General features: G+C 40.5%; 6 protein-coding genes across 6 annotated transcripts; 1 reads left to right on the top strand and 5 right to left on the bottom strand.

The window, feature by feature from the left end:
- Positions 1-5,686: 5,686 nt before the first annotated feature.
- Positions 5,687-6,169, bottom strand: LOC121796802. The gene has a single exon (XM_042195581.1). The coding sequence runs from the start codon at positions 6,167-6,169 to the stop codon at positions 5,687-5,689; it is 483 nt and encodes a 160-aa protein (XP_042051515.1).
- Positions 6,170-8,909: 2,740 nt separating this feature from the next.
- Positions 8,910-10,608, bottom strand: LOC121796803. The gene is made up of 2 exons (XM_042195583.1): positions 10,425-10,608; positions 8,910-9,754 (listed from the first exon to the last, which is right to left on the bottom strand). Exons 1-2 carry the CDS (start codon positions 10,606-10,608, stop codon positions 8,910-8,912), a joined length of 1,029 nt encoding a protein of 342 aa, XP_042051517.1.
- A 3,466-nt stretch (positions 10,609-14,074) lies between these two features.
- On the bottom strand, positions 14,075-15,034 carry LOC121796804. Its single transcript, XM_042195584.1, has one exon. It carries the CDS (start codon positions 15,032-15,034, stop codon positions 14,075-14,077), a length of 960 nt encoding a protein of 319 aa, XP_042051518.1.
- A 1,877-nt stretch (positions 15,035-16,911) lies between these two features.
- LOC121796805 (ethylene-responsive transcription factor TINY-like) lies at positions 16,912-18,189 on the top strand. The gene is made up of 2 exons (XM_042195585.1): positions 16,912-17,290; positions 18,167-18,189. Exons 1-2 carry the CDS (start codon positions 16,912-16,914, stop codon positions 18,187-18,189), a joined length of 402 nt encoding a protein of 133 aa, XP_042051519.1.
- A 232-nt stretch (positions 18,190-18,421) lies between these two features.
- On the bottom strand, positions 18,422-18,983 carry LOC121793694 (zinc finger protein 10-like). The gene has a single exon (XM_042191738.1). It carries the CDS (start codon positions 18,969-18,971, stop codon positions 18,534-18,536), a length of 438 nt encoding a protein of 145 aa, XP_042047672.1. The 5' UTR covers positions 18,972-18,983; the 3' UTR covers positions 18,422-18,533.
- A 10,793-nt stretch (positions 18,984-29,776) lies between these two features.
- LOC121796806 lies at positions 29,777-53,944 on the bottom strand. Its single transcript, XM_042195586.1, has 4 exons — positions 53,772-53,944; positions 32,993-33,163; positions 31,063-32,800; positions 29,777-30,883 (listed from the first exon to the last, which is right to left on the bottom strand). The coding sequence occupies exons 1-4, from the start codon at positions 53,942-53,944 to the stop codon at positions 29,777-29,779; spliced, it is 3,189 nt and encodes a 1,062-aa protein (XP_042051520.1).
- Positions 53,945-72,089: the final 18,145 nt, after the last annotated feature.

Genomic DNA, 72,089 nt, shown 5'->3' on the forward strand with positions numbered 1-72,089 from the left:
GTCGTCTTCTTCCTGGCATAGTAGCCCCATACTTAGAGAACACTCCCTGAGGTTCATCATCAATTCTTAATTAAACACCCTGAAATGTACGGATTCCGCGTCAAGGTCGATGGTGGGTTTAAACTGGAACAAGGTAAAGAACTCCTTCGCCAGGTCCACGGGGACCTCCACCATTGAGTGCTCCAAGAGTCACTCAAACCCGATAGCCTTGATATATGCGAGGAACTCTTCCTCAGACTCCAACCCTCTCAGGGATGGGAGATGTAATCTCTTTCCGGATTTTACCTTCTTCCCTTTCATCAAACGCCCGACGCAGTCTTTCCTATTCTTGTGGTCTTTAAAGTAGACCATTGCTTCCAACAACTCCTTGTCAACCTCAAACTCCAACTTCTCGTAAACACCTTCGCTCTCCTCGATTTCACTAGTATCCATTGTCTCTTCTTCTTCCTTGTGTTCCTCAGTGGGTTCCTGTAGGGTTCCTCAGTGGGTTCCTGTATCACTACACTCAAAGAAGCTTGTCAGGGCTTCCTCTTCTTCTTAGGGCCTGCAATCTGCTTCCCCTTCCTCTTTTTTCTCAGCTTTTTGAAACACCTCAACTACCTTGGCAGTAGCCTCAACAAGCGTAACCTCTGCTTCCTTTGCTTCGTTGCCATCCTAAAACTCCTCCGCTTAGCCCTTTCATCCAACGTCTCCTCATCATCTTTCAACTCTTCCTCTTCAAGTACTACTACCTCCCCTGCTTTCTCATCGTCATCCTCCCCAACTTGCCTTTTCTTCTCGACTCCACTCATTCTTTGTTCATCATCTTCACCACCTACTGCCGCCGCTTTGCTAGTTTCCACACCATCCCCCTCTACTTTAGTTTTGTCCTTACCCTCTTCTCCTCGATTTCGGTTGTGTCCGGTAGGATTTCCCGTGGGGAAAGGAGTAGATGAGGTCGTCAGCTCTTCGAGGGGTTGTGTAGCAGGTGTCTCTACTCGGATTTTGGGGTGGGTGGGGATTTCAAGCGGGAGTGGGTTAGGTTTGGCCTCCTCTTTCTTGAGTTCGCCAGCCATGTGAGTCAGAAGGTCACTCATCTTCCCGGCTGGGTTGAATTTTCCCATCATAGATTAGACCCGCTCATGGACGTCTTCGGTGGATGGGGCACACTGACAGTCGGTGGTGTTGTTGCATATGATATCGACGACGATGTTACTTCTGGTCATCGGGTGGATGAGATTTCCCTTACCCTAGGTCGGGTAGATGATTGTTGAGTGGTCTCTCTCTGGGAAGGGTTGCTTGCAGGTGAATTATCCATGGTAAACTGGTCGGTGTTTGGTGGCGGAGGAACACGGTTGCGCCTGAAACTGAGAGAAAGGAAATTAAGAATTTTGAGAGCTTAGGGTAGAGAATATCGGTGTATGGGTGAATGTGGAGATGGAAATGAAAAATGAAAAGTTAAAGGTAAGAGAGAAGGAGGTGAACTATTGCGATGAGGTCAGCAACTGTTCACCTTCCTGCGAAAAATTTGAATTTTGAATTTAAAAAGTCTTCCCCCTTTTAACCTCTTTAAGTTAAAAGCAAAATTTCCCTCCACACGGTATTTTTATTTTCCTTTATATCTACTTGGTAAAAGCCTTGAAAATAATTTTTTTTTTGTTGCTCGAAATTTCTCGAGAGTTAATAAAACCAATATGTACACTTATTCACAGAGTTCGTAAATATTATGGGGATTCACTTGACCCATTCCTTTGATCAATATGTGATATGGCAACAGAAATGGTTGTGTTTATTATTGTGTGAACGTGGGATATATATATAGGTAAAATTGATAGATATTGATGGATTTGGTGGTTGGAGAGATTTTAGGGAAGATGGACATATTGAAAGAAAGAAAAAAAAATATCCCCAAAATGAAAGGAAAAAGGCGGGCGTTACAATCAAAACACAACCATTTCTGACCCTAAGCAATCAAAACACAACCATTTCTCCTTGAATTATTTAAGAAACTGCCACATCTGTTCTTTAGGGTGCCGTGTAAGGAGGCCACTTTCCACGAGCACGATAACCGGCCAACCCGTTCGATGACTCACGGTCCTCGTCATGTACACTAGTCCGAGTAGGGATGCACCCTTGCTAGGACCCGAATTCGATTAAACTCATAGTAGGGACTCACTCCCCACTAAGCAATCATCAACATCAACAACATAATGTGAAACGAGAATGTGGCCATAAACTCAATCACTGGACCGGCCGACCCAAAAGACGGCTCACGAGCCCCATTGGTGTACACTAGCCTGAGTAGGGACTCACTCCCTAGTCAGACCCGAATTCGATTTCAATAGGTCTAGTAGGGACAACTCCCTTGCTAAACAACCAGATAGGCATTTCTCAAAACAAAAACATGACATGGCATGACATTCCCTTTGCAAACCTTATTTTCCTCAAAAACGTATTTGAATCACAAATCACTTTTCTGTCAAGGTCGAGCATCAATTCACATCACATCAACAATGCCAAGCAATTTATAATATCACTCAATAAATTAACACATAGCACCTCATAATATGCGCAACAACACTTTCACTTTGATCACATATCTCGCCTCATCATTGGAATGAATATAATAAATCAATCACACATAACATGATACTCAAACCGATATATTAAAACGAAAGCTCTTGAAAACACTTAGTTCGAAAGCCCACCTCGATCGTTTAAAGCCTTAACTCCTCTTTTCATTCCATTCCCGACACATGTATATGCAAAACTTCATCTATTTAATTTTTCTAAATTTGCATTCCCTATTTTGACTTCAATTTTAGATAATCCTTCCTTAACTCCATGCTTCCCCTCTTTCAATTATCCATCGAGGTCCCGAGCTTCCTATCTTTTTCGGCCTAAAACTAACTAGCTCCCTCCTCCATTTTATTTTTCATATCAGCTCAAATAATAAAAAATGGCTGCCCAATACATTTGAAACACTTGAATTAATTAATTATCCCAATGAATAAGACAGCCACGCTCTACAAAATCAAATTCCTCTTTCCCAAAATTTTGAGCAGCAAATTCCCTTCTCTCCCTATCTCCTCGCAACCTCCGTCTCTCATCTCTCTTGAATCAAAATCAGGAAAATTCCCAAATTGATAAACCCCTTTCCTTCTTCACCAAATCGGACTCTCTTTCAAAAAAGATTTCTGAATTACACATCCCTGCTACATCTATCTTCTACTCGCCGCTGCCTCTGTCAAAACACCGCTGCAACCTCCATCCGGCCAGCTCCATCGGTCGCTGTTGCTGTTGTCCGCTCTAAGTCGCCGTCGCTGCCCACTGATTCGCCCTTCCTCCGTCGCAGCTCCACATTAGTTCAGCTCGGAGTGGATCCCATTCTGCCGCTGCACTTCCGCCGGTCACTTGCCGCGACGCAGCAGGAGCTTCTGCTGTTCGTCATTGTTCGCTCTCTCTCTCCGTGTCAATTCGCCGCTGCTGGGATTGCCATAGCCGTGTCACCCCTTTTTCTCCCCTCATCTCTCGGTTTCTTCTCTCCAAAATTGGATTTGTGATTGTTGTCTAGGGTTTTCAAAGAAATAGAGTAAAGACTGTTTATTATTGTGTGACCGGCAATACCGACGAATAGTCCAGAGACCACTAAGGTGGCATGACCGGCAACTATTGCCTAAGCTTTTACCATAAATATTAGCATCTTGAAATTCTGTTTTTGTTTTGAAACTCCTTCTAGGGAAGGTCGTACGCCACTAACAAAATTCCATAGCTATCTTATAAATATGTTTAAACACATGAACTTGCAATTTCACAGGATTATGGCTCCCACTAGGGAGGGTCGCGATAATATTAGAAACATGCTTCTAGTTTAAACAAATTACTGTTAAGAAGTCTAATCTAATGAACTTGCTATTTCGTAGAATTATTGCTCCTACTAAGATGGGTCGCGATAATATTAGAAATTGCTTCATGTATAGACTAATTTATGGAGACCGTATACAACACACTGTTGTAATTGGGGCTTAGTCATTTTAAACATGGTTTTTGCATAATTATCACAAAAGTAGATAAGGCAGATAATCCACTTTAAACAGATAATCACCAAATAAATAGATAAATCCATTTACTTCATGGTAATTAATCACACTGGATAATTATTTTAATTATTTAATAAATCTAGGAAGATTTACTTAAATAATTAATTCTTACCTTATCCAAAATAGGAATTTCAGAGTCGATGAGAGTTATCTTGGATAATGGTTGTCCAAATTACTTTAGGATTTATCTAGATAGAATTGAATTTATCTAGATCCTCTTAGGATTATTCTAGATTTTAAATGGATAAAATCAAATACTAAATTTTACTCTAGACATAATTTAACTTACTAACTTGATCAAGAAAATTTTAACTACTGGGTCAAGTGAATTTCAGACTGAAAATTAACTACGTGAAACAGTAAACACCACGATGAAAACGAAAGCAACTTTGATTAAAACTAAACTCGGAACAATACAGCGTGAAATTTAAACTAAGCTAACACTTTGGAAAATACGAAAGCAAGTAAGACCGAGGAGATCCTCGGCGGGATACTTAAGAATACCCCGACAAATATCAAGTATTCTGCAGCGCTCCTTCGATCACCCTTTCTAACTAAGCATTACTTTATCTAAGCTATCTACAGAACTGAACTAAACTAGAGAGCTAAGCTAAACTAAACTAAAGACGGAAAGTAAAGGATCGGATCTCTTTAATGTGGTGGCACATCCTCTATTTATAGGCACGACCTCCAGCTGGATAACGATCTTGGCAGGGAATATTCGCTCATGCTGAGTGTGAGCGACTCATCGATTGCTACGTGCTCTCCTTCTAGAATGACGATGCTTTTCAGTAACAGATTCATGACTCAGTTCCGTCCTTGCGACTCATATATCAGCACGTGTCCCCTTCTAGAACGTTGTCCTTGCTAACAGAATGATGCGCACCATCCAGCTCATTGCCTCGCGTGTCCTTCTTCTGGAAGCCTGTGGTCCCCTCCTTGCTTGCTTGGTTACTCCCCTTGATCAACTCCCCCGATATCTGGTCTCTTTTCACCTATTGTACTTGCTTGATCAGTTTAGCCTTGTTGCCTTGGTCAAGCGGCATTCCTGCACATTTAACACTTGCTTTGCGTCGATAAACTGATCAAGTAGCGTACATTTTACCCCTAAACCGATGCATGAAATGAGCCTTTTCATAATACGCTTTTCAGAATACTCTGTCTGTTGAGATCTCTACGACTCTTCGCATACAGGCGCACCTTTTCAGAATGCCAGGTGGCAAAGCTTCTCCGATACGCTTCCTCCTTCTCTCTAAGACGTCCTTTCATTGCGACAGTTGGCGCCGCCCGACACCTCACTAATGACTGCACACGTCCTATCACCTGCCATTTTCAACTCAATCACTGTACCGCCAATTAAATTCAAATTGTACTGATCAAGTTGACAATAAAATCTAGATGAAAACTCACATAATTTCACTTGATCAGTTTATGTCCTCCACTTCCGACTTTTAATAATAAAAAAACAACACACTAAAAATTATTTACACTAACAAGGACTTGACCGGGTACCCCTGGGATGTCACTTGATCAGTTTTAATAGATTAAGAATTTATTGCTTGATCAAGCAGATTACCCATGAGTACCCGATCATTTCTTTTACCTGCTTACTGTCGAGAGTTAGGCATGAGTAGTGGAATGTCGTCCACCATAAATGCCTTCATTCCTTCTCTGTACGGCTTCACCCTGTGACCATTCACCATGAAGGAAGGCGAATCTGGATCGCTCTCCTGAAGTTCGATTGCTCCATTCGTTCGGATGGCGATAATGGTATAAGGCCCTATCCACCTTGACCTAAGCTTCCCTGGCATCAATTTCAGTCTGGATTGGAACAGTAGTACCCTCTGGCCCACCTTAAGTTCCTTCTTGCAAAGGTTCTTATCGTGCCACATCTTAGTCTTTTCCTTGAACCACATGGCAGAGTCATACGTATCCAGACGGAGCTCTTCAAGCTCTTGTAGCTGCATTCTCCTCTCTGCAACTCTAGCCTCGGTATTCATATTCATTTCCTCGACTGCCCAGTAAGCTTGATGCTCCACTCCCACCGGCAGATGGCACATCTCCCCAAATACCAGCCGGTATGGGGTCATTCCGATAGGTATTTTGAATGCTGTCCTGTAAGCCCAGAGTGCGTCCTCCAGACGACAGCTCCAGTCTTTCCTCGTGGGATTGACCGTCTTTTCTAAAATAGCCCTGATTTTTCAATTTGATACTTCGGCTTGGCCATTGGACTACGGGTGGTAGGGTGTGGAGAGGCGGTGGTGGACTCCATATGTTCTCATCAAGGCTTCGATGGTTCTGTTGACAAAGTGAGTTCCTTGGTCCGATATAATAGCCCGTGGCACCCCATAGCGGTTAAATATATTCGACTTTAAGAACTTCGCCATTTCTCTGGACTCACATGTCCTTGTTTCCTTTGCCTCGATCCACTTGGACACATAGTCCACCGCTACTAAGATATAGAGATTACCTTCAGAAGATGGGAAAGGTCCCATAAAATCCATTCCCCATACATCAAATATTTCACAGACAATAATGGGGACCTGAGGCACCTCTTGCAGAACTCATAAGCATCTCTATGGATGGAAGGCCAGTAGAATCCGCTGTCCAGTATTTTCCTTGCTGTTTTCTTTATTCCAAAGTGACCACCACAAGCCACTGCGTGGCAATGGACCATCACATCTTCTTGCTCCCAGTCTGGTATACAGCGTCGGATTACTTGATCTGCTCCCATTTTCCACAGGTAAGGATCATCCCAATAGAAGTATCGGGAGTCGCTTTTAAGCTTTAGCTTTTGTACCCTTGTAGCTTCATCACTTCCAGGTAGTTCACCTGTCACCAAGTAGTTGGCCATGTCTGCAAACCATGGCTCTTTCCGCGTGTGTTGCCCCTTGCTTCCTTGCTCGGCTTGATCAACCTCTTCCACTTGGTTGACCCACGGTCGGTAAGATGTTGACTTGATCAGGTAGAGGTGCTCCTCAGGGAATGCGTCTGGAATAGCTTCATCATTATCTTCTTGTAAAATTCGTCTTAAGTGATTCGCCACTCTGTTCTCGCATCCCTTCTTATCGACTGCCTCCCAGTCGAATTCTTGTAAGAGGAGGACCCATCTGATTAGTCTTGGCTTTGATTCTTTTTTAGCCAACAAGTACTTGATCGCAGCATGGTCAGTATAAACTATCACTTTGGACCCCAGCAGGTATGGCCTGAATTTCTCAAATGCGAAAACCACCGATAGCATCTCCTTTTCGGTCACGTCATAGTTCTTCTGTGCCTGATTCAATGTTTTTGACGCGTAGAAGATGACGTAACTCTTTCCTTCAATTTTCTAACCTAATAATGTCCCCACAATATAGTCGCTAGCATCGCACATTACCTCAAAGGGGTGATTCCAGTCGGGGGCCCGTATTATCGGAGAACTTATCAATCTGTCCTTAAGAAATTGGAACGCGGCCTTGCAGGCATCAGAGAATTCAAACTCCACATCGTTCTGGAGAAGCTTCGTCAGAGGCTGGGCTATCATTGCGAATTCCTTGATAAACCTTCTATAGAGCCCAGCGTGGCCTAAAAAGGCTCTGATCTCCTTCTAATTTGTAGGATACGGCAGCTTTGCAATGACCGGCACCTTTGCTGGGTCGACCTCTATTCCCCTGCTCGACACTACATGGCCCATGACTATTCCTTCAGTAACTATAAAATGGCATTTTTCGAAATTCAGCACCAAGTCCTTTTGGCGGCATCTTTCCAATACCCTGTTCAAGCTACGCAGCCCTTGATCAAAGTCGTCCCCATAGACAGTAAAGTCGTCCATGAAGATCTCAATGCAGTCTTCCAACAGGTCAGAGAAGATGCTCATCATGCATCTTTGGAAAGTGCCCGGGGCATTGCAGAGGCCAAACAACATCCTCCTGTAAGCGTAAGTGCCAAAGGGGCAGGTAAACGTCGTCTTCTCTTTGGTCATCTGGATTTACAGCTATTTGGAAGTAGCCACTATAACCATCCAAAAAGCTGAAGTACTGCTTCCCTGCCAATTTCTCCAACATTTCATCAATGAATGGCAGAGGGAAATGATTCTTCTTTGTAGCTTGGTTCAGCTTCCTGTAATCTATGCACATCCTCCACCCCGAGACCGGCCTAGTCGGAATCAACTCATTTTTTTCATTTTTCACGACTTGGATTCCTCCTTTCTTGGGCACCATGTGTACTGGGCTGACCCAGTTACTATCTGGAATGGAGTAGATAATTCTGATCGATACCAACTTGACATTTCCTTGAACACTTCTTCCCTCATGTTGGGGTTGAGTTTCCGTTGTTGGTCGCGGTGTGGCTTGGCTCCTTCTTACAGTCGGATGTGGTGCATACACAAGTCTGGGCTGATGCCCACCAAATCTGCCAGCTTCTAGCCGATAGCCTTCTGATTCTTTCTCAACACTTTCAACAATTTGTCTTCCTGCCCCTGGGTCAACTGACTGTTGATGATGACGGTCATTGTTTCTTCCTCCCCAGGTAGGCGTACTTAAGATGTGTTGGAAGGGGTTTTAACTCCTTCGCGGGCTTTGGCTCTTCAGTAGGCAGAGGATTTTCTGCCACTTCTTTTTCCAGTGGCTTGTCTTGATCAAGCCGCTTTGCTAGACTAGATACTTGAGCTGTCCCACTTGACCCAGCTGGCTTCGGGCGCTCACAGAAATCCGTTATTGCTTTTGCAATGGCCTGGTCGTCCATCTCTCCGACCTTCATGGTATCATACCACTCTTCTACTTCTTTCTCGACCTCCTCGTCTACAGCGGAGTCAGTAAACTACCTCTTTAGGAATTCTTCCTCCAAAAATTCTTATACTAAGGGTTCCGTCACATCTACCGAGTATATGTTCTCGTTATCGGCTGGCCTCTTCATGGCTTCATCTATATTGAACGTGAACTGTGCTCCATTGAAGTCCAAGCTTATCGTCCCATTACGGACGTCTATAATGGTGCTAGCCGTAGACAAGAACGGTCGTCCTAGTAGGACTCCACTCGACTTCCTTGCCGCTGGCTCCGTCATCTTGATTACGAAAAAATCGGCTGGGTACAGAAAGTTATTCACCTTCACAATAACGTCTTCCAGAATTCCTTCAGGGTGAATACACGACCTGTCGGCCAACTGGATCATTATGTCAGTGTTAATGAGCTTGGACGCTCCCAGCTTCTCATTGATAGTATATGGCAGCACATTGATGGATGCCCCGAGATCGCACATCGCGTGCTCTACTTGAATATCTCCGATTGAAATCGGGAGAGTGAACATCACCGGGTCGGTCTTCTTTGAAGGAAGATCACTCCGCTGGATCACGGCAGAGATATTCTCATCTGCAAGGTAGTCTTTAATAAATTTGCTGATTGGGGGCATCTTTAACGCCGTCAAGAGTGGCACCTTCATCTCCACGTCCTTGAGCATACTTGCCATATCGATTGTGGCATCCTTCTTTCTTGTCACCATTCCACGGTATGGATATGGCTTAACTTTCTCAGTTTCCTCTCTCTGACTTTCCTCTGAGGATTCACCTCCCACTTTTGCATTGCCCTTTTCACTCCCTTTTGCTTGCTCTGCTCCGTTGGATTCTCCTTCTCCTTCATGGCTCGACCCAGACGTAAATGCTGGAGGTTCCACAGGTGGAGTAGGGCCCTGGTAGGCTTTTCCTGATCTCAGGGTTACTTCGCTAATGTTTTCACGACTAGGTGTCTACACAGTGGCTGGAATCCTTCCTTCATTTCCTCTCAGCTCGCCCAGTGACATCGCAACTTGCGAAAGTTGCTTTGTCAGCATCTCCAACGCCGCCCGCTGCTCCTTCTAAGCCTCTTGGATTTCCTGTATTGCATTATTAGGATGGTGTGGTACTATCATATCTCCCTGACTATCGTTGGGGTGTCGGTTGTATCTTTGATTCGGCGGTCCCCCATTGTAGTTGGGTTGCGGGTAGTCATATTGCCCATAATGCTCTTGCTGGTATTGCGGCTGATTGTGCTGTTGATTTCCAGGGTACAGATTTCCCCGTTGGTGTGGTGGAACGTAGCTGACCATTTGGTTGTTTGGCTGTCTTCCCTGGTTGCTTGACTATGGGCCCTGAGTGTCTGCTTGACCAGTTGGGTTGTCCTCCATTAGACCAGTTCCCTTGAGTTCCGCTTTGTATTCTGTTCCCTCCAGTGTTTGGTTTATCCTGGATCCGAGCAGGCCAGTTGGGCTGCCCTTCAGAGGGTTGCATCTGCTGTGTTGAGGGTTGAGGTAGTTGGCTTTGACTCTGATTAGTCCACCTAAAATTAGGGTGGTCTCTCCATGGAGCGTCTCTCTGCTTCCCCTGAATCCAGTTACCACTCGCATTCCAGAGACCCACGGCATTTACTTGGGGCAGCGGCTCTATCTCAGGGGGGAATTCGCAATAGTAGTAGTGATGCTCTTCTGGCGGAGGCGGTGGCGACACATACTGCGTCTCTGTTGGTGCAGGGGGTGGAGGCGGTCTGGCATTCTCCACTGCCTCAAGAAACTTCTTTTTCATTTGCTCAAATCGAGCCTCCAACTTTTCATCATTGCGCGCCTCTGCTACATGCACTGCCCCTCTTCTATACTGCCCTCGGGAAGTCTCATACGAGCGCTTAGCCTCGATAAGCCTTTCCAGGATTTTTTGGGTTGGCTGAATGGGGTCTTTGAGAAATCCCCTTGGGCAGCGAGGTTTAGATCATTCTTGCTATCGACTGTCAGTCCACCATAGAAGATCGAATAGATCTCCCGCTCCCCCAGCTTGTGGTTGGGGCATGCTTGAAGCAGCCCTTGGAATCTATCCCAATACTGGCCGAGGGGCTCATCGTACTCCTGTCTGGCTTCTGTAATCTTCCTCTTGAGGGCACTTGTCTTTGACGCGGGGAAGAAACGATCTAGGAAGATCATTTAGAACTCGGCAAATGTTTTGATGGACACTTCTAGTAGTCTCGACAGCCATACTCCAGCATCACCCTTCAAGACGAAGGGGATAGCTTTCAGCCTATAGTCCTCAGATGTAGATCCAGCCGGTAAAGGCTGGATATCACAGTATCGGCAAAATTCCTCCAGGAAGGCGTACGGACACTCCTTTGAAAGGCCGTAAAAATGGGACAAGACGGCCAGTACTCTGGACTTGATCGCGATGGTCCGCATCCCAGGAGAAACGGCAATGGCATGTGTGGGCTCCTTCTCATCATGAGCGTGCAAAGAGCCAATTCCTAAGTCGTCGGCGACGAGAGCCATCTCTGCTTTTGCTTGTTCAAGTGGTGGTGGTTTAGGTTGCGCGTTCTGCTCTCCTTCTTCTTCGCTGGTCAGTTGGTCAACGGCTGCTGCTGCTGCTAGTCCGGCTCTGTAATGAGTGGTAACGACGCCGGTTTCCTAGACTCTCCAATGAGCGTTAGTGCCTCTGTATATAAGAGGGTGATTCCAGTGGCTGCCGCGGTGGTACCTTCTCATCAACAGAAGAAAAAACAAATGAGAAAAGAAATAAAAAAAATTATATACACCTATGCGCTACACACAAATATAAAATAACACCATGCTTCCCCGGCAACGGTGCCATTTTGGAAGGGGGCTCAAGAATGGGCGTGAATAGAGTGTGGATCAAGTTATATGGAAGATAACCGAAGCGGTTGGATCAGTTAGCAAATGTCGTTGCCACTTGATCAATGCAATCTCGCTCTCACTCGTTTCCTACCAAAGTAATTTATAAACTCCCAATTTTGCACTACTTTAATAGTAAAGCGGCAAGTTCGGGGTCGATCCCACAGAGAAGCTAGTGTATCAAGTGTGTGAGTAGTGAACAGGTGGCTGGCTGCTGCCACGCTTTAACTTTGGGAGTTTTTACCTACTGATTTTACTCTAGACAGAATTTAACTTACTAACTTGATCAAGGAAATTTTAACTACTGGGTCAAGTGAATTTCAGACTGGAATGAAAAGTAACTACGTGAAACAGTAAACACCACGATGAAAACGAAGGCAACATTGATTAAAACTAAACTCAGAACAGTACATCGTGAAATTTAAACTAAGCTAACACTTCGGAAAATACGAAAGCGAGTAAAACCAAGGAGATCCTCGGCGGGAAACTTAAGAATACGCTGACAGATATCAAGTATTCTGCAGCGCTCCTTCGATCACCCTTTCTAACTAAGCATTACTCTATCTAAGCTATCTAGAGAACTGAACTAAACTAGAGAGCTAAGCTAAACTAAACTAAAGACGGAAAGTAAAGGATCGGATCTCTTTAATGTGGTGGCACATCCTCTATTTATAGGCACGACCTCCAGCTGGATAACGATATTGGCAGGGAATATTCGCTCACGCTGAGTGTGAGCGACTCATCGATTGCTACGTGCTCTCCTTCTAGAATGACGATGTTTTTCAGTAACAGATTCATGACTCAGCTCCGTCCTTGCGACTCATATATCAGCACGTGTCCCCTTCTAGAACGTTGTCCTTGCTAAAAGAATGATGCGCACCATCCAGCTCATTGCCTCGGTGTCCATCTTCTAGAAGCCTATGGTCCCCTCCTTGCCTGCTTGGTTACTCCCCTTGATCAACTCCCCCGATTTCTGACCTCTTTTCACCTATTGTACTCGCTTGATCAGTTTGGCCTTGTTTCCTTGGTTAAGCGGCATTCCTGCACATTTAACACTTGCTTTGTGCGATAAACCAATCAAGTAGCGTACATTTTACCCCTAAACCGATGCATGAAATGAGCCTTATCAATAAGGATTATCTTGTATTATCTTTATCCAAACTCGACCCGACCAGATTGATTTTCAACACAAACTTATCCTACGTGGCATGTCGGAGGCGTGACTAGGCAACTCCACTAATTCTGATTGTTTCTCTTCTATCTTTGGAATCCCTGGCCCTGGCTTATCACAAACATACAAGTAGCATAAATGAAAACACACTAATCGAATTCAGCATACAAATCGACATAAATATACAAATCGAACTCACCATAAAGTAGCATTAACTCCAAAATTCGAATTGAATCATAAATTTGTCATTTGGCAAGTCCAACCTCCGGTGAGCCACGTAGGATAAGTTTGTGTTGGAAATCTATTGGTAGGTCGGATGGGAAATTTTACACAATCCGGTAAAGTTCATAACTTTTCATACAACATTTAAAGGTCACGGGAAAAACTAAACTATTTAGAAAGTTCATTACTTATAGACAATTTGCCCGTTATTTTATTATGTAATGTGTTAATTAGTGTTACCATTATTAATTTATAATCTATATTAATAAATTTTCCTAAAATAATAGTATTAAATTTAAATATACTCCTTCCATTGCATTAAATATGAAATGTTTGCTTTTCGACATGAGATTTTATGCAATGTTGTTTTGTGAGTTAATGAAGAAAGAATAAAGTAAGAGAAAGAGAGAGAAAGTAAGATGATGATATTTCCAATTTAGGAAACGTTTCATTGTCAATAGGACAACGCAAAAAGGAAAATGTTTCATATTTAATGGGACATAATGGAGTATTTAAATTAAGGATAAATTAGTTATAAAATACTCCCTCCGTCCGATAAAAATATGCGTTCTTTCCTTTTTAGTCCGTCCCAAAAGAATAATCACTTTCTAATTTTAAAAAGCCTTTCTCTCTAATGAGGCGGGACTCATTCTCCACTAAGTAGATTTTAATTACTTTTTCTATGTACTTCTATCTTACTTTCTCTCTAATGAGATGAGACTCATTTTACGTGATGAACTCATAGTGCATATTTTTTAGGGACGGGGGAGTATATTGTAAAATTAAAACATACTCCATAGTTTTATGATTTTACAATTTATGTAAATTTATTCTCATTCAACAAAAAATAGAGGAAACTCAATATATACTTTTGTCCAAAAATAACTAAAATAAATGCGAATATAACCTGCTATTAAACACTAATACAAGAATCCAAATTTGAATGTGAAGAAACTAAACTGCAATTAGTGGATGAATGTGGTCATTCTCATTCCCCATAAACACCGCGATTCTCAAACCTATAGACGCAGCTCAGCTCCACCAGCACTTCAGCAATGGCCGCTTCAGTCTTCTCCTTATCACAGAAATGCAGCGTCTGCAGCAGAAGCACACAAGGCCTCGTATCGAACTTGAGCTTATCCACATGCCTCTCCATCTGCCACTTCACTGTATCCTCCGCCAACGGCGCCAGCCACCCCATGATCTCCACCGTCGCCGCCCTCCACCCTTCCGCCAGGAACGCATCATCCTCGCCGCATCTCATCAGCTTGCTCAGCTTCGCCCTCACCGACGCCTTCAGATTCTCCGGCAGCATCTGGTACAGCGCCTCCCGCTCGTCCCGCCCAATCGAAGACGACGAATCTAAATACTTCTTCACCAGTAGGATCACATTGGCGTAGTGCAACGCAAACCCCGCCCCTCCCAACGTCGACGCTCCGGCCGAGTGGAAAACTCTGTTGTTTTTGGTGATTTTTTCTCTCTCAGTATCGAATGAGTCCCAATCGTTGAAGAACATCCCCGATTTTCGGAATCGGATTTTATTAGGTTTAAACTCTGTGTGGACATGGCCAGGATGTTCAACCATTTGCTGCTTAATCTTCTGAATCAAGTCGAGATCTCTCTGCTGCTGGAAACACGCGACGCTGAGCAACGAGATCGCGGGGAGAATCGTGATGTACGGCTTGAAAACAGAGCAAATTCGGATGTACACGATGATCACAATCGTCGCCATTATGCTCACGCATTTATCACGCGATTTGCGCCACAGAGATGTTTCCTTGAGACACTTGACGTCCTTGCGCTGGATCTCAAGTTTCTGGTTGAACAGATTGGAATTCGCGTCCAATTCCTTGTTCCTCCGCTTCATCTTCCGCTCCGCAACCTCCATCTCCGCCAGCGCCGCCAGCGCAGCGTGAAGGCTCGAGGTCGCGGACACCAATTTCTCCATCTTATGCACCCGTTTCTCGGAATTCCTCGATCGTTATTCCAATTTCCCATAATCCATGACGCCGAGCTTCAGATCCGCGTAAACCAGATCGAATTGGCTGAGCCACGGATCGCCGAAGTTCTTCCCCAGGCGCGCGACAACCGCAACGGCGCGATCGAGGTCATCGGTCCGTTCGCCGCAGGCGAGGCTGAGTAGAAACTCCTCGTCCGTTGAGGTGAGGTATGAAATTCCTTTGGATTTGATGACGCGGTTTTTGAGGCGGGAAATCTCGTAGTCGGAGATGGATTTGTAGAGAGAGATTAACCTCGATATGGATTTGTCAGTCTCGAATGCGAGGATTCGCAGACGAGGAGCTTTCTTCTTCGACGCGTCGGTGCAGCGGCGGTGGTCTCTTTTGGAGGAAGCGATATCCGGCAGCCAACCTTTATGCTTGAAACCGACCATAATGGATTAGGGTGATAGAATTGAAATAATAATAATAATCGGGGGGAGAACCGAGCAGATTCCCAGGATTTGTCATTGGAATAGGGTTTCAATTTGGAAAATAGGGGAAGATGAAGCTTTATCTAAATTGTGGATTTTGTTTTATGTTTGTATTAAATAAATCAAAATAATAATGATACAGAGAAAAGCAGCTTAAATTTTTTCTCAATCCAACGGCGGTTGTTATCTCGGAAGAATTTGTGCACTCGACCATTTCGTCCTCCCATTTGAGATTTCATAACATTTTCTCATGCAACGGCCTAGAAATCGCCATTGTCAACCTAATGTATAACAATTATATAACCAAATCGTCAAATACTTCAGTTGCAAAGGTATAAAAAATACTCCCTCTGTCCCACAAGAGTATGCACTCTTCCCTTTTTAGCCCGTCCCACGAGAATATGCATTTTCTAATTTTGAAAACTCTCTTCTCTCTAATGAGGTGAGACTCATTCTCTACTAATAATATTTTAGTTACTTTTTCTCTCTACCTCTCTCTTACTTTACCAATTTTGCATTAAAACTCGTGTCAACCCCAAAGTGCATATTCTTTAGGGACGGGTGGAGTATAACGTAGAACCAATTCACTTGGAAACATAGAATGCAATTCTCTTAAGGAAATTTGTAGTGGAACAGAGGGATGATGTTTAAACTGAAAGGTTAGATTTTATTGCAGAACTGAAACTGTTCATGCATGGCTTAAATGATTGATACTCTTCTAATACATGTGTTCTAGCCATACAATAATTTGATGATATTTAAGAAATACTCACTCCGTCATTCCACCAACTCATTACACTCATATATAATTAAAACTAATATATATAAGTTGGACTCATATTCCACTAACTTTCTTCCACCCACTTTCTTAACATTTACTCCTTCCGTTCACAAAAAATAGTCCCAATTGTGAACGGCATGAGTTTTAAAGAAAAATTAGTAAAATAAGAGGAAAAGGGGAAAAAATAGGTAAACTAAGAAGAGTAAATGCCAAAATTGGTCCTGAACATATGCCCATTTTACGATTTTGGTCCTAAACTTTATCTTTTGAATTTTTGCATCCTGAACATTTCAAATTGGATCACAATTGGTCCTGGACTAACTTTTCCGTTAGCTTTTAACGGTCAACGGGTTTCATCCCGATTTTGACCAAATTAGACAGTTAATTATTACTCCCTCCGTCCCGGACTACTCGCACATTTCCTTTTCGGCACGGAGATTAAGGAATGAGTGTATAGCAAAGTCAACAATTCCGGCTGTAGGTGATAATTTTTACTAAAAAAGGAAAGAGTGCAAATAACTTGGGACGCCCAAAAAAGAAATAAGTGCAAGTAGTCCGGGACGGAGGGAGTATTTTTTACTCCCTAATTATTAAATGAATATTTATTATTTAAATGGGTGTCAGAAATCAGGGAGTAGCGGAAGAAATCGAGGATTGGCTCAGGACGTTTCCGACGCCAGAGATGGCGGCGCCTGCGCACGACGTGGCCGCGCTGAGCATCAAGGGTGCTGCCCCTCCCCGCTTCGCTCAGCCCCCGCGACGTCCAGCCGACGACGTCGTCGTCGCTGTCGTCACCGTCGTCGCCAGTGTCGTCAATCGATATCTCCACGGCATCGGAGGAGCTGGCGAGATTGTGGAGCTGCCGAGCTTGGGATCGTGCTTCGATTCCGTGGAGATGGGGAGTGATTTTGTGTACGTCGATAACGCCGCGATTGAAGGGTGGCTGGATCGGCCGACGCCGTGGAGCGGCGGCGCCGCTCCACGGCGGTGGGGTTTTTGGACTCTTTTCGTTGTGGAATTACTGAGACGAATGGGGAACCCTAATCTATTATTTATTTTATATTTTAAATGAATATTTATTAAAATAATTAAGAAAATAAATATGGAGAAAAAATCATAATTTACAATCTAATTTGGTCAAAATCGGGATTAAACCCGTTGACCTTTAAAAACTAACGGAACAGTTAGTCCATGACCAATTGTGATCCGATTTGAAATGTTCAGGATGCAAAAATTCAAAAGATAAAGTTTAGGATCAAAATCTTAAAATGAGCATATGATAAAGGACCAATTTTGACATTTACTCAAGTAAGAAAGATAAAGAGAAATGCTGGGTAATTAAAGTATGAGAGACCACCTTTCCATTTTTAGATATGAGACTATTTTTTGCGGAAATCCCAAAATGACAAAATGTGACTATTTTCATGGACGAAGAGAGTATTAAAACCCGTGTCAAAAAGGAATGCGATTCTTATTCGCAGACGGAGAGAGCAGAAACCATATCTATCAGAATAAGATTTCTGTCTTCTAATTTGGCCTTTATGAATTGTCTAAAAAAATAATTAAATTTATTATCACTGATTTTTATCATATTAGGGTTTACACCGGGTAATTTGCGGACATGGTTTATGAATTTTTTTCAATGCATATATTATTCCAATTTCCAATTATATTAGTTGAATTAATTAAATGCAACAATCCTTCAATTTTTTTTTAATGCTTCAATTTTCCATATATATAAATTAGGCACCTTTTGGATCTTCATTAAATTCATAGATACCCATCGATTTCCCTTCATATTCATGAAATATACACATAGGTGCGCTTAGTAACAGCAACTTATTTTTAAAAGTTTAATCCAATAACAGTTTCTGTTAGCGTATGTGTGTGATTTATCCACACTTAATCTTGAATAATTCCAATAACAAGGACAGTTAATAACGATCGACAATAATAATATTAGTTGAGAGAAGGGTAACTTTTTATGTTCATACAAAGAAAAGCAGTGTCAAAGGAAGAAAATAGACCATATATGATCATACAAAATCAAAATATATATATATACACATGCCTATAATCAAAGATTGAAATTACTAACCGAATATAAGCATTTTCTCCTTTCATAGGTCTAGATCTTCTCTTTGCTATCGCGTTTAGAGCAAGTGCACAATATAAGAGCATAATCTTACTATATCAAATCTAAAACATGATAGAAAATAGAATCCAACTAAAAAACTAGGGCTTTGACCTTGCATGACGATGAGGCTCGGGTCCTAACCGAAGTTCAAGGTCTACAACAGGTGGCGCCTCCGCCAGTAACGGTATTCTCCTAATATAAATGATGTGATTTTCTTCAGCTTGATCATCCTCATCATGGCTCCGATCATTCTCAGAACTCAACTTTTCCCTGAGGAACGAATCAGGAGGAACACTATCGTTGGAATCCTCGCTCGGTGAGATTTCCAACGACAGAAAATTTTCATCTGAAAACTCTAGGAGTTTCGCCCTATCCTTGCGGTGGATGTTCATGTGCCCTCCTAGTGCTTGCGCGTTGGGAAACCCTCGTTTGCAGAAACTGCATCCAAACGACTTCGTTTTGAATTTTTGAGCAAAATCATCTCCTAATGTGATCAAGTGCTGGACTGATTCCATCCTCGAAGGATTTATATCCATTTGCAAAATAGAGTTTTGAGAGAGGTGAGAGGAGGAGGAATTATACAAATTGAGACCCTTTTCTGAGATTATGGCTGCAATTTTAGCTTTAGTTTGGTTTGTGATAAAATAATTAAAGAGTTGGTCAAATGGTCGGTTGATCTATTCTGTTATTAGTTGTTATCGAAAACATTAAATCAAGCGTGCTCATACTTATTGGAAATAAAATATTTGATGAACGATTAAGAATATCGAGAGTGCTACTTGCGTTTCAAACATTGACGTGGTACATGTACATCGGCACGAGTATACTCTCAGAACTACTCCATTCGTAATATGTTAAAGTCATTAATTAGTTATTCTAATTTGTCATTTTCATCATCCGTAAATAATTATCCTACTTATTATTTTTACTATTTTTAATAATAAACTCAACATTTTATTAATGTTTTTGGTAATGAACATTTCATTAATTTTATTAATCATTTTTCACTATAGATCAAAATTCGAAGTTAATCAAAATTTTAATGGCGGGCGAATGAGTATATACAAATATGATGTGTGGTATCACTTGATTTTATAACTGTACATTCGGTCAAACACGTTAAATAATGCAATTATTATAAAATTAAGGAATTGTATAATACTATGTTTGGGTCATGTCAACTTGACAAGTAAAGTTATAACCCGATCAAGGTCAATATATTTATATAACGGAGTAGTAGTACTTTTTTCAGAAATGCTTAAGTAAATGTCAAAAGATAAATTTCAAAAATAAAAGTTTAAAATATTGAAACTACAACAAAACAGTACCAACAAAGGAATAAGAAAATTTTTAATGCAATTAAAGTTGCTAATTTATGATTGTAAAAATATATTACCAACACTTAAAAAAGATATCTCCATTGTTGGTGTTCCAACTAAAATTAAAGGATGCAAATAGAAGTGTCTTTTAAAAATAAATTTTAAGATAATTAATTTATTCTTAACTCATAAACGTACTATTTTGTGTCCTAAATTATAATTATTCTTTTTAATTTCCAAACGTAAACATTGCGTTTGTATTTCGTGTCCTTAAAATGAATATATTTTTTGTAGTAAAAGAAATATCCAAAATAATTTAAGCATTCTACTCTCGTGCGCAAGGTATTATGCAGCAATTTTAAAAAAATCAAAACTCTGAAATTGAATGCCTCATAAATTGGTAATATGTTTATGTTGCATGATTGTATAAAATGTTGCAAAAATATATAATTTTAAGACAGTTTTATTGAAAATGTACCCATGGATGCTTAGGCAGTGTGGATAATGTGAAAAATTAGGTATACAAATAGTGTTACTCAAATGTACCCATGGGTGGTTAAGATGTATGTGTGTCAAATTCAAAATATAGAATAAACAAACTTGAATTTAAATATAGGGGGCAAACCGTGCAGGTACGGTGAACAGCGGTAATTCATTTTATTTTCAGTCGCGCATGGAAAAATAAGTCAACGCATTTTTGTTATGTGGAATCTTAGTTGATAGTTGATACATTGAAATTATATATTCAACTAAATTAAAAATCACTTATATCAATAAACAAAAAAATAAATTGATTGACTTTGCCATCTTTCTTTTTCTATATACCAATTTTTTTGCTATTTTCTCTTCTTGTCGAACTTGGGATTCCTGTTTGGGGGACACAAACTAATCTAACCTTAATTTTAATAATCCTTATATTCCAACTAAATTGAGTCGTATTCCTTTTTGAGACGTCTCAACTAAGTTAAGTTATTTCTTTTTTTTTTGATAAAAAATAGAAAATTTCTTACACACAAATAAAAAATATTAAAAGTTAGTTTTAAAAAGAAATTACTATCATTTAAGTTAAGTTAAATCTAATTGTGAATGCTAATATTGTACTCGCATTGAGGATAACAATAACAGACTTAACAATATATGTTGATTTCCTAAACTGTTAGTACAAAGAAAGAGAAGTCCAATTCTTTGATTATAGAGTAAACATAATACAATCAAAAGACTAAATCTTTGCATTATTTTATGCTATTTGAAAGGATATGGGCTAGATTAGATTAATATGGATTAAATAATTATAGTTGGGCTACAATTATAATTAGTTCATAAGCCCAACAATCATGAAACCCTAATGACTCTTTGTCTATATAATGGTTATTTATTCACGGAGATGAGAAATATCGTAACATTAGAGAGAAAATACGTAAAGCTTTGTAGAGAATTCCTAACTTTCTCTATAGAGCGATTGTACCGAGGAATTGTTCCTGCATCGGATCAGAATACACGTGGACCTCGATAGTAGTGGATTCAACTTGCAGGACACAATCGTAGAAGAAACACAACAACAAGTAAGATTTAGTTTCGTTGTGTATTACGTGCTCAACTTGCAATATGATTATGAATCTAGATCTGTTATTCTTGTCTACAATTTCCGCTGCGCTCATTAGATGAATACAAGAATTCCTAACAGTGGTATCAGAGCCCGGGGCTTGATTCATAATTGATTTTGTCCTCTAATTAGTTGGTGGAATAATTTTGGAAATTAAAATCATATGTAATTGGGTATACTTTGGAATCTGATTCCAAAACTTTACGAAAAGGTTAATACTTTCGAAAATTGATTTTGAACAGCTCTCTCCGCCTCTCTGGAATTTTGTGGAAATTGGATTACGCATATGTTTTGAATATCTAAATTAGATTTCATTTATCTAAAAGTTCAGCAAAAGTTCTATTGCCTTTTGGAAATTCTTTACAACAATTTCGAAACTTGATGCGAAATTTTGAACTGTGGATTTTGAAAATTGGGTTTAGCTATTCAAATTGCTAAATTGTTTCTTAAATTGTTTTAAAGAACTGACTTTGAAAAAAAATAAATTCAAAACCATCTACCGGTTGCCTCCGTCGCGTTGTGCTGCCGGAGGAGGTGCAGAATGGAGGGAGCACGAGGCTAGGCTATTGTTCCGATCAGTGTCATGTTCTCATTATTGATGAAAATCCAACCGCGATTCTCCTCTTCTTTGTCTCTCCTTTACCGGAGACGGCGGCTGTGTTGTCAAACAGTTCAAGAGAATTGGATGAGTTGTTCATGGTGAACAGCAGATGAATCGTGGAAATGAGGAAGATAAAGGGGCTGCCATTATTTTATTTCTCACTCTCGACACTGCTCCAGCCGCAATTCTCCTTCGTTTCTCTATCATCGGCGTCACCTTGGAGGCGACGACTGGTTTCTATTTTGAAAACAGTAGTTCCGATTCAACCTTTCATCTTCTTGGAGAAGGAGGACAAAAGTCGGTCGTTGAAAGAGAATTGATGAAGAACAGAAGCGGTGGTACGTAATAATTTTGGAGAATTAATGGTGTAGAGTAATGGTTGGGTTACGATAATTTTGGAAATTGAACTTTACAAAGTTAAATTCAAAATGTCTAACTTGATAAATTCCCAGTTACATCACATTTATTGATTTGATCAATAAATTATTATTCACACAAATTGTTTCAATAATTGGGACGTGTGTTAGCAATTGTTGTGTTATTGGATGTATTAGTCCATACCGATCACTATGTCATTATTTTGGAAGTAATAATAGTGATAAATCCCAATATGATGATTAGATTCGTTATTTATTGAAATAATAATAGAATATAAAATTCGAGAATAAATCTGTTATTAAATTAACAAAGTGTGATATATTATTATTTGGAAATAATATATATTTAATATTGATTTGGAATTAATATTGAATATTGAATATATTAATTTAGAATTAATATGAATTGTTAGTCCACGTTTAATTTGTAATGAAATATTAATTGGATTAATAATTCTATTTGTTGAGCAATATTTGATATCTTATGTGATAAGCATGCTATTTGATTTTAAGCTTATTTATTTATTTATTTCAACTATAGTAGTTAGAGACCGTTTTATTGTCTGGGTAGGCGGCGCCCAGTATGTGTAGTCCGTGTTATACTATGTCTGGGTAGGCGGCGCCCAGTAATTGTTTAAAATTTTAATATTAGATATTAAATTGATAATTAGTATCACAAAATTATTCCCCACAAAATATAAGTCTTGTTTTGAGACAAACGCGTCGTCCATCACAATTGTTTGATGCTCCTAGCCTTTTCGACCACGAGTTTTACGCCCTCGCGTTTACTCTAAATCTACAAGGTTTAGGCTCATTCATAGATGCATGGTTGGCATCGTGTGATGGGGTTGACTTGCTTAAATTATTTTGAGTAGCCCTCGCAACCAGAATAATTTATGGACGTATATTAATTAGATTAATAAACCAAGAATTGTAAAATTGTTGTTACAATTGGCTTGGATGCCTACCTGGTGATATTATTGTAGTCATCAGCCTCGCAGAGGCTGCAATAATATAGACTTGGATCTTGGACCACTAAAATTTATATTAGATATAAATTCGTATTTTATGTTTGGGGGACATAATATATGTTAAAATTAGTGGGAGCTAATCAATACAATAAACTCTTGTTTGATTAGTGATGCGATTGTGATCTTTGTATGCTTTTCTAATTTGCTTTTCGTTGTCAAACTTTTCTTATGAGTGTATGATGGAAACAAACAAATTGACTAGGTCAAATTTCACGGAGTGACAGAGAGACTGCCCAAAACTCAAGGCACAAGGTGCAATGAGTGGGAGCTCAACTATGTTTGTCATTGAGATAAATATGTCTATGAATAACTCACAATCCTGGGTATTGGATACCGCTTGTGGTTCACACATTTGTAATAATGTGCAAGGTTTAATTGACAGCAGGAAAGTGAGGCTTGGGGAAGTAGACCTACGTGTTGGAAATGGAGCAAAAGTTGCTGTCGAACGCGTGGGAACTTATAGATTAGATCTTCCCTCAGGACATAGACTAGATTTACATAATTGTTATTTCGTTCCAGTTATTTCAAAGAATATTATTTCCATTCCGATGTTGGACATCGAAGGTTTTTCCTTCCATTTTGCAAACAGCAGGTGCTCATTTTCTAATAATGGATTGTTTTATGGAAATGCCTCTTTAGAGAATGGATTATATATGCTTGAATGCAAACGAGATATTCTCAATGTGCAAAATAAAAGACTTAAGCTATGTAATACGGATAATGGTACTTATCTTTGGCATTGTAGACTTGGTCATATCAATGAGAAAAGGATAGCGAGATTGAGAAAGTTAGACTATCTAAATTCATTTGATTTTGAATCATATGGTGCTTGTGAATTCTGTCTCAAAGGAAAGATGACTAATAAGTCACTTTCTGGGAAAGGGGTGCGTGCTAATGATGTGCTAGAGTTGATCCACACAGATGTGTGCGGACCGTTTCCAACTCAAGCAAAAGGTGGTTATTCGTACTTCATTACTTTCACTGATGATTTGACAAGGTATGGATATGTGTATCTTATGAAACACAAATCTGAGGCCTTTGAGAAATTTATAGAGTTTAAGTGTGAAGTTGAGAAACAACTTGGGAAGAGTATAAAAACTCTTCGATCAGATCGAGGAGGGGAATACTTGAGCCGAGAATTTCTTGATTACTTGAAATCGCATGGAATTCAGTCGGACTGGACACCTCCTGGTACACCACAAATGAATGGAGTATCTGAAAGGAGAAACCGAACATTATTAGATATGGTTCGATCCATGATGAGTTTAGCTAGTCTTCCTTTATTTCTCTGGGGTCAAGCTTTATTGACTGCTATTTACATTCTGAATAGAGTTCCATCTAAATCAGTTGAGAAAACACCATATGAGTTATGGTATGGCAAAAAGCCTTGTCTTAACTATATGCGGACCTGGGGTTGTCCAGCTTTTGTTAAGAAACAAATGACTGATAAGTTGGAATCTAAAAGTGAGAAGTGTTACTTTGTGGGATATCCTAAACAAACTAGGGGATACGATTTCTACTGTCCTGAAAATCACAAGGTGATAACATCAAGGAATGTGACGTTCCTTGAAAACAGTTATGTCTGCAAGGAACAAGGTCAAAATACAGTAGATCTTGAAGAAATTCAAGAACCACAAGTTAACAATGAGGATGATGTATTGTCAAATGGTTTGAACAATAACTCAGTAGGAGTTTTTGATGATCTATTGGGAGGGGAAAATACTATTAGAGGAGACCTTAGAGGGACTCTCGAAGAACCTCCTCAAGACAATGAGATGCATCAAATACAAGATGATACAATAGTTGCATCACCTCTACCTCAAGAAGATCATAGTGATATTCCTGGGCCTACTCACAATCAGAATGAACAGCCCGAGCCAGAAGAAAACCAACTCAATAGGCCTAGAAGGATTCGTCGTGCACCTGAGAGACTGAATCTAATGGTTGAGAACCAAGATGATGAAGTTGATTTAGATGATGATGAGCCTAAGACCTATACCGAGGCGGTGTCGGACACCGATCGAGAGAAGTGGCTTGAAGCCTTGATATCTGAAATGGACTCGATGTACTTCAACTTAGTCTGGGAACTAGTTGATTAGCCAGATGGGGTTTACCCCATAGGTTGCAAATGGATCTTCAAAAAGAAGAGAGATGCAGATGGCAAAGTACAAACCTACAAGGCTAGGTTAGTGGCAAAGGGTTATAGTCAGCGCGAAGGCATTGACTATGATGAAACCTTTTCGTCAGTTGCTAAGATCAAGTCCATTAGGATATTACTTGCAATTGCTGCATACTACAATTTCGACATTTGGCAAATGGATGTCAAAACCGCATTTCTCAATGGAGAATTAGAAGGCGATGTCTATATGACACAGCCAGAAGGTTTTGTATCGAAAGAAAGGCCGAATGCAGTGTGCAAGCTAAAGAAGTCCATCTATGGACTTAAGCAAGCTTCGAGGAGTTGGAATATTTGTTTTGATAGAACAATCAAATCGTTTGGTTTTGTCAGAAGCAAAGAGGACCCATGTGTGTATAGTAAACGCGAGAATGGAAACGTTGTCTTCCTCATCATATATGTTGATGACATCTTGATTATGGGAAGCGATCATTCCATGATGCAATCCGTGAAACAATGGTTGTCTAGTTCCTTTATGATGAAGGATCTGGGTGATGCTTCCTACATCCTTGGAATCAAGATCTATCGAGATAGACCGAATAGGATGTTGGGATTATCACAATCCACTTACATAGACAAGTTGCTAAGGCGCTTCTCAATGGAGAATTCTAAGAAAGGTTTTCTTCCTATGGGACATGGCATTGTATTATCAAAGAAGGATTGTCCTTCTAATGACAAAGAAAGAGACAACATGAAAAGGATCTCGTATGCTTCGGCGATAGGATCTATTATGTATGCCATGATTTCTACTAGGCCAGATGTGGCCTATGCGCTTAGCATGACAGGCAGATTTCAGCAAAATCCCGGTGAGGAACATTGGAAAACCGTTAAGACTATTCTTAAGTACCTTAGAAGGACTAAAGAATATTTCTTAGTCTATGGTGGACAACCAGAGTTATCAGTTACTGGGTACACTGATGCTAGTTTCCAAACAGACCATGACGACTATAAGTCTCAGTCTGGATATGTTTTTGTCCTCAATGGTGGAGCAGTGAGTTGGAATAGTTCCAAACAAGGTACAACTGTCGATTCCACCACCGAAGCCGAGTTTATTGCTGCATCTGAAGCTGCCAAAGAAGCTGTTGCTTTGTTAGAGTTCGTTAAAGAACTGTGTGTCATTCTGAGTGCCAATAGTGCAATACCTTTGTATTGTGACAACACTGGTGCTGTTGCGCAAGCAAAAGAACCCAGAGCTACGAACAGGAACAAGCATGTTCCCAGAAGATATCATCTGATCAGAGAAATAATTGAAAGAGGCGACATAAAATTAGAAAGAGTAGCCACTGATGATAACTTGGCTGATCCTTTCACCAAACCGTTATGTATAGCAAAACACAACAAGCACTTTGAGAGCTTAGGTGTTATGCATGTTGGTAGATGGCTTTGAATCAGTGGGAGTTACAGTTTTATATGTCTTAGAAACATTTTGTGTTGAGACAATATTACTTGATCACATTATATGAAAATTTTATTTCCTATGGGTTTTGTGCACTTATTGGAATAATTGTTTTAAATGTTTGATTTTATTCTAAATATTTGTTCCCTTGAATTATGACTGTCGTTAATGGTGTGAGACATTAATGATATAGTATAATTCTAAAATAGCCATAACCAATGATCATCAAGAATGAGATATTGATGATATGTTATAGGTTAGCATGGGGTTTGCATCACATTCTTCGAGAATGTAGTTGTTCTCACAACTATGAGATATTAGATACTCGTGATGGACACATGGTATACTTTGGAGAGTATTGGTATACCCTACTATTAAACTGTTTTGTTGAGTGTCTACAGTTTATTAGTACATGAAGTATGTAATAGTCCTTGGATCTGAGGTCATTACACATTTTGTTTGTTGAGTGGTGTGCTTTGACCTTGTACAACGCTTTGCCTCCCCTCGGAGGATTAAGACACGGACTTGTGTTGGGTACATCATAAGATAAATGGAAATGGTAGTTGAGCCAAGAATGAGATTCATTCCTCGATTAGAATTTTGAGAGAACACTCAAATTCTCTATATTACTTGACCATTAAGTCATTGGCCAATGCAAAGATATATTCAATTAAAGTAATTGAATATGATCGAATGGGTCATTTAACAAAGATGAGATAAAGTGATTGAGCTATTTGGATGACACATGACAAATCTTAGGCTCAATCGGGTGGTTCGTGAATGAAAGGATATTACTATAAACTTTGTGTAAAGGCTTGTTTACCGAATTCACGTAAACGTCCTTCATATATCGAGCTACGCTGCCAACGCAGTCTAGGAGTTTTGTGCAAACTTCGATTAGATCGTCGTCGATAATGAGGGCCTAAAGGGTCACACTATAAGTGTATTTTGATCCACTCAAGGGTACAAAGTTGGAACTGCGTATTATATCTAATGCTAGTCCAAGTGGGAGATTGAAAGGATATGGGCTAGATTAGATTAATATGGATTAAATAATTATAGTTGGGCTACAATTATAATTAGTCCATAAGCCCAACAATCATGAAACCCTAATGACTCTTTGTCTATATAATGGTTATTTATTCTCGGAGATGAGAAATATCGTAACATTAGAGAGAAAATACGTAAAGCTTTGTAGAGAATTCCTAGCTTTCTCTATAGAGCGATTGTACCGAGGAATTGTTCCTGCATCAGATCAGAATACACGTGGACCTCGATAGTAGTGGATTCAACTTGCAGGACACAATCGTAGAAGAAAACACAACAACAAGTAAGATTTAGTTCCGTTGTGTATTACGTGCTTAACTTGCAATATGATTATGAATCTAGATCTGTTATTCTTGTCTGCAATTTCCGCTGCGCTCAATAGATGAATACAAGAATTCCTAACAGGCTATTATCCCTCTCAATCAAGACGGGGATGAGGTCCAATACATAGCTTCATCTCGAAAAATTCAAATAGAATAAGATGAAGAGCTTTCATGAAAATGTATGCAATACGTAAGTTGGAGATATATATACTGCAAGTCTGTAAGTACTAATTGGAAATAAGCTATTTAACAAAGTGGAGTCAATATGAACGTTCTTAGCGCTCTTATGAGAACTCAGATACTGACTAAAAAAATTGCACTATTATTGTCCAAATAAAGAAAAGGGCCACAAAGAATAATAGGAATTGATTCCTATCAATAAGAGTTCACTGTGGTTGGAAGCAATTTGGGCGTGAGAAAAAGAAAACACAACCTAGCGGCAACTAGGTTAAAATTAGGGTTTCAAGAAACTGAAACTTTATTTCGTAATTCTCGATATCTGACTCTCTAATGGATCCTATTATTTATAGGATCGCAACCCTGCTTGATTCGACTCTACGATTCGGGAAAGAATCAAGAAGAAAACCTGAAAAGATTTAATAAATCTATCCTAATAAAACCAATTATCCAAAAGGAAATAAAGTACTGAAATAAAGGAAACAAATAAAAACACAATATTGATATCTATCTATTCCATGACGAAGTCTTTGAAACGAGCCGGCCGACCCGCGTTCCACCTTGGTCGAGACATAGATTCTTTTGAGTGCGGTCTTGGCAGCCCATCGCTCAGCTCGTCATCTGCGTGCACGGGATCTTCGTCGTCGCGTCGTCACTTTTGTTCTCTTGCGCAGCTATCTCCTCTCGGTCACCCTCGTCAGTGGCTTGATCAATGTCTTTAATGGTTGCACTCTCCGAGCCCCTATCAACTCCCCCACCGTTAGAAATGTCCTTGACCTCAAGGACCAAGTTTGGAAAATGCCTCAACAATTTCTCCTTCGGCTCCCACGAAGGTGTGGACGGGGAGGAAGACCAATAAACCAACCATTGACATTGAGGGATGCCTTCATGCAATGCAGTCCGTTCCCCGACGGCCCGGATCGGTGTGTCAATCGGGCAACCCCGGCGAAATCCCTCCGGCAACTGAAGAAGAACAGGGTTCATCCAATGGTGAAACAAACGGTTTTAGCAATGACACGTGGAACACATTGTGTATTCGACTGCATAACGGGAGCTGTAGACGGTAGGCGACGGCACCAATCCCTTCCACCACCTGATAAGGTCCGTAAAATCGCCTTGCCAATTTCGCCGAGAGTGGTCTTCCAATCGAAACATGGCGGTATGGCTGCAGACGGAGTAACACTTTATCGCCCACCTTGAACTCGACATTTCGTCTATGTTTATTCGCAGCATCTGCCATGCGCCGCTGAGCTATGTGTAAATTTCGCCGAAGGAGTTCCATCAAAGCTGTTCATTCCCCTAAGTGTGCCGCGACAGCTTCATTTGCCACTGGCTTCGCCGGCGTGTTAAAGATATTGGGCGGATCCCGACCATAGAGAGCCCTGATGGGGGACATTCCGATGCTAACATTGATACTGCAATTCATTGCGAGCTCCGCCCAAGGCAAGAACTCGAACCACTTCTTTGGTTGCTCAAACGTAAAAGCGCGAAGATATTGTTCAAGAGATCTATTGGTAACCTCGGTCTGGCCATCTGTTTGAGGGTGATATGTCGTAGTAAATTCCAGCTTAATTCCACTGAGAGCCATCAATTCTGTCCAGAATTCACTCATAAAAATAGCGTCACGATCGGATAACAATCTTTCTGGAAAACCGTGGAGCTTCACAACCGTGCTGACAAACAATTTTGTGACTTTCGGCGCTTCGAATCCAGTGGGCAGAGCTCCGAAATGAGCATATTTGGAGAGGCGATCTACCACAACCATGATCGCAGTATAGCCATACGACGGCGAGAGACCCACTATAATGTCCATAGAGGTCGCAGCCCATACCGAGTTCGGGATTGGCAATGGTTGAAGTAGTCCGGAAGGTTTGGCGGTGACATACTTGGTCGCCTGACATACTGGATACGCTGCGACGTATCTGCGCACGTCGGCCCTCATTCCCGGCCAGAAAAAGGAAGAGGAGACGCGGGCAAACGTTCGCTTCTCACCTGGGTGGCCGGCTGACTTCGCATCGTGCAACTCCCGCAAGATGTCAGGTCGTAGCAAAGAATCCCGGCTAAGGTATAAACGGTGTTTGAAATACAAAACTCCGTCGACGTCCGAGACGTGCGGCGGTGCGGTCCCAGCGAGGACCGCTTGGTGCAGCTGCAGCAGGTCTGGAAGGGCAGCATTTTCTGACTTGATTGCCTCCAAGAGCATCGGTCTCGGTCGAGCAAATAACGCCAACAGCGCTGCCTCGCCGACAGTCGAATCCGGATCCCGCCGTGAGAGCGCGTCAGCCACGCGGTTGGATGCGCCGGACTTGTACTCGATAGTGAATTTGAAACCCATAAGCTTAGGATATAGAATTGTTGGTCCGGGGTTTGCACAATTTGTGACAGTAAATCCTTTAGGCTGCGTTGGTCACTCCGTATAATAAACTCACGTCCAAGGAGATATTGACGCCACTTCTGAACTGACTCTATAATGGCATAAAGTTTTTTGTGATAAGTGGATGCCATTCTACGCTTAGGGCACAACTTTTTGCTAAAGTAAGCCAGAGGATGATTATTTTGAAGAAGGACTGCGCCAACCCCGAAATCAGAAGCATCGGTCTCAATAGTGAAAGGGAGGTCAAAATCCGGCAGATGCAAAACCGGGGCTTCTGTCATAGCTTTCTTTAATGCGGTGAAGCTTTCTTGTGCTGCGGAATCCCATAGAAAACCCTCCTTCTTGAGCAGATCAGTGAGTGGAGCTGCAATAATGGAATAGTTTCGAACGAAACGCCTGTAATATCCTGTCAAGCTAAGAAAACCATGTAACTGCTTAACTATGGCTGGCGTAGGCCAGGCCGTCATGGCCTCGATCTTTGCCGGATCAACCCGAAGTTCTCCCGCTGTAATAATATGGCCTAGGTAATCAACAGTGTTGACGTCAAAGGAGCATTTGGAGAGTTTTATGTAGGAGCAATTGAGACGTAGAATATGGAGAACCTGCTCTAGATGAGTTAAATGGTCGTCCATGGAGCTGCTATATACCAAGATATCGTCAAAGAAAACAATGACGAATTTGGGCAGAAACGGCCGAAAGATACTATTCATTGCCGCCTGAAAGGTAGAGGACGCATTGGTAAGGCCAAAGGGCATCACTAAGAATTCGTAATGACCGTCATCTGCTCGGAAGGCTGTTTTGTGGATGTCACCCATGTGCATACTTATCTGATGGTAACCCGACCTTAGGTCCAACTTGGAGAAAACCCTAGCCTTATTTAGTTCATCAAAAAGCTCATCTACCGTAGGGATAAGGAAGTGGTCAGGGGTAGTGGCAGCGTTCAGAGCCCTGTAATCCACGCAAAAACGGAACGTGCAATCCTTTTTGCTCACCAATAAGACCGGCGACGAGAATGGGCTGGTGCTTGGTTGAATCACCCCTTGCGTCATCATCTCTTTCACTTGATGCTCAATTTCAGTTTTCTGAAAGTAGGGATACCGATAAGGCTTAACATTAATAGGGCGTGTACCGGCAGGCAGGTGAATCTTGTGGTCCCATTGGCGTGACGGTGGGAGGGACGTCGGCACATCAAAAACCGAGCCAAAGCTATCAAGGACCCATGATACCTCTTGTGCCACCGGCGACTGTGGCGAAGTCAAGTCGGCCGTCGCACTATCCGGTGTAGAGGCGACCAATTCAAACAATTCACATTCCGGTTCGTGGTCCATGAGAGAGAACAAATTGTTGTATGATATCTGCCTCGGAACGACGCCATCACCCTGTAAAAATACCTGCTTGTCTCCCCAATCGAACCGCATAGTCAGGTTCCGATAGTTCTTTGTGACATCGCCCAATTCCTGAAGCCATTGGATGCCCAAGATGACATCCGGCCCTTTGACTTGTAGGATGAATAAATCGATGTCAAAAGAGGTCCCCTGCAAGGAGATTGGAGTTTGTAAACATGCAAAAGAGCAGCGCAACGATCCACCGTTGCCAACAAAAACACGAAATGGGGAGATTTCATGAACGGGAAGACTTAGCTTTTCCGCGACGACGGGCTTAATGAAATTATGTGTACTGCCACCGTCAATCAGTACAGACACTACGTATCCATTGATCTGCCCTTTGAGACGGATCGCACGAGGGCGGATGCTGGGGCTGATGACGTGTATTCTTGAAACATCCCCTGTGATAACCATGCTCTCATATTCTGCCTCTTTCAGCTCATACTCGAAGAAGTCAGGGACCTCCTCGTCATCGTCGACACCGATGAGAGCATAGAACTTCCGGTTGCAGACATGTTCGCCGGTGTACTTCTCCGGGCAATAGTAACAAAGGCCCCTGCGTTCTCGGTCAAATCGTTCGACCGCCGAAAAGATTTAGTAAATCTATCCTAATAAAACCAATTATCCAAAAGGAAATAAAGTACTAAAATAAAGGGAAACAAATAAAAACACAATATTGATATCTATCTATTCCATGATGAAGTCTTTGAAACGAGCCGGCCGACCCGCGTTTCTCCTTGGTCGAGACGTAGATTCTTTTGAGTGCGGTCTTGGCAGCTCGTCGCTCAGCTCGTCATCTGCGTGCACGGGATCTTCGTCGTCGCATCTGTCACTTCCGTTCTCTTGCGCAGCTATCTCCTCTCGGTCACCCTCGTCAGTGGTTTGATCAATGTCTTTAATGGTTGCACTCTCCGAGCCCCTATCAAAGAACCTTGACTTATCACTCACGTAGAATTTTAAGAACACAGGCCATTTCACAAAATGTATTTGCAAGAGCTCAATACTTGGATTCGTAGGTAGACCGGGAATGGGGGTACGCCGTTCTAGTGGGCAATCAAATGGCCGCTGACGCTTGTAACGAAGACAGTAGAGCGGCAAAACCAATTAAAAAAGTGCATTTCTTTGGTTACGAAAATGGTGGATTGGAAAGAAGTGAAAGAGAATAAAAAAGAAGAGGAAAATAATGCGGAGAGATTGAAGAAAAAATCAATAAAGTAGAAGAGAGTGAAAATGTTGTATTTTGCTTGAAGAAAATTAGTCAATTTTATGTGAGATGTCAGAAATGAAAATTAGTTAATTTTGAATCTTTATTTAATAGATATCGTATTTTAATTAACTTTTCTAGCATTAACTAAATTTATGTTTTTCTATTATATATTTGAATTAAAATAACGACTCAAGATCTATTAAAATAGTGAAAGTTTTATTTATAATATCGGCTCAAGTATCATTACAAAAATGAAAAGTTTATACTCCCTTCGTTTTTTAAAAATAGCAACTATTTCCACTTTGGGTCATTCCTTAAAAATAGAAACTTTAGAATCTTTTAATTTTAGGACATGAACTCCATAATTCACTCACTCTACTTTCACTATTTTTTCTCTTCATCTCTCTTACTTTACTCATTTTTATTTTCACCTCTCTTACTTTACCAATTTTTCTTACTTACTTTACTAATTGTGCATTAAAATTCGTGTCGTTTCAAATGTTTCTATTTTTTGAATACGGAAGGAGTATATGATAACAGACAATATCAATAAATTTTTTATTTCTCAACGATTTATGAGTCTATATTGCAACTTAATTAACCAAAATAGAAGAGAAAATAAATAAATAAAAAAATTTATCTAACATAAGAAAAATTAATTTAATTTTGAAGACAATTAAATAAAAATCCAACAAAACTAAATATAAAATAGTGTAGAATTAAATCAAAAGAATATATAAATAAAAATTTATAAAACTTAACAAAATAAAATATATTGATATAAAGATCTGTTGTGTTTTTTTATCAAATAAAAAATAAAAGAAATTGCATACATTGCCATAATAGTACAACTTATGAGTTCTGAAGAAATGTCAAAGATATCGCCATCCATCCAATGCGCTTTTCAACTCTCATCACGTAATTAATGAAAATCATATTCCATACCGTATTCGTGTCGAACATGCTTTGCCAATTGCCACCTTATTTGTGCATCTCTTTTTCCCCCTTTTCTCCCTAAACTAAAACAACCCCCAAATCGAGAACAATCTAAGATGCTCCTTCTTTTTAACCCATTTAAAACTCCACATTAATATATTAAAATACTAAATTAACACAAATCAATGAATATACAATGCTAAAATATCATGTAAAACAAATTCGTGTTTTCTTAAATAATACTTCATTCGTTCCAAGTTGTTTGAGTCGTATTCCATTTTAGGTTATCCCAAGTCACTTGAATCATTTCATTTTTTAACTAAAATTAAAACATCTAATCTCATATACTTTATTCTTTCTTTTACTTTTTTCTCTCTCTTCTTTCTCTTATTTTATTCTCTCATCTACTTCATTTAGCTCACTAAATACAACTCTCTTAAATTTCGTGCATAAAAGAAACACCTCAAATAACGTGGGACTGAGGGAGTACTAAAAATAGAAAAAATTTAAACGTAGATTACAATATTAACGCTGTACTAAAAGAAGGCTAACTAAACTAAAATAATGGATGATAGATGATTAGCCAGTAGGTAAAAACTCATTTTCTGAAATTTTATAGCTTAAGGTATATGCTACCTTTTAGCTTGTAACTCATCAGCTTGATGTTGAGGTATTAACTCAATTTCAATACATTAAGCATAATATATTTTTGTAATATTTATTTCATGTTTAAGTATTTTATCAATTCTTAATCTTATCATTGAATTACATCTACTTATCGATAGATAAATGAGATATCCATTTATATATCATGTAAACAACTTATACTTATGTTGATGAAAGGTGAAGAGAGATAAGCTTTAATAATAAGAGAGAAAATATAATAGGTAAAAGATATAGCGTAAAATAGCCCTCAAAGTTAAAGGGCAATTTCGATTAAAATATGTCCAAAAAGTATAAAAGTTATTTTAGTGCTATCAAAATTTATAGTTGTGTGTGAATAGTTTTAAAGTATGAGACTCGTAAAAGTGCATATGGTAACGTATAGAGATTAAATTTGCAATTCTCTCATTTCAAAATGTAGGAATATAAATAATTATATATAAATAACACTAATAAAAGATTTTATATTCCTCCGTCTCACAAGAATATGCACTCTTTCTTTTTTAGTCCGTCTCACAAGAATATACACTTTCTAATTTTGGAACTATTGTATCTCTAATGTGGTGGGACCCATTCATCACTAACAATATTTTTTTTTTTACCTCTCTCTTATTTTATTAATTTTACATTAAAACTCATGTCAAACTCAAAGTGCATATTCTCCGAGGACGGAGGGATATCTTCTAATAATATGAAATGTAAGGATGAAAGTCTTGTACGTGCAAACATGAAAGAAAAACGCGTTAGTTAACTTGACACCTTTTGGTATAAAATATTTGTAATCAAGAAGTAACCTGTATTAGGTGTTAAAACTCCTCACCATACGTATGGCCGCCTATTGTTTTCACTGATATATTTATATGTGAAATGTATATATTTAAATTAGACATCTAGGCAAGCACGAAAAGTGAAGATCGATTGTATATTTCTATTTAATTAATGAGTGCACGTCAAATCGTTAATTCACTAACATGTGGCTAGGAGAAAAGATTATAGAGAAACCAAAAAAAACTGTAGACATTAAGAAAAGAGCGTTGGTAGACCCACGTTACAGTGCTATATCCCCTAAAAATATGAATAACTAAATTAAGACGAAAATAATAAAATAAAAGAGAGAAAGTGAGGAGAATAAGAATGATAGTTAAATTATATTAGTGGATACTGAGACTCAAATGATTAGTACTCTCTCCGTCCCATAATAAATGACATTATTGGAGAATGACACGAGATTTTAGGAGATGTTGTTTTGTGTGTTAGGTGGAGAGAGAAAATAATATATTTATATTAATGTGAGAGAGAACTTTTTCCAAAAAATGAAATGTGACATCTTTTACAGGACAAACTAAAAAGGAAAGTGCGACATCTATTATGAGACAAAGGGAGTAGTAATTAATGGTGGTATACGTTGTAAATAAGTAGATGTGTAGGGGTTTTAAATTGGGATAATTTTCCAAAAATAGAATACACATATTTTTGTGGGACGGATAAAAATGAAAAGTGCACATATTTTTATGGGAGGGATGTAGGGAGTATATTATTTTTATTGTGGATATTTCCAATGACGAATCAAGGATTTTTTTGATGGGGGCCTAACGCTGTTTATAATTATGAGCTACTCCAGCAGTCCGTCATTAGGAGTCTCAGTTTACTATTTTAGTCCATCTGCCATTAGGAGTCCCGGTTCACTATTACTATAAATGGTAGGTACACATCACTTTCCACTAACTCATTACACTCACATTCTATTATAAAACTAATATATAAAAATGAGCCCCATATTCCACTATATTTTCTCACTCACGATCCCTTACATTTCTCAAAACCCGTGTCGAATTCAAATAAGACTCCTAATGACGGACGGAGAGAGTATTTTTTATGTCAGCATCAGTGTCTCCACAAACAGCAGCGATATGAGTGGAACGAATAGTGTGAGATAGAGATAGTAATGAGATAAATAATCACATAATGAGTGTTAGAAACAAGAGATATATATGGCAACTTTCGCTGAAATCAATCTTGACGTCAAAATTGTCGACAATGTCATGAAAATGACTGTATCACTGTCATAGCTGATATTAATAACATTTCTCTTAGACAATCATTCATCGCAACATCAAATAAAGCATATACTATCATTCTTAGCACATATTCATTATCTGAAATCTTACAATATGCAAGGTATGTAATGTTTTACAAGTTCTATAAAAATTATAAATATCGATATGCATCTGGTCTTATATCCGACAATTAACCGCCATTAGGCCATCCGCAATGCCGCCTAGCGCACCGCCTAGCCGAGCGTCGGCGCTAGGCGGTCCATTGCAACCGCCCAGCCATTTTCGGAATTAAAAACCGCCTAGCGCTCGGCGATTTCGTGGCGCTGGGCGATCCGCTCGGCGCTATTGCAGCGTCCGGATCGCCTAGCGCATCGCCTAGATGATTTTTTTTTCGAAACACTATATATACGCGCTTTGCACGTCATTTTCATTCGCACCACTTGTTTTAACGAGTACTCTCTCTATCTTAATTTCTGTACAAGATCAACACCGAGAAATGGAGAACACCAACCAAGGTACTCCAGTTACGAGCGGGTCTCAAACTCCCCCGGTACCCGTGGGAGGTGGATGGGGTCCGATGCCAGGGGTACTATAACATGTACCCGTGGCAGGGGATGATGCCCGGGATGGCACCTGGGGGGTGTACGTCGGCGTGGCAGGGGGTACCGGGGATGCAGCCCGGTGTGCAGATGATGCCGGGGTGGGCACCCGGGATGCAGATGATGCCTAGGGGGGACGCCGATGCAGCCCCCGACAGAGGGGGTACCGGCGACGCAGGGGACGCCGGGGGAGGAAAACGTCTATCGCCCCAGTTTTGATTTTTCGACTGCTTCTTCGCACACATCGACCCCAGTGGATTCGCAGTTTACGCAATTTGAGTCTTTCTCCTTAGAGAAGTTGGGGTTCGATATGCTCGGGGTTCCGGAAACTCCCGATCAAATAGGGGGAGCAGTGCGGGGTCGGGGCGACCCAAAGAAGAAGGGCAAGGCGAAAAAGAAGGGCAAGTCGTTGCAGCCGGGTGTGGATAGCCAGGTCCGGAGGAGGTGGACGGACGCGGAGAACGTCGCGATGTCCAAGGCGTGGGTGAGTGTTTGCGACGATCCTCTCGTTTCGAACAACCAGAGGATCATTAACTTGTGGGGCAAGATAGCAGCAGCCTACCAGACATTTTGCCCGGAGAGGAGGCCACGCAACGAGGAGGATTGTCGGAAGGGGTGGGACCGAATCAGGGCTGCCGTCTCTCGATTTTTGGGTTTGTACGCCAACGCCCTCTGCATGCAGAGCAGTGGCCAAACGGAGGAAGACTGCAGGAGGATAGCGAAGAAAGCCTTCCCCCAGCACGGGTTGTATAAGGAGTTCACCTACTGGAACTGCTATCTTGTGTTGAACGACTCCGAGAAGTTCCGAGTAGGTGTCGACGCTGGCTGGCCGAAGAAGCAACGACTGAACTATACCGGTGATTTCAGCAGCAGCAGCGGTGGTTCCCACAACATCCCCGAGACGGCCCCGGAGGTCCCGACCCCTCGTTCGTTCGCTCCCCGAACTCGCCCGGTTGGGCACAAGCGGGCTCAACGGGAGGCGGGGGGTCGCCGGGGGTTCCCAAGAGGTCCAGTCGGCATCCCCCCTTGGCCAATCCACAGCGGATCTCAAATTCTTCGCGCGTCAACAAACGCGCGCTCAGATGGTCAAGACGCTGGCCGAATGGCGAGCGGCGGTGGACCCCGTGGAGAAGAGTTTGCTTCAAACATTGCTCATGAGCATGCAGGACGAGTTGGAGGCGGCACGGAGGGAGACCGGCGGGAGTAGAGGCGGCGGTGACGGTGGCGACGGAGGCGGTGATGATGGTGGCGACGGAGGCGGAGGCGAGGGTGGCGACAGCGACGGAGGAGACGACGACGGAGACGAGGAGTGAATTATTGTACTTTTTTTTAATTATTGTAATTTTTTTAAATTATTGTACTTTTTTAAAATTATTGTACTTTTTAAAATTTTAATAGTATTATTAATGTTTCCCATATATGTCTCTTAAATTAAATTCCGTATATTGTGTGATTGTTAATTATTTCATTTTTATATAATTGTTATTAGTGATGTGGCTAGGCTATGGCTGGGCTATAGCTGGGCTATTTGCTTGTTTTGATGATGTGACAGGAGGATTTTTAGTGCTGATGATGTGGCAGAAGGAGTTTGTGGCTAAGCTATGGCTGGGCTATTGCTGGGTTATTCCTATTGTGGATGGCGTTATACTTATGTTTGTGCAAGGTATGTATTGCCAGTTCAAAACAAAGCGTTGTAAAGAAAAAAAAAGTACTAGTATTTGAGGTTAGTGTTGCCCACGGTTCGGAACCGGACGGTTCCGGTTTGGTCGAAGGCGGAACTGGAACCGGACCGTGAGGCTATTTCACGGTTCCGGTTCGGAACCGCCGGTTTTTCCGGCGGTTTAGGCGGTTCCGGTTCGGAACCGGCGGTTTCGTGGTTCGAATTTTTTTTTTTTTTTTTGAAATTTGGATTTATACAACAATTTGGAACAAGAGTACAAGACAATGTATAATTCAAATAGAAATACGACGAATAAGGAGAAAATGATATCAATTTTATTGAGTTTGAGTTGTAACGGACAACGATACATTACAATTTACAATACATATACATCTACAACTACAACTACAAATATACAACATACAACAATGTAATATAATTTACAAGTGTCGTCGGACTCGGGAACGTAAATAAAAAAAACATGAAATGGGGGGGGGGGGAATTGAAAAGGGCTTGAGCTCAACTTAAACTTTCAAAGTTAAACTTTTCAAATTTAAGTTGAGTTGCATACGTATCCACAATTTTATTGAGGAATCAAAGCCCACGTAGTTCTCGGGATGATGACATATTGCTATGTAGAAATGTAGAAATATGGAATAATATATATTTTTTTGTTTTAGCAATTGAGAAAGAAAGACAACTTATAGAACTACGGGAACAAGTATAAGTGTATAACAATGCGTAATAAGAGTAGCACTTGCGTAATTAAATGGAAGCACGATAGCACAAATGAGAAATTGGAGACAAAGAGAGAGAATTGGGAGATTGAAGAGAGAAACTCTTATGGAAGAATTCAAATTTGAAAAAAAAATTGAATTTTCGGAAAACCGCCGGAACCGCCGGTTTCCGGGCAAAACCGCCGGTTAACCGCCAAAAAACCGCCGAAACCAGCCGGTTTTGCAGCTGAAAAGCTTCCGCCGTCGGCCCCATCCCCGATGCCTTGATATACGCGCCCGAACCGGCGGTTCCGCCGGTTCCGAACCGTCCCGAACCGCCGGTTCGGTGACGATTCCGGTTCGGAATATCTTGAACCTGAACCGGACCGTGACCCGAGTTACGACGGTTCCGGTTCGGGAAAATTGCCACGGTTCCGGTTCGGAACCGGAAACCGGAACCGGTGGGCATCTCTATTTGAGGTTAGGTTTGGGTCCAACCCCAACCCAAACCCAATCCACTACGCCACGTCATCAACCAACTTCTTTCCTTTATAAACCCAGTCACACAATTCCCTCTTCCAAATTAAAACAAACAAACTTATGAGAGAGAGAGAAAGAGAGGAATGGAGGGGCTAATTCCATTAGTATACAAAGCAATTGTGCAATTCAGAAATGGAGGAGGTCAAAGTGGGTTGACCTGGCCATGGCTAGACGACACACAATCGGCTGTCGCCTACATGAGGCTTCCCGGTGACTCTGGCCGGTTCAACGCTTCTGATATCCAGATTTTCCGGCAAGATTACGGTTTCTCTTCTGCCTCCTCAGAGAGGAGGGCCGTTTCCACCGCAGGAAACCACTATTTGATCAAGTCATGAAACAGGCCAAATTACTTTTTACGTGCCTTAAATAAAGCTTAGGGCACCTAAAATTAAATTTGGTAGGTGTGGTAATTTTAGAAGTAAATCGTGTTCATTCCTTTGTCTCTGTAAATCGTCTTGGTAAAAAAAATATGTTTGTGGCAAACCTTAAATAAAGCTTAGGGCACCTAAAATTAAATTTGGTAGGTGTGGTAATTTTAGAAGTAAATCATGTTCATTCCTTTGTCTCTGTAAATCGTCTTGGTAAAAAAAATATGTTTGTGGCAAACCTTAAATAAAGCTTAGGGCACCTAAAATTAAATTTGGTAGGTGTGGTAATTTTAGAAGTAAAATCGTGTTCATTCCTTTGTCTCTGTAAATCGTCTTGGTAAAAAAAATATGTTTGTGGCAAACCTAATGAAAGGGTCCACAAATAGCGTGTTCCTATAAGAAGGCAGTTTACTATTTACATGATATATTATTTGTTGAAAGTGTTAAGCCATTATTATTGTACTATAATTCAACGACGATTCGTGAACCGAGCCACATTTTCGATTTTTTTTTTAATATTACAACTTAATTTTAAAAATCGATTTTAGTGATAAAAATTGATAATGTATAAATTATTTTTGCCTTCATCACGAGCCAATTTTACTTCATGTCATGGCAAATAAGTCATATTAACATATTAGGACGATTTAACTTCATTCCAAAATATATTACTTTATTCTAGTAGGTTTTTACTTCATTATATTATGATTATTACTTCATTCCAGTACGTATGTGCGGTCTCTCCGTCGCGTACCGTTTTTTCTCTCTACAATGTCTATTACCGTCGCCACGGCGACAACAAAATGGAATGATAGCCTAATTGAATAGTGTAATAAGCACATGGAATAATGTAATAAACTATTTAAATGAAGTATGTGTAGAAGCATTTGAAGTCCCACTGGAATGAAGTAAAAACCTTAGCGAATGAAGTAATAAACCTACTGGAATAAATTGTATTTCTTAAAGTGAATAAAGTAAAAACCCGGTTCAATGAATTCGAATGAAGTATGTGTTGAATCATTTCAAAACTCAATGGAAGTAAATAAAAACGTACTCCAGTTTCAAGGTATTATGGACCGAATGAAGTAGTAAAACTATTACAATGAAGTAAAATGGGCTTGTCATGAAGATCGAAATAATTTACACAACAGCGCATCTCATCAAAAAAAACTAGATCTAATGGCTATAATTTGGTCTCTAATTCGGTCTTTAAAATTAGTTAGCCATTGATCACAACTCTAGTATTTACTTATTTAAAAAATCTATTTATAAAATAAAACAAAACAATAATTTCACAATGTTAATAATATTAATATTGGATCCATGAATTAGTGAAAGATTATATTTCATTGTGTACAATCATTCATTGCATTTTTTTTCTTTTATGTTTTTCTTTTCTAAAAGCATGTTTTTATTTGTGATTTAAATAAAATTAATTTGCACGTAAATATTTGCAGATTTTCAAAATTATCGTTCTTCAAAAAGAAACAAATAAAAAATAGATTTGTAGATTTTCAAAATTATGTAATTATGCAATTTTTATTTTTAGGAATCTATATTGTAATTTTTAATTTTTTAAATATTAATTGCTTTTTTAAATTATAGAAATGAAGCGCGTCACCACGGTTCGGGAACCGGCGGTTCACGGTTCGGAACCGCCGGTTTCGGTTCAAAAAATAAATGAACCTGAACCGGCCCGGCCAAGGTTCGGCGGTTCCGGTTCCTGAACCGTGAACCGCCGGTTCAAGTGAACCGCCGGAACCGTCGTTGCATGTCCGGTTCCGGGCCGGTTCGTCCGGTTCGGCGGTTCAATTTTTTTTTTATTCATTGTGAATTTGTAATTCAAGTAAAAAATGTAAATATATATGTATAAATAAAATTAGAATAAAGCGATGTACAAATGCAATTTTATTGATACAAATTACAACTTTAAAATTACAAATTACAACTAAAAATTTACAAATTACAACTTTAAAACTACAAATTACAACTTAAAAATTATAAATTACAAAAGACTTAAAGTCTTGATTACAATTTACAAATTACATATTCGAAACAAAGGGGGAAAAAATAAAGGAAAAGGACTTGAGCTCAACTTAAATTTAAAATTTAAGTTGAGATGCCTACGTATCCTCAATGCTCAATTGCATTTTGGAATCAAAGTCCACGTAGTTCTCTTACCTTGCTTACCTATTTGGCTTTATCGTAGGAATTGGCAGCGCCGGCGCGCCTACTCTTCTTCGTCGGGGAAGTAGTCTTGGTCGGGTTGTACTACTTGATTGTTCCAATCCGGTTCTTGGTCTCTAATTTCGGCGGAGCACCAATCATCAAGTAACATGGTGGCTTTCATGTTTTGCCCGGTGAGTCTACTTCTTCTGTCGTCCAAGACGTTGCCTCCAACACTAAAGGCGGACTCGACAGCGACAGTGGAAGCCGGAACCGAAAAGATCTCCTTGGCCATTGATGCAAGGATGGGAAAATCTTTCTCATGTGATCCCCACCAATCTAGGACGTCGATTTGTTGGGGAACGGGACCTCCTTCTTCCTCATTGAATGAAAAGTGTGAGTCAAAATATAAGTCTAACTCACTTGTCGAATTTGCCGTCCTTCCTCCGCTGCTGAAGCCGTATAGGTCCGCCAATTGGGATTGGGCGTCGGGGTCATCAACTTGGAAGAAGCCAAAGTTATGTGTTTGACGGGGGGGTCTAGGTCTCACTTGGTGGGTACGGTTGTACATGGCTTCGTAATCGTGAAAGAGAGCCCGCAAGTCGAACTCAAAACTTCTTTGGAGGCTTGGGAGGTGGGGGAGGTTTATTTGGAATGTTTGGGCTAGGTTTATGTAGTTGTCGTCCTCGTCAGTTTGCAAAGCTCGAAGTGGTTCAAGATCAATAGAAGCCAAATTGTTGTAATAAAATTCTAAAATTTTGAAAGTACCAACTAGTTTCCACTTTTGATCCAAAACTTTGGCAAGCAAAAAAACCGTGGGGATCTCGTTGAAATACTTGAGCCATTTTTCAACCATGTAATATAAAACACACATTAACTCAAGATTGTTTGTGGAATTTTTCATTGCAGTTTTAAAACCAAGTGATATGATCATGCAATGTTCTAAAACACGAACGGATGTGCAATAATACACACCCGATAACTCAATAGTGGCATTTCGAAAACCATTGAATAACTTAAACAAGCTCATGCATTGATCCCAACAAGAAGATGTTAGATATAAATCATCAACATGGTAAGTTCTATAAAAATCAACTAAATATTCTATATGCTCCAATGTAGAATGCAACATATCATATGTAGAGTTCCATCTAGTAGACACGTCTAAAGTAAAAGTTGTGTACCTTATTTTCTTCGTGTGGCAATACTTCTTCCACGCCTTGCCAATTTGAGGCTTCCAGTGGATCAAGGATACAGCTGTAGTAATAGGTTGAATATGTCTTTGCCATAAAGACAAAGCATCTTGTACACATAAGTTTAAAATATGACAAATACATCGTTAGTGAAAATACTTACCACCTATCACCGGGGAGCAAGCCGCAATTAAATCGGATATACTTGCGGTGTTAGCGGTTGCATTATCAAAACCAACCGAAAATATTTTGTTGCATAACTCATACTCATTCCAAACTTGAATAATTAAAGATGCAATTGCTTGTGCGGTATGTGGGGAAGGAAATTGTCTAAAACCAATTAAACGTTTATTTAAAGACCAACTATTGTCTATAAAATGACATGAAATTCCCATGTAAGAATTTCGTTGGAAAGAATCCGTCCACACATCGGAGCAAATATTAACTTTGTGCCCCAAGGTGGATAGAAATTTTCCAATCTCCCTTTTTTTGTCAAAAAACTGACGGTTGTTAGATCTTTGAGCAGTAGAGGGGAGAATTCTCTTTGTAGCAACATTAAAAGCGGTTTGCATAGTAACTTCATATTTTTTGTCATTAAAAAAATTGAACGGCAAATGTTTCATTGCCGCCCATCTTACCATAGCATCGGTAACATTTTCCGGATCATATTTAAATAGCGGCGTACCTGTTTGAAACGATGAGCCGGCGGGGAAGTTTATTTGGCTTTGGGACTTAGAATGCCCATATTCCACGGGGTGTTTTGCCTTCAAATGGCGATGGAGAGTACCATATCCCCCACCGATAACAAATGGATAGACTTTATCGCAATAGTTGCAATATGCTTTGAACTCACTTGTCTCCACGGTAGTGGTCGGATCATTAGGATTTGAAATTACCACCGGGACCTTCTTGAAATGTTTGGTGAAAATCTCGGATTTCAACTTGGGAGGCATCTTTTTCTTTTGTCGTCCTGTGGGAGGAAGAGCATCGGCCTCCTCCTCATCATTGTCGCCAACTTGGCCGGTGCTAGAAGGGGGGAATTGATGCGATCCATCATCGCCTTCGTCCGACGATAGATTCACATCGTACTCGAAACGCGAAGCCGAATGTGAATGCCCCCCTTGTTGGTCGTCGTCGGCGAGGGCAAGTAACAAGGCCGCATTTCGATCTTCTTCCTCCTACGAAAATTATACAACTAAGTAAAAATACTAACACAAAAATAAAACACATAGACACATAGATGTTGAAAAATGAAATTATGAATTTAATAAAATGAATTAACAAAAAATTAAAACATATTATAACTTACTTGAGCTCGAAGAGCGGCTAGCCTTCCCACCTCCTCTGCAACTTGTGCTCTAGAAGGGGCACGTCGACGACGAGTATCACTTTGATCTTGGGCAATTCCCTTGCCCCGATCACCACCACGACGAGATGAAGACATGATATAAATATTTATGGAAATTGAAAGTATAGAATAGAGAGTAGTGTGATTGTGTGAAGATGATAACGTGAACAGTGTGAGTAAATTATGAGTGCAAATAACGTAAACAACTTGAGAGAATGAGGATGGAGAATAGAGAAATTGAGATTGAGAGAGAAATTCTTATTAACACAAGAATGGGGTGAGTAGAAATGAAGAGGAGGGGGGTATTTATAGGGGAAAATTGTGATTAAAAAAATTTAATTTTTGAAAATAACGGCCGAACCGCCGGTTTTCGGTGGAAACCGGCGGTTTTTCGTCAATTTCAAATTTCAAATTTTAAAAACAACGGCGGAACCGCCGGAACCGGCAGTTTTTCAGTCGAACCCGGCGGTTTCCGTCAACAGTTTCTGCCCAAACCGGCGGCCGCGGGAGCGGTTTCTGAAAAAGCTAGGAAGTAGGCCTGAAAAAGGTGTCGGGAGTTGTCGGGAACCGCCGAACCGGCGGTTCCGGCGAGACCGGCGGTTCGGAACCGCCAGTTACGGTTCTTCAAAATTTGCAAACCTGAACCGGCCCGTCGGAACCGGCAGTTCCGGTCTCGGTTCAAACCGCCGGTGACGGTTCCAGGCCGGTTCGTCCGGTTCGGTTCGGTTTGGAGACCTCTAAGTGATGTAAACGATTGTAGGTGTTGAATCTTAAATAAGGGGTGGCTTAAAAAGTGTTGTGCTGACTTATAAGTAGTTAAGGGACAGCATAGATAAGTAATGACTATTGTTATTACCCTTAGAATATATGGGCTGACATAATTTGTGGTATGGTAATATAGTGCTTTTTGGTAGCCTAGATAAGACCAAGATATATAAGCTATTTGGATTGTTTGGATGTTTGGTAGATAAAGTGAGGCCATGTTAGATTATCAAAGCCCATCCCAGCCCGCTGAGACCCAGAGCGAATTAGTTCAAAAGGGTGGATTATTTAACAACACAAAAGAGTGAGATAGCATATCCTTATATTAAAGTCCATCTTAATTATTATCTTGTGCTGATTTAACATATCTACCAAATATGTACTTAAGTTATGATTTAGATTTTGGAGGTCTTCACTCAAGAATGCTAATCTCATATACTTTTCAGTTATGATATGGAGTCTTATTATATAAATAATGGGAAGCAACTACGAATATTCAGAACGATTAAACAAATAATTATCATTATATATAAAAGGTACTCCCTCCGTCAACTTCTCAACTTACTTTACAAAACTTTTCAATAGATGGAGTTGTACATAAATCAAAGGTACTCCGTCTCATTCAAGATGTTTACTTTTCCACGCAAGATGTCAACCTTTATTTTTTAGTTTGTTCTCCACTTTTTATATTTAGACATAAATCTCTCTTTCTTTATTAAAATATTCAATCATTTTTTCCACTCTACTTTATCACACATAACTACTCCACCTAAAATTCATACCATTAAAAAATGTGGACATCATACATGTGACGGAGGTGGTAGTTACTAATTATTGTAAAAATGATTGAGCTCATCACCTCCCAACAAATACAAAAAAAATCTGAATTTAGTAAGAAAAATTTATCCTCTGTCTCACTCACTTATAGAAAATTTAGAAAATCCACAAGAAGTATGTAACCAAAATATAAGGGTAAACTAACCATAGAAAACTAAGAGCATCCATAATAGTGGACTACCCGGCGCCCTAGCCACCCGTGTACGGCTATGCCCTCGGCTAGACCTTTATTGTGATCGGGTAGCCGAGAGGAGGAGAGAGAAATGCCCTAGAGCTAGGGCGTTCACTAGCCGGCTAGGCGGTGGCTATTGAGGAGTAATAGGCGAGCCGAGCCAACTTTTCATTTTTTAAATTTTTATTTCTTATTTCTAGTCTATATATATAACTCATTGAACTTCGTGCTTTTAATATTTGACAAACACCAACAATTAAAATGAATTAAATTGGAGGTTAGGGCATTAGTTAGGCTGTGGGAAGGCTAGGGCATTGGCAAGGCTGCTAGAAGGGCATTATGATGTGGCAGGAGTAGATTTAGGTTGGGCTATTGCTAGGTTGTTGCTAGTCCACTCTTATTGTGGATGCTCTAAGATTGGATAAAAAGAATTGGTATATTAGGGGATTTAAATAGAGAAATCTGTGATGCAAATCAAATTTATCATCTTTATTTCCTTAACTTTATTTGATTAACATGATTTGATGCTCGCAAAAGTGTATTTTCTTATGTAGGAAGTGAAATGGAGTGTAAAAATTGGCTGGAAACATGTTAGGAGGCGTCTGCTGCAGTACAGGCAAACCGCTAGATCGGGTGCAAACTGATGCTCGGTCGGGCGCTAACCCGCAAAGCATCGGAGATCCAGTAGTAAATCACTCGGCCGAGCGTTATTAGCCAACTCCCGCCCGTCGGCCGCTATCCTCTAAGGCGTTGGAAATACAGAAGCATTTCGCGGTCGGGCAATTTTGGACAACTTCTGACCGGTCGGGCGTTGCCACTTAAGGCGTGAGAGTTCCAGAGGCAAATCGCGCAGTCAGGTGATTTTGGGAATTATTTCGCCCGGTCGGGCGTTCGGACGCCCTGTGACATCCCTAACCCGAAACATACATTATTTTGCCTATTAGCATATTTTATTGTCATTGCACATTATATTGTCATTTGTATTATAGAAATATTAAGTGTGTCATAGAGGATATATTAGTTGTTAAGATGATAGTTGAATATATAGAGAGTTTTGAATCTAGAATATTTTTAAAATAAATATAATTATATATTATGTGGGAAACATATATTTTGCCTTAGTATATTAAAGTTAAATGCGCATGTTATTCACGTGTGGGTGTGTGAAATTATATATATGTGCATACTTGTATTTATATATGCATGGAAATTAAGTGTAGGTACGTAATAAAAGAAAGTTGATATGCATATATGTGGTTTATTCTAATACATAACCTTTAAATAATATACAATATATATGTATATGTGTAGGCCACTTGTGTGAATATAGAAATGATTAAAACTTCACAAGTGTAATGCTAAGAAATACGTGTCATGTATACACATATCAATATTTTTGCTTAGTCTGATGTCGGTTTAATTTTAAAAATTTCCACCGATCCTATAAATATATATATGTCTATTTCAGTGAAGGAAAAAAAAGAGGAAGGAAATTATTGAGGGTTAGTTGTAAGAAAAAAAAATCGAAATAAAGAATCAGCAGAAAAAGAAAAAAATAGCAATATCAAAAAAAAAACAAGTAGAAGAAAAGGAAAATTATTCAAGGGATGGAGGGCCGTGGATTGGAAATCAGAATCAGGAGCTTAGTTTATTTGTCACTCCAATCCAGAATCAGGAGCTTAGTTTATTTGTCATATGGAGTGTATAAATCACATTTTAAATCTTACATATTTTATGTGCTTTCTTTGCTGGATGTTTCAATAAAGTGAATAATTAGATTATATGATTTGACTTTAATTTGATTATGTGTTTGATGGTGTAATATGACGAGGATATGTAATGTATGCAGTTGATATGTTTATCTATAGTATTGTAATTATCTGATGAAATATGTAATTGGTGAAATTGATTTATTTATACATGATTTTGGAATTATTTTGAATCATTGGATTAAAGAGGATCTGTGATAGTCTTGCACTAAATCTGAAATTCTAGAGGGACCTACGGGTCCAATACAGAGGGACCTATGAGTCCAATATAGAGGGACCGTCGGGTCAAATACAGAGGGACCTATGAGTCCCTCTGAGTCTAATTACAGAGGGACCTTCGGGTCATAGAGGAATCTCGGGCAGATACCAGACTTGATTTGTCACAGAATAATAAACTGAGCAGAGTGGCATATGCATATGTATATGGTATTATATTTTTAATTGTTGGTTATTGTTATATATATATATATATTGGTCAAAGAATATGTTCGATTTTTGGGCTGTGGAATTAAAGGTAAGGTTTATATACACTGAGTTGTGGCTCATATAAACCACTATTATTTTTCAGGAATAAGATATCAGTGAAGTTTTTGGTTGACGTGAGTCGTAGGAATTGCACGTGTTATCAGGTTCGGCGGCTGATGCATTTTGACAACTTTCTCCTCCTCATTATTTTTGCATGTAGATAAATGTATAGTATATAGAGTGGTGAGAGAGTTCCACTACTGTTCGGAATGTTCTAAAATATGTACTTGATAAATGTTGGTTTTTGAACTTATATGGAGCATGTGTGTTTCATTTAGTTGCCATGTGAATTATTTGCTTTAAATTTTAAAATTTTATTTTGTTTTAATATAAATACTTTGGTCAGAGCCGAATTTCAATTTTCAAATAGGGTTTGAGGGAGTTTTTGGAGATTCATTCAAATATTCTCAGACAAAAAATAGAGAGGAGACGAAAAATAGAGAGGAAAAAGAGATAAAAAGAGGAGGAAGAAGAGAAGGAAGAAATTTCGGCTAACACTCCGAAGATCCATCTCCAAATCCCGATTCCACTCAACGAGAGCATGCTTCCTATGGTGTTTATTGTAAAATTCACCATATGTTTAAGCTAAACTCTCAATGTTAATCCAAGTTGTAATCTAGGCTTGTATGGATGTTTCTGCACCAATGAATCCATATGTTTTGTCACCAACAATGTGGTTGATGTTTTTACACTATGTTTTTGGCTAATAATATAATGTTGTTTATTTCTCTTGATATTGTCTCTTTAACATAGCTTGGGAGAGTTTGATTGTTGATGTGCTATTAAATTAGGATTGTTCATAGGATAATTTGATAGTGGATTAAGTAGGAGTTCATAGTAGACGAGTACTTCTCCCGCGCTTCCACATGAGTTTGTAAGCATTGAAAATTGGTCCATAGGTTATGTGTTCAGCTAATTGTGAACTACTCATCATGTACATGTTCAGAGTATGTGATTAGTTTGATGTTTTAATCCCTTCACATGTTTCATTGTTAGAGGTGTAGAACAATACAAGTCTGTTGAGCAACTTGGAGTGACATATTTTCCCGATTGAAAAGTCTTTCAATAGTTAATCAGTTACTTTACTTTGTCAACAATTTTCGAAACTAAAAATCAAATCTTTGTATGTTTTTATATGCTTTTAAGTGTAAACAATCTTTCATCTCCATGTGTGTCGACACTTGGAATACTACTTATGACGTTGTAATCTTGCAGTGTCGTAGTATTATTAGACATAATTGATTAAACTTGATTTATTGTGTGAACTAAATTTGTTTCTCTAAAATACGCATAAGGCTACATCCCTACACCCTCCGATCATCCAACGTGTAGAGTGTCTTCTTTAGGAACATCGGCCGGCCACATTTCATTCACCCCTGCCATCGGCGCGGCGCTCATTCCGCTCACTAAATCGGCGGCCAATACATTGATATTGGGCTCAGTCAGCTATTGGGCCATTCTTTTTTAATTTAACAATCTTGGTCAATTATATGCTGTTATAATAATCTCTCGCTAAATTACAAGAAATGCTATAAACTGAAAACTTAGAATAAGCGTTTTATCATTATTGCTCGATGTTTAAAGTTACAAAATTTTATCAGTTATATATACTCCAATCAGAAGTACCAAAGCTGAGCTCTCGAAACCTTATCAACCTAATTCTAAAAACAACTATCCAATCGAATTTAAAAATTAGTAACGTGAATCTTAAGGATTCAAGACACAATCTAATTCAAGAATTAGTAACGTGAATCTTAAGGATTCAAGACACAATCTAATTCAAGAATTAGTAACGTGAATCTTAAGGATTCAAGACACATATGTTTGCTCTCGCTCTCTGGTTAGCTTAGGATTTTTTATTAAATCATCGTGGTTCGAGTATGAATTTGAGGTTTTAATCAATTCATAGGGTCTTAACAAGAGAATTCCTATTAAATCAATAATAAAGAAAGGAAAAAGACATATTAGAGACAAAAACAAATAAAAAAAAAATAAATAGGTAAAGAGAAGATTCAAGAGGCACGTAAGAATAAAAATAAAGACGGTTTTGCATATGTTCCGATGTCAAAATTTGAAATAAATTTAAAATTTTTTTCATAAATTTCGTTAACAGCTTTATATCAATACAAGGTACATAATATGCCAATACAATGCTTGTACAATGTCAATATGAAATTGTATTGATATTGTCATGTCTCTGTGTTGTTATATTTCATACATTGTATTGACATGGTGTTTCTAAACCCTTAATTTGATAGTTGCTATTATCTTTTTAATATTAAAAAGTGAAAAATGAAATTGCACATGACAAATTGTAGACCACAAGATTTCTAAAATTCTATGGTCTTAAATTAGTTGTAGTTAGCAATTAAATGATGAGTTAGCAATTGATCATTCCCCTGCAATTGATTGTATACTTATAGGTCGTGTTTGGTTTTCTAGACAAAATAATACCAAGATATAATCTAGGATTGAGTTGTAAGATTATTTTAGTTATCCGGGGTTAGCTATGACTAATTATCCTATAATTATCCGTCTAGGATTGAGTTGTGGGATTCAATCTTATGAACCAAACACATTAACATATTTAATATCGGATACAATCTTGCAAACGGAATATCTCATGGAAGTAATAAATCAAACCCCAAGACTAAACACTAGTTTGGAGACATGAAACACGCGCAGCAGAACAAATAAATCACTGAGATTATAGTAGTATTTATTTATCTATGCTCTATAAATTTATAACAAACCAATATGGGATCACCGATTACCCAACAGATATCTCACTTACTCATCAACATAAATCAAATGTGCGTATTATTTTGTCTGGAAACAATTGGTCCGGAAAATAACAGTACCTAATGGTTTGGGAAATCTAAATTTGCGAAAAAACACATTCATTGGGAATTGGGATGCCATAATAATACAGGGTTGGAATGCGTCAATACAGGAATTATGCAAGTTCTTTCTTTTTTTTTTATACCCCACTAATGGAATTCCATTTTAATGAAGAAGATTATATGTATTCCGAAGTGAGGAGTGATGCATAAGAGTTATGCGTCGTTATTAATGAAACGCACATCCCTTAGTTAATGACGCACAAGGGTTATGCGTCTTTGAATACATAGAATCTTCTTCATTAAAATGGAATTCCATTAGTGGGGTAGTGCTTATGCGTCATTAACGAAAGACGCATAATGGTTGTGCGTCTTTCAGTCAGCTTTTAAACACCCCACAGGCGGAAGCAGCACACAGAATACGTACAATTTCATTTCCTCTCTCGGGTTTCCGGCGATTTCCGGCGATTTCCAACGTTATCTCCATAAGATCCGGTAATTTATTCATCAATTTAGCTACATTCATCATTATTCATGGTCATTTTGCGTTCATTTGTTAGTTTTACCAAATTTATAAAATTAGGGCTTGTAGGAAAAATGTTCATAATTGTTGTTGTTTTAAATGTTTTTGATGCAGAAATCATGCAAGTATTTGTGAGTTTGTATTGGGGTGGTAGATTAGTTCAACTACCACAAATGGGTATTGGTTATGAACCACCTCGTGCGAGGAGCTCCATCATATTAAATTCATGTATTTCCTATTATGAATTGGTAGCAATGATATGTGATGCGATGAGAATAGATATGAACCAACACACAATTGAATTATTATAAAGACAATGTATAGTCTTTGCTTCCGGTATGAGTTATACATGTTCTGTGATTTGCAATGATGAAAGTGTGATGTATATGTTCAACAATGCTCAAAATTCAAGTGGGTGTATTGAATTATTTATTGAGTATTCACCTGTGAGGAGTTCAGAAATCCCACCAGTTGTTGATTATGGTATTGGATCATCTGCGAGGGTTGAACAAATGAGCTTTGATTGTGGTATTGGATCATCTGCGAGGGTGGAGCATATGAGCTTTGATCGTAGTATGAATGAGCAGAGAGATGTTGTAGATGTTACCAAAAAATACATAATTAAGTGAGTTAATGTAAAAAATACATTACTTGGCTCCGCACGGGGTATACGGCGTGTGCATAGGCAATATCAAGAAGGCTGGCCTCAATGTAGGCATTCTTTCCTACGCCCACAGCTGCAAGAGAACCATAGTCCATCCTCATCGGCCTTCCACATTCAACCACGCCTCTGAACCCCCATACATTAAGCCAATACATCACATTTTCATGTATTGGCACTACCCAAACCTTACTCTCCGTCCTACGAACTCTTAACACATTTGTTGTGCCATTTGCCAACAATGAGGCTGAAATGTGTTCGTTTTGATGAAATAGTAATGATGGATCCTCAGGTCCATAACATAACTGTTGTTCGGAACTTGCAGATGCCATCTACTTCAAAACATTCACCCAATATTCAATTTTTTTTCATAAAAACTCAACAATCTAACTAAATTGCAACTTTAATTGACAACGACAATCTATATTCCAATTTGGAGACATCATCAAGATTCAAATTAGGCAACAAAAGGGGCGCAATTACAAAAACTGAATCAATTACTTCTACCCATTTAATTATATGCATATGAAATACACAAATTATGGAAAATCGACCAAAAAAATCCATCAATTTCATCATAAACCCTAATTTTGCTTAATAATATGCATATGAAATACACAAATTACGGAAAATCGACCAATAATTTCCATCAATTTCATCATAACTCCTAATTTCATCATAATCCCTAAGTATAGACAACAAAACAACAAAAATCGACTAAAAATCTATCAATTTCATCATAAACCCTAATTTTACTAAATTACGAAAAACCTGCACAAATTAAGCCATAAATGATGTATTTAGCCAAATTTAAGAACAATTACCGGAATGTGGTTGCAAAATGGTGGAAATTCGCCGGAAATTGCTGGGAATCGTCGGAATTTACTGGGAATCGTTGCTTGGGTCGCGGCTTTCTGTCTGTGATGCAAAGTGTTATGCCTTCTCTGCCTGTTTTAAAACCCGCCGGAAGACGCATAAGCTTTATGCGTCACTAGCCAAAGACGCATAAGTATTATGCGTCGCTAAGGAAAGACGCATAATGCTTATGCGTCACTATATAAAGACGCATGATAGTTATGCGTCACTAAACAACGACGCATGATGGTTATGCGTCTCTCCCAGAACGACGCATAACGGTTGTGCGTCACTCCCTGAGTCGGAATACAACTAAAGCTCTTCATTAAAATAGAATTATACTAACATGCATTACCAAAAAAAGAATTTTTCCGGAATTATGCATTCAAAGCTCATACACTTCGGTTCATTTGTGTTTCTTTCTATTCCTGTAAATTATGGTTGAGTATCTCATATTTTTGTGTAAATGTGTCATAATATGGTAAGTATGTCTCTCATGAATGAATTCATTTACAGGAATAGAAAGAAACACAAATGAACCGAAGTGTATGAGCTTTGAATTAGATATGAGCTCATACACTTCGGTTCATTTGTGTTTCTTTCTATTCAAAGCTCATACATTTGTGTTTTATTCAAAGCTCATACACTTCGGTTCATTTGTGTTTCTTTCTATTCAAAGCTCATACATTTGTGTTTTATTCGGTGCAAGATTATATTTTGGAATTAGATATGTCTCTCATGAATGAATTCATTTTTATTCGGTGCAAGAGTATATTTTGGAATTAGATATGTATTTTTGTTTAATTCATAAGATTAGATCTCGCAACTTAAATCTATATGGATAATCATATGATAATTACTCATAGCCACCCCTTCAACTAAGAGGTTGTTCGGTTTGCAAAACTGTATATCGGGATTAAAAATGTGGTGTGTTTGGTTCATGAAATTAAATTTCACAACTCAATCCTAGATGGACAATCATATGATAATTAATCATAGTCATTCCTCTCCAATTGAAATAATCTCATAACTTATTCCTAAATTATATCTTGTTTCTATTTTACTTAATATACCAAAAAATAATCACACAACTCAATCCTAAACTACGTCTCATAATTATTTTATCTAAAAAATCGAACAATCACTTACTGATCTTGACAGCATCCTTTAAATAATGGAAATCAGCTGTGCAATAATTAATTCCGCAGTCACATAGTACATGAATTCATACTCTTTTCTTTTCGAAAACAAATATTCGCTCCTCTAAATTTACTATACTTTTTTTTCTTGTATTTAATGTTTTGATAAACACTTTTCTTCAATATCATTTCATCTGATGAAACGGGTGACATACTAATACGGAGTAAAGGCAGGCACGAAGGAGGCCAATCCTCACGCAGAGGCCACGGTCTACAACCGTCTAAATTGGTGATCTCTCCAAACACAGTTTTTACCACTTAAGAGCCTCAATATATAGACTTACAAAACTAGAAAAATCTGCAACAACTTAATTCAAAATGAAATCTGCTAACAGCTAACTAATTAAAGAAGTAATTAATAAATAAAATCTAATCAAATCCTAACTAACACTGACTAAGTATGCATATCCTGCTATATGCATATCAACCATATCATATCTTGTTTTGTATCACATACTTTGTCCCATGCGATAGCAAGCAAATTATCGTCGTTTATTTAATCTTTTCCAATAGTACAATTTTCTCAAGCCAGATTGAAAAATTAATAATAATTTAGAAGAATCACAATTATATTAATCTAAATCTAATTATCTGGGATCAAAACCAATAATTGTACGTGTTGCATCAAGGGTACGTGCTAGGCAATAGCAATGTCTCAATCCGAAAACTAACAAAGTCCAATGCACAATTCAAAGCTAAAAGGGATATTGTAGTCGCGAGTTTAGAGTAGCGTGTGTTTGTGAGGTCGAGACACCAAGTCCTATGAATCCACTAGATCACTTGGTCTAGGAACTGAAGGGAACACGGAATACTCTGTCGTTGTACACATAAAACTCCCCTTCAAAGATCCCTCAACCCGAATACTATAAATTAGTATAGAGAAGCAGGGGTCGATCCCACGAAGATGGACACGTAAGAGAGCATTTAGAGACTCTTGACTAAGCGGCTGCTGCCACGCAAACAGGGTTGAGGTATAACTACTACTAGACCTAGGCAGGAAATATAAACGCTAGACCTAGAAAGCTGTAAACATGCTAAGATCAAACATCATCAAGACTTCGGTATATTAAGCTTACTTTCTAGAACGTGTAAACGACTACCTAATTTAGCTAGACAGAGACCAACCAACAGTGGGGACCATGACCCAGAAATAGCAAGTACGACAGAAAAGCTGCAAATAACTAACTGAGCATTCAACTCACAACGGCATGCATTTCTTCAACGGAATTAAACACGAGGATGAAGGAAACAGAGCACATTCCCAGATTCGAACAGAATGTAAAAGTTTGGTCATCGGAAACTTATGATAAACCGGAAATAACTCATATCTACATATACTAGACGAAGCGAAATGAAAACACGAAGACTAGGCATCAAAATAAACCAACTCTGCTAAGATCTCACATCGAACGCTTAATCCACTCCGAATCCAAGCAATCCGAAACCAACCATAACTCGATTCGTCTCCATAACTTCTGATTTAACAGATCTACTCCGATCAACACCGAATTTAAACGTTTCCACAATCAAGCTACAAACCAAATTCAAACCTCCGATTCATTCACTAACAAACTCCAATCACTCCGATCCAGCCATTACTCTGCACAGATTCAGTAAACAATTGCGAAACGCATCCAAAACAAGTAAGGTAGCTCAAACTCTAGAAAATCACAACGGCAAAAATAGAAATCAACATTATCGACATAACAGAAAATTAAACTTGCATAAAACACGGGAATAGTCGATAAAACAGAATGCCGAGCTTCGAACAGCGAAGCTCGGTGGAAACCACAAAATGCGAGAAATTAAACGGGAACTTGTTTCTTCGCCCTCAACAGGACGGTGTTACAACCCAACTTGAAAATACGAGAAAACGGAAAATGAACCCAAGCGCAAAACCCCCTGAATTTCCCTCTAAGAACCCAAGTGTATAGAAAAGTGAACTAGCTGCAGACTGTTAGTGAGGTCTCCACCCGAGAAGATCCATCCAGAATGCATGCATCCTTCCTTTTATAGACACGGACATAATCTTCTAGAACCTTCATAGAAATCTCCATTCTACCCTTCAGTTATGAGATTTACTCCGTCTTGCAATTTCTTTCACAATGTTCACTTATTCGCCAGTTTCCTCGGGCGTGTGATTGCCTCCTTCTTTTCCTGGACCTGACGAATTTTTTCTATGCATAAAATTAGCCTTATCAAACTGCTCACACTTAAACCATGCTTGTCCTCAAGCATGAAAGACAAGAAAAAGGAATAAGGCAAATTTCAACGCACGGTCCCTAAGAATGACTCTACAAACAAGACACTAACACAAAAACAGACTCCTAGACCTAGACAACTACAGACTCATAAAAGAAAACATCACACAAAGAGAAACAAAACACAACAGATAAGCATGCACTAGCTTCAACTTTTAGGCGACTGTCCCCACAAGCTTAAGTTCTCTCCGATCGTCTACAGTCTTCAATTCCTTCCCCTTCCTTCTTCTACCTAAACAGTCTGTCAGTTCGTCAAGATAGCCTATTGATTTCCCAGCGGTTAGGTTCGCTCGATCACTCATGCCTCACCAGGGATGTTAGGATCGAAACGCTCCAAAGTTAAAGTTACACCACTGATGCGTCGGGTTATGAGAGTTTCTCCTTTCTATCGTCTCCTTTTTTTCTATATATTTTTTTCATTCCTGGGTCAGGTAATTTTTACTTCCTGTCCTTAGGTAATTAATCTTCTTTTTCCCTCTTTTTTCCATTTTCCCCTGGACTTCGTCCAGCTTATACCTCCGATTTTTTATTTTATTCCTCCCCTGGACTTCGTCCAGCTTATACCTCCTTTTTCTGGACTTCGTCCAGCTTATTCCTCCATAACCCATTTTTTCCTCTTTTATACTCTACTCTCTAAGCATCAAGTGGCAGCCCAATTTTTACATGTTAGCTCAAAGTGTTTAGGCTTATAACTCGCTCTTATAGTAGGGCTGCACAGCTAGGTTATCTAGGGCATTTTCTATTGTCCTTACTTCATTCAGACCGCTTTTAGTTTATTAAGGAAAAAGGCATCAAAGTTGATGTGTATCCTTTCTTCAATCGCTCTTACTAAGGGAAACTTGCCTTATTATATCCACTAGCTCATGCAACACGCAAACATAAGAACCTAGAGATACTAAGACAAACTTACTGCACTTACTCCCTCCCCCTCCCGCTTCACTCAAGCTTGTCCCCAAGCTATCCTAGTGAACTGGGGAAATAGGGAAGGACGAACAAAACAAGCTTCTCACACTTAGACCGGACACCGGGCTAAGTGGGAGAATGCACACAAACAAAACCAAACATGCGAAAACAGAACAACCCCTTCTCACACTTAGACCAAGGATTGAGCTAAGTGTGGGAAGGTGCAACACATATATACAGAACAGAGCATGCTGGCACAGATAAACACAAACAGAAAGCGAAAAACTAAAAGAAATGGAAGAGTAAAAGTTACTTGGTTTGGGGGGGAATCAATTCGAGGTCTGGCCCCCGCGGGAGCCAGCCTTGAGCGGGGCGGACGGTTGGGTCACTTTAGCTTTCTTCTTTACTGGCGAATCCGGCGTCTCTATCATCTCGTCACGTTGTCCCGGCACTGTCTTTCTTATGGTCAAGGGCTTAGTCGCGGACGGGGCAGTTAGAGGCTTCGTCGTCTGGGGAGGCTTCTGGAGAGATAAACTTCCTTGCCCTGGTGATTTAGAAACCCTGCCAGGGCCAGGAAGAGATTCCGGCGTCCCGGGAAACTTCTCCTTGAGCCACTTCGTCATTATAATCATCAGCGAGACGCCTTCTGCCAACCTATCAATGTGCCTTGTCGACGCTGCCACAAGGTCGGTGAGACGTCCCTTGAGGGCCACGACCTCCTCTCTGACCTTCCCGACTTCCATTCTCATCTCGTCTACCTCCATTCTCACTCATGCGACCTCTTTCCGTACTCTCTCAAAATCGACACTGTCCCTTCCTTTTTCTGTCTGCCGCCTGACGGCGTCCTTCTTCGTCACCCTCCCCACCACCAGGTCTGGGAGAGTTGTCTTTTTTCTCCGCTGCGACCTCTTGACCCAGCGCTTCCCTTCCCGTATCGTCAACTTCATCTAACAAGCTCCGGCGGGCTCGTCTACGGGCATCCCTTGCATTTACCAGTGAAATTGTCCCCTCTGGGACATCTGTCAAATCCACGATTAACTTTACCCTGTCACCAACAGGGTCTTGTACATTTTCAGTAACGAGGGATTCTCCCTCCTCAGACATCAAAGGGGTTGCCCCTGTGATATAAACAGGGGTTTCCACCCCAGCCAAATCTCCTTCATTGTGGGCTTCAGCACCCACAGCTCTTTCAGGGGTCCTCCACTCACCAACATTCTTCTCAGAAACTTGGGCCTCATCGCCACCAAATTCTTTTAGGGTTTCTCCTCCCACAACATTCTCACCAACACCAGGGGTTTCCCTCTCAGAAATATTAGCAATAACCCCAGAAATAACATCCACCGGGGTTTCCCCCACAGACACACCAATAGATTTATCAGCCAAAACAGGGGTTTCCCCCTCCATAACAGAGTCTAACCTTGGTACGCTTATAGTCAAGAGCTTCAAACCCGCAGCCAGATCTGCCTCCTCCTCAGGTTTGTCCGCGGCGGTTGTTTCTGCTACGATGGCGGCTGGTTCGGCCTTCGAATGTATGGCCTCCGGTTGGGGTCTCTCCGTCTCTGTAACTTGTGGCGGTGGTGCAGTGGTTGTCGTCCCCATCATAGTGGTGAACATGGCGAACGCCTTTATCGCCTCCTCTGGCCCCCCAAGCTTCTGTAATAGGTCGGCCATGAACGCCGCCGCGTTAGATTCGGCGGTTCTAGAGGTGCTTCCTGTGTCCTTTGTGTTGTCCATGGCAGATTCTGTAGAATTTTAACAAGAACTCGAAGAAAATTGCTCCGATTAGGGTTAGAGAAATATAGGGTTTGAGAGAGAAGTTGGCGAATTGTTTTGTAGAGAGAGTGAATATGATATGAAAAATAAAAGCTAAAGCACGGTTATAGCGCTTGGGTATGGGAGATGACGGTTTGCAGGCAGTTGCAGGTGTGACGCTAGCAACCATACGCCTCCCCATAAAGTTACCTTTTGAAATTCGAACCGGTGCTAACTCCCTCCAAAATTTTACTCCTCAACTCCCTGCCCCATGTGAATATCTCTGCAATACCATACTTAGAAAAACATCAAACTAAAAATGAAACGCCAGACTCCCAGGTCAAGGATATGACAGTATAAAAATTTCCCTAAGGAGTCTGGTATTCCGAAAAATATTTTTGGAAGATTATTTTTTTTTTCTGATTTGTTTGGGTTTTCTTGATTTAAAGGAAGCGATTAAATATTTACAAAATCTGTTTTCAAGTGCTCTCAAGATTCCCTAGGTCAAGGTATATATATAAAAAACTTCTTAGTCACATGACCGAGGAATTCACTGAGAACACTTCCTTCCCAGGCCAGTTTGGCGATATCACGGAGTGCACGTAGCGGCACTTCGTCCACTACACACATCTCTGAGTTATCCCTAAATATCTTCACCCTATGACCATTGACAAGAAAAGGAGTAGAGTTTGAAGCACTTCCCTGGATCTCTACTGCTCCATTTGCACGAAGACTCACAATAGTGTATGGTCCAATCCATTTAGACTTCAGCTTACCAGGCATTAACTTGAGCCGAGATTGGAACAGGAGAACTTTCTGCCCAACTTGCAGTTCCTTGGTCCGGAGATTCTTGTCATGCCAGAGTCTCGTCTTTTCTTTGTACCACATTGCCGATTCATATGACTCCAGCTTTAGCTCCTCCAACTCCTGTAACTGCAATTTTCTCTCTTCTTCGCACGATTGGGGTCTCATGTTGATCTCCTTGACCGCCCTATATGCTCGGTGTTCTACTCCCACGGGCAAGTGACACATTTTGCCAAACACAAGCCTGTAGGGTGACATCCCAATAAGCATCTTGTATGCTGTCCTGTAAGCTCATAGTGCATCTCCAAGCCTCTTGCTCCAGTCCTTTCTAGACGGATTAACCGTCTTCCTGTTGGAGACCTCCGCTTGCCCATTTGATTGAGGATGGTACGGTGTGGAAAGGCGGTGGTGAACTCCGTACTTTCTCATTAGAGCTTCAATAGTCCGGTTACGGAAATGCGTCCCATTGTCAGATATTATATCTCTGGGCACTCCGTACCCGTTAAAGATATTAGCTCTAAGAAATTTCGCTACCTCTTTAGCTTCACAAGATGTGGTTGACTTGGCCTCTATCCATTTCGAAACATAATCAACTGCCACAAGTATGTATGTATTCCCGTATGAAGACGGAAATGGACCCATGAAGTCCATCCCCCAGACATCGAAGATCTCGCAAACAATCACTCGGACTTGTGGCATTTCGTCTCTCCTGGAGATTCCCCCCGTCTATTGGCACATCTCACAGTTCTCACAAAACTCGAAAGCATCCTTATGCAATGTAGGCCAATAAAAACCACTCTCTAACACTTTCATTGCAGTTTTCCTAGGTCCAAAATGACCTCCACAAGCCAGGGCATGACAATGATTCAGCACATCCCTCTGTTCCCACTCTGGGATACACCTCCGGATTATCTGGTCAGCTCCCATTCTCTACAAATACGCGTCGTCCCAGAAATAATACTTGGCTTCGCTCTTGAGCTTCATCTTCTGGGGCTGGGAAATTTCCTGCGAACTGGGCACCTCTCTAGTGACCAAGTAATTTGCCAGGTCTGCGAACCATGGCTCATTGTTTAGATGACATTTTCCCTTCTCAGAATCTCCTGGACCTGTTAACACCATGATCTTTTCCCAACTGATAGGTCTAGGAAATTTCCCTACATAATACAGATGCTCTTCTGGAAACGCATCAGGTATAGCTTCGTCGGTCTCACCTTGAAAAATACGACTCAGGTGGTCAGCCACCTTGTTCTCAGTCCCTTTCTTGTCTTTAACCTCCCAATCAAATTCTTGTAAAAGTAACACCCAACGGATTAACCTCGGTTTAGACCCCTTCTTCACTAGCAGGTACTTAATAGCTGCGTGTTCCGTGAAAACGATCACCTTCGACCCCAGCAAGTACGGGCGAAACTTCTCAAATGAGTACACTACCGCCAGCATCTCTTTTTCAGTGGTGTCGTAGTTCTTCTGGGCTTGATTGAGCATTTTCGAAGCATAGAAAATCACGTAGCTTTTCCCATCCACTCTTTGACCTAGCACTGCTCCCACTGTGTAGTCACTTGCGTCGCACATTATTTCAAACGACAAACTCCAATCTGGTGCTCTGATAATGGGAGCAGAAACTAATCTATCATTCAACAACTAAAAAGCTTTCTTGCACTCCTCATCGAATACAAAATCAACATCGTTATGCAACAAGTGAGTGAGTGGTTGAGCAATACTTGCGAAATCCTTTATAAACCTCCTATAGAATCCTGCGTGCCCTGGAAATCCTTTCACTTCTTTCTGATTCGTCAGGTAAGACAGTTTTGAGATAACATCGATTTTTGCTTGATCTACATGTATGCCTCTTTCTGATACCACATGCCCTAGGACAATTCCCTCAGGGACCATAAAGTGGCATTTCTCAAAATTCAAAACCAAATGCTTTTCCTGGCACCTCCTCAGCACTATATCCAAACTTGCCAAACATGAGTCAAATGAATTCCCGTACACAGTGAAGTCGTCCATAAAAATCTCGATGCAATCCTCCAGGAGGTCCGAGAAGATAGTCATCATACACCGCTGAAAAGTGCCTGGCGCATTGCACAGACCAAACGGCATTCTTCTGTAAGCATACGTTCCAAAGGGACACGTGAAAGTTATCTTCTCCTGGTCCTCGGGATCCACGTAGATTTAAAAATACCCACTATATCCGTCCAGGAAACAGAAATATTGCTTGCCCGCCAACCTCTCCAACATCTGGTCAATGAAAGGTAACGGGAAGTGATCCTTCTTAGTAGCCTCGTTCAGCTTTCGGTAGTCAATACACATCCTCCACCCAGTAACAAGTCGAGTGGGGATCAACTCATTCTTATCGTTCTTGACCACCTATATTCCCGACTTCTTTGGTACCATATGTACTGGACTAACCCATTCACTGTATGGTATGGAATAAATGATTCCTAGGAATAGTAGCTTTAATACTTCCTTCAGCACCTCTACCCTCATGTTCGGATTCAACTTGCGTTGCGGGTCCCTATAGGCTTTTGCTCCTTCTTCTAGCCTAATATGACGCATGCACAGATCTGGACTGATTCCTACCAAGTCAGATAGTGTCCACCCAATAGCCTTCTTGTTCCTCCGAATTACCTTCAACAATTCCTCTTCTTGTCCCTCGGTCAAGCTGCTGTTAATAATCACCGGAAAATTTTCATTCTCCTCTAGATACGCATACTTGAGCCCAGGTGGAAGTGTTTTCAACTCTTTCTTCGGGACATCCTTTTCCTGGGGTAAGGGATTTTTTTCTGTCGACTCAGTTGTTATTCCCTTTGTAGACTCAGTAGAATTTTCCATGCTCGCCACATAAGGTGTCCTCCTTGATCTAGCTAGCTCCGGGTTCGTGCAGAATTCCAGAATCGCTTCAGCTAGTTCTTCATCTGATAACTCACTCGTCTTCATGGCTTCACACCAACTGGCTACTTCTCTATCAATGGCCTGACTCATCTCGGAATTCTCGATCTGTACCTGCATTAATTCGGTTTCAAAATACTCCTGGACCAAGGGGTTAATAACATCAATAGCATGCAAATTTTCAACGTCAAGAGGTTTCTTCATCGCCTCATCGATGCTGAATGTATATTTCTCCCCATTGTAATCAAGGCAGATGGTGCCATCAAAGACATCAATGATAGTCTTAGCGGTACGTAGGAAAGGTCTCCCTAAAAGTACTCCGCCAGACTATGTAGACTCACTATCACTCATTTTAATCACTTGAAAATCCGCTGGGTACAAGAAGTCATGTACCTTCACTATCACGTTTTCAAGCACTCCTTCAGGACAAATGCATGACATGTCTGCCAATTGGATCACAACTTTTGTGTCCACCATGCCTACCCTTACTAACTTCTTGTATATAGACAGTGGTAACACATTTATCAACGCACCCAAGTCACACATAGCATGCTCGATTTTTACATCACCAATAGAGATGGGAAAAGTAAACATACCTGGGTCATTGCATTTCGAAGGCATCCTCCTCTTTTGAATCACTGCGGAGACGTTCTCGCCTATCAAAATTTTTCCACTGGGTCTAGCCTTCCCAGCTATAAATTCCTTGATGAACTTGCTAAACACCGGCAATTTCAAAGCCTGTAAGAATGGTAGATTGATCTCCAATTTCCCAAAAATATCCATGAAGTCTACCGGCTCTTCCTTCTTCTTCTTGGCTTCCCCCCGGTTTGGGAAAGGTTTCGGTCACTTCCCTGCTCCTGTAGAACTTTTAGCCGAGAATTCTCTAGTTTCCTTCCCTACTGCCTCGTTCTCCAACTCCTGCTCTGAATCGAGGAAGAATGGTTCAGTTGAGCAAGGAATTATCGCCCTCCAAGTTCCTGTTGCCTTCCTTGGGATCTGTCGCTTCCTTCGTTCTTACCACTGGCCCCTCATATCCTTTCCCGGATCTCAAGGTAATCTGACTTATATTCGCTCTATCAGGTGGCCTTACTGAGGCGGGAATCTTTCCTTCATCCCCCCTCATATCACTCAAAGAAGTGGCTATCTGGGATAATTGCTTTGCCAGCATATCCATTGCTGCCTTTTGCTCCTGCTGATCGTCTTGAAGCTTGTGCACTACGTCATTGTTCGATTGCAGGTTGTTTTACATATGTTGCTGAGAACTGACGAGGTCGTGCACCATATCATCGATACTCTTTGGTGGCTTTGGTGGTTGACTGGGCCCTGGCCCTATACTCAGAGTCGGTCCACTCACTTGATTCTGACGAGCGTTTCCTTGACCTCCTGAAGAGTTGTTGTACTGATTTCCTGGACCCTGGTAATTGTTTTGAAAATTCCTTTGGTGCGGTGGTACATAAGAGTTCCCTTGATTGTTCTGATTTCTGTTTCCCCAGCTCGAGTGGTCTTCTTGGTTCCGATTGATCCAGTTGCCCTGCCCCTCTTGGTTCCTTCCTGACCAGTTACCTTGTCTCTCGGGCTGAGGTGCAAACTGCTGATTCTGTTGTGGTGCTGGCTGGTTCTGTTCGTTGTCGGTCCATCTGAAATTTGGATGGTTCCTCCAGGGTGCATCTCTTTGTCTCCCTGAATTCCAGCTCCCGTCGGGATTTCAACTTCCCATTGCATTGACTTGGGACTGATAATCTCCTTCCTGGGTCCCGTAATATTGCTGAATTTGATTATCTCCTGGACCAGGAGATTTCTCCTTCCCTTGTGAAGCTAGTGGAATTGTCTTTTCAATCGCGTTCAAAAGAGCCTTCTCAAGCCTGTCAATCCTTGCTTCTACTTTATCATCTTCTTGCTCTCTTATGGCATTCACCGATCCTCTCCTCACTGCATTCCTAGGGTTATCATACGCCTTCTTAGCGTCGATCAACTTCCCCAGGATTTCTCTTGCTTCACTTCCCCTCTTTCTTGTGAAATTCCCCCCACTCGAGGAATTCATTAAGTCCTACGACTCAGGAGTCGCACCTTCGTAAAACAGAGAGTAGGTCTCTGCCTCTATCATTCGGTGATTCGGGCATGCATCCAACAACCCCTTGAATCTCGACCAATACTGAGTCAAAGATTCGTCGTAATCCTGCTTACACTCTAATATTTCTTTTTTCAGTGCATTCGTCTTGTTGGATGGGAAGAAATAATCTATGAATTCTAACTTGAAATCCCTCCATGTGCGGATAGAATCCAGGGGAAACCTCAATAACCACGTGTTGGCTTCCCCCTTCAAGGCAAACGGAATTGCACGTAGGCGATAATCCTCCTCTGTTGCATCATTCGGCCTCTTCTGAATACCACACAACTTACTGAATTCATTTAAGAACTCGTACGGACACTCATTTCTACGCCCAGAGAATGTTGGCAAGATGCCGAGTACGTTTGTCTTGATCTCAATAGTCCGCTGGCGTGGATTCATCACTATAACTTGAGCTGGTTCTCCATCTAAATGGGCAGTTAACGAACCGATCTCTGGATCTGGATCTACTACTTGCCCCATGACTACTTCCTCTGTTTCTGACTCTGTTTCCGACTCTGTTGGTGACTTGGGATCTTCCCTTCCGGATGAACTCCAATTCTCTTCACTTTCCAAACCGAACGGAAATGGATCTCCCGTAGATAACCCTGGTCTTGTGGTGACCGTGGATGCTGTATCCTTGATCTGCCAAATAAATCTATCGTCCATCCACCCAGATGAGTTACTCCAGAATCCAGTCCGCGAGCCTCTGCTCATAAACTGAAAAGAAAAGAAAAATAAATCAAAACTATGTACGCCAAAAATCTCTAAAAACAATCACAAAATACGCCATCCATCCCCGGAAACGGCGCCATTTGAAGTCACGAGTTTACAGTAGCGTGTGTTTATAAGTTGTGAAGTCGAGACACCAAGTCCTATGAATCCACTAGATCACTTGGTGTAGGAACTCAAGGGAACACGAAATACTCTGTCGTTGTACACACAAAACTCCCCTTCAAAGATCCCTTAACCCGAATACTATCAATTAGTATAGAGAAGCAGGGGTCGATCCCACGAAGATGGACACGTTAGAGAGCATTTAGAGACTCTTGACTAAGCAGCTGCTGCCACGCAAACAGGGTTGAGGTATAACTACTACTAGACCTAGGCAGGAAATATAAACGCTAGACCTAGAAAGCTGTAAACATGCTGAGATCAAACATCATCAAGACTTCGGTATATTAAGCTTACTTCCTAGACCGTGTAAACGACTACCTAATTTACCTAGAAAGAGACCAACCAACAGTGGGGACCATGACCCAGAAATAGCAAGTACGACAGAAAAGCTGCAAATAACTAACTGAGCATTCAACTCACAACGGCATGCATTTCTTCAACGAAATTAAACACGAAGATGAAGGAAACAGAGCACATTCCCAGATTCGAACAGAATGTAAAAGTTTGGTCGTCGGAAACTTACGATAAACCGGAAATAACTCAGATCTACATATACTAGACGAAGCGAAATGAAAACACGAAGACTAGGCATCAAAATAAACCAACTCTGCTCAGATCTCTCGTCGAACGCTTAATCCACTTCGGATCTAAGCAATCCGAAACCAACCATAACTCGATTCGTCTCCATAACTTCTGATTTAACAGATCTACTCCGATCAACACCGAATTTAAACGTTTCCACAATCAAGCTACAAACCAAATTCAAACCTCCGATTCATTCACCAACAAACTCCGATCACTCCGATCCAGCCATTACTCTGCACAGATTTAGTAAACAATTGCGAAACGCATCCAAAACAAGTAAGCTAGCTCAAACTCCAGAAAATCACAACGGCAAAAACAGAAATCAACATTATCAAAATAACAGAAAATTAAACTTGCATAAAACACGGGAATAGTCGATAAAACAGAAAGCCGAGCTTCGAACAGCGAAGCTCGGTGGAAACCACAAAATGCGAGAAATTAAATGGGAACTTGTTTCTTCGCCCTCAACAGGACGGTGTTACAACCCAACTTGAAAATACGAGAAACCGGAAAATGAACCCAAGCGCGAAACCCCCTGAATTTCCCTCTAAGAACCCAAGTGTATAGAAAAGTGAACTAGCTGCAGACTGTTAGTGAGGTCTCCACCCAAGAAGATCCCTCTAGAATGCATGCATCCTTCCTTTTATAGACACGGACATAATCTTCTAGAACCTTCGTAGAAATCTCCATTCTACCCTTCAGTTATGAGATTTACTCCGTCTTGCAATTTCTTTCACAATGTTCACTTATTCGCCAGTTTCCTCGGGCGTGTGATTGCCTCCTTCTTTTCCTGGACCTGGCGAATTTCTTCTATACACCTGGCTTAAGACATGTGTTAGACCCAGCAAATTCACGAATTTATCCCCTAGACCTATGCATGCAATTATCCTTATCAGATATTGTTTGGATATATCTGTCTACACAATACTTAGAGCATCCACAACGGCGAGCAGGACGGCGTCCGTCCGTTCTTGCTAGCGGCACGGAGACGTTGTCCGCCGCTGCGCTCGCGCTGCTGGCACGGCACTGCTCGATTCATCGAGCACGTCCGTGCCAGCGAGCAGGCGACGTGGCAGCGTGTGATTGGCCAACGGCATAGCCGTTGGCAATTTAATTTAAAAAATAAATAAATCGGATTTTAATTAAAAAATCCGATTAAAAAAAAATTCCCACTTCCCAAAAAGTTGTATCTGTTTTCTACCCACTTTTAATTTATTTTTCAATTTTTTTTCCCTAAAAATACACATTTTCATCTATAAATACCCCCACTTCCACACCAAAAATTCACACCACACTACACAATTATCATCCAAATTCTCTCATTTACATTCTCAACTCTCATCCAATCTTTCATTCACTCTTACTCTTACAACAAAACAATGTTCAGCCACGGCGATCACCCCCCGGGCTCCCACGGTTGGAACCCCGACTGGTTCGGTTCACAACCGTTTCCTAGTCCGAAAATGGAATATTCGGCCCCTCCTCAAACCCAAGGTTCAGAAATTCCGGATGGCTACCGGCCTTACCCGATCGACGACCAAGATGCCCCCGAAGGGTGATACGGGTGGACACCCGAGCCTAGAGCGAGGTCGAGCGGCCCCGAAGGGCAATACGGGTGGACTCCTCCGCACACCGTACACTCCAGCGGAGATGGATCAATTGTTTAAAGCGTTCTTGTCAATCTCCGAAGATCCGGAGATTGGCACAAACCAATCCGGCGATCATTATTGGTGGCGCATTTGTTGCCGGTACAATGAAAACCGGCCGGCTGGAACAATCGAGCGCAACGAGAGTATGGTGCGCAACGCCATCTACAGAGCCAACGAAGAAATCCAAAAGTTCTAGGAGTATTATCTCCAGGAAGAGCGGTCGGCGGGGAGCGGCCGGAGCGAGGTCGACATCATCAGTTCCGCCATGTCGACCTTCCAATCCATGAACTACAAGGCGCTCAAGTACCTCTTCATTTTGCAGGAGACGCGATCGCATCCGAAGTATAGGGGAGACGTAACATCCTACCTATCCGACGCCGGCTCCGAAGACGTGGTTAGCCAACTCGCCGGAGCTAACTTGGGTAGCCCCGACGCCGGCCCAAGCGGTTTCCAACGCCGACCGCAAGGAAAGAAGAAGGCGGCGGCCAACAGCCGTCGCTCCGCGACTCTATCCGGTGATGCTCCGGAACCCGCTCCCGTTCCCGTGCCCTATGCGCCACCTCCACCCCCCACCTTCTCGTTGTGGGTGATTTTGGCCCAACTCAATATGGCCGATAGGTCAACTAAGACCCCTCGCAACTTCGATCGCACGAGGCCATGATATTGGGCCTCCAAAAACAATTGGGGGTAGTGTCGCCGGATGAATAGTCTTCCACGGGGATATTTTTAGCTTTAATTATGTAATTTTTAATTTTTAGTATTTTAATTATGTAATTTTTAATTTTTAGGATTTTAATTATGTACTTTTTATTTTTTAGGATTTTAATTATGTCTTTTTTTATTATATTTGTAATTTGTAATATTATTTCAGTTTTTTAAAAAAAATTTAATATTATGGAAATGTTTTTATTTAAATTGAATAATAGAATGGTGGGACCCTTGTGCTCGTCCTTGCGGAAGAGTACAGCTGTGGGTGTTGTGCTCTTGCCTAAGAGCAGGCAGAAATAGTGGCGTCGGGCCCACAACCATGCTCGTTGGCAAGAGCATGGTTGTGGGTGCTCTTATAAGCAAAGACAAACATAAATTTCTCCTCAAATATGCAATTAAGTTGCACATTAACAAGTCCCTCAAAATAGCCCGGATACATCCACTCCAAAAATCATATTCGATATCACTCCAAATCCAAGCTGTTTTACTAGACCAAACATCGACTTCCCAACTCGACTCCCATTATTATTATTATTATTACTATTACTTGCCCCACTTGCAAATTTTGGGTTGGCTGCCCAAAATTTGCATATGGATACATGTACTGACCACCGTGGTATATATTGAACCTAGGGTCATAACCTGGGTAGCCGTAAAACAGAGCAAACCCAGGTGGGGCATGGAAGGGAATCCCCATGTTATGATCGAACATGGGGATTCCCCCTTGACCAATACTACGGTCATGTTGTTGGTACCCGACCACGGGTTCCAACAAGCACTCTGTTGGAAATAGATAATTTGAGAGTCTCAATATTGTGGGAAAGAGTACCTTTAGGGACTCTAGGGAATATTATCATTAATATGTTAGAGTCCCAAGTTCATTAGTACCTGGACACATTTACTTCTTTAGTCCTATAAATAGAGATGTACAATGTATCTCAAAATAATTAAAATCAATCAAAATGTAGTCTTCAAGAGTTATTGAGTTTATTTTCTGCATTTTACTTTTCAACATGGTATCAGAGCAGGTTCAGGTTCGATCATGTGGATCGATCGCTGTCTCTATAGGAAAAAAAAATGAAAACCCCTGCAGAAAAAAATCAAGGAAAGAGGCAGCCAACATTGCTGGGAAAGCGTTTGAGGAATTTGTGAGTATAGATCCCAAGTTGGTGAATCTCACTAAGGCTACTGCCAAGTTTTTTCAAAATCTGGTTATGGCTCTCGAGAATGATCTTTCAGAAGTTGAGGGCTGAAACTCTGCCCGACAGGAAGTTCTTTACCAACAAAGTGACGGCATAGCAAGACCCGATGGATGAGGCTGCTGCTCAACTGTGGTGGAGATGGCAGCGGCGAGAAGCAAGGTTGGCGGCTGAACAGCAACTGCGTTTGCCCACTGAGTGAAAGAGTTGTGGCGCTAGACGACTGAAGCGAACCACGTGAACGACAGTGTTGTGTCACCGCGAAATCAGTGGGAAAGTCAGAGGCGGTGACCTCACAAGGCCCTTGTTCTGGCGAACTGAAAAAAAAAGGAGATGGAGTCCCTGCCAGCAGCAACGCGCACAACCGCCATCAAGAGAAGAAAATAGAAGAGTAATCCTTGGTTTGTCCGGCCTAGGGGGAGAGGACTACCTGAAGGGGTTGGCAGCGGAAGCATACATTCTAACGGATCACATATACGGATCTATTTTGCAGAT

The sequence above is a fragment of the Salvia splendens genome, chromosome 3, assembly GCF_004379255.2.
Source record: "Salvia splendens isolate huo1 chromosome 3, SspV2, whole genome shotgun sequence".
Lineage (NCBI taxonomy): Eukaryota > Viridiplantae > Streptophyta > Magnoliopsida > Lamiales > Lamiaceae > Salvia > Salvia splendens.

Excerpts from the sequence above, each read along its gene's own strand:
- LOC121796805 (XM_042195585.1), top strand. The coding sequence starts at position 16,912 with ATGGGTGTCAGAAATCAGGGAGTAGCGGAAGAAATCGAGGATTGGCTC. Across the intron at positions 17,291-18,166 it reads CGCCGCTCCACGGCGGTGGG|TTTCTGTTAGCGTATGTGTG; the intron begins GTTTTTGGACTC and ends ATCCAATAACAG.
- LOC121796802 (XM_042195581.1), bottom strand. The coding sequence starts at position 6,169 with ATGACCCCATACCGGCTGGTATTTGGGGAGATGTGCCATCTGCCGGTG.
- LOC121793694 (XM_042191738.1), bottom strand. The coding sequence starts at position 18,971 with ATGGATATAAATCCTTCGAGGATGGAATCAGTCCAGCACTTGATCACA.
- LOC121796804 (XM_042195584.1), bottom strand. The coding sequence starts at position 15,034 with ATGGAGAAATTGGTGTCCGCGACCTCGAGCCTTCACGCTGCGCTGGCG.
- LOC121796803 (XM_042195583.1), bottom strand. The coding sequence starts at position 10,608 with ATGAAAAAGAAGTTTCTTGAGGCAGTGGAGAATGCCAGACCGCCTCCA. Across the intron at positions 9,755-10,424 it reads GGGTCTCTGGAATGCGAGTG|GAAAAGCCTACCAGGGCCCT; the intron begins GTAACTGGATTC and ends CCCTGAGATCAG.
- LOC121796806 (XM_042195586.1), bottom strand. The coding sequence starts at position 53,944 with ATGTATTGGCTTAATGTATGGGGGTTCAGAGGCGTGGTTGAATGTGGA. Across the intron at positions 32,801-32,992 it reads CCGCACTCAAAAGAATCTAC|GGGCCTTTGTTACTATTGCC; the intron begins GTCTCGACCAAG and ends CCGAGAACGCAG. Across the intron at positions 30,884-31,062 it reads CCGATGCTTCTGATTTCGGG|CCTAAAGGATTTACTGTCAC; the intron begins GTTGGCGCAGTC and ends TGACCAACGCAG.